Source organism: Gorilla gorilla, chromosome 8 (assembly GCF_029281585.2).
Source record: "Gorilla gorilla gorilla isolate KB3781 chromosome 8, NHGRI_mGorGor1-v2.1_pri, whole genome shotgun sequence".
NCBI lineage: Eukaryota > Metazoa > Chordata > Mammalia > Primates > Hominidae > Gorilla > Gorilla gorilla.
The window spans coordinates 85,481,159-85,553,247 of record NC_073232.2 but is presented as its reverse complement, the minus strand read 5'-3'; the positions used below and the strand labels follow the sequence as shown (position 1 = coordinate 85,553,247).

General features: G+C 41.3%; 1 long non-coding RNA gene across 1 annotated transcript; it reads right to left on the bottom strand.

The window, feature by feature from the left end:
* Positions 1–22,272: 22,272 nt before the first annotated feature.
* Positions 22,273–44,243, bottom strand: LOC134759176 (uncharacterized). Its single transcript, XR_010135111.1, has 4 exons — positions 44,196–44,243; positions 37,303–37,394; positions 33,812–33,959; positions 22,273–22,629 (listed from the first exon to the last, which is right to left on the bottom strand). It is a non-coding gene; the product is annotated as an uncharacterized lncRNA (long non-coding RNA).
* Positions 44,244–72,089: the final 27,846 nt, after the last annotated feature.

Below are 72,089 nucleotides of genomic sequence, written 5' to 3'. Positions count from 1 at the left end.
CGGAAGCACTCCTGGGCGCCCAAACACAGCCGCCCCTCTCATCAGCCCGCAGCCGCGGCAGCACTTAGAGCCACAGATGACAAAGACCCTTCACAGAGGGGATCGATGACAGGGTGAGCGGAGGAGAGCCGGCAGGAACAAAGATCCTCTGGTGCTCAGAATCTGCTCTGTCCTCCAGGGAAAGGCAAGCGAACATTGTGCTGGTGATCATTTCTGCACCTGCCCGCCTGCCCCTCCCAAACACACACTCTCATTTTTTTTTTAAAGTCAGTTGTCACTAAGAAAAAAAAAATCTGCTGCAGCGAGGTTTTTTTCATTCTCTGTGATAACCATGCCAAATGTAATGTTTATAAGGTGAAGAATGGAGGAAAAAAGACCTCTTTCTGACTATTCTCTCAGAGAAATCCTTGGAAAAAGTAAAATTCAATCAAACCACTTTTTTAAAACTTGAAATTACTGGATTAGAAGAGAGTGTGTAAAATCTACTGCTTCATTTTCTTTTTTTTTCCAGGAAGATAAGCATTCATAGCTTTTTTAGTCTACACATTGCATTTTTCCTCCCCATCTTCCCTGTTCCTGCAACTCAAAAATGAGAGTTAATAATGCCTGCCTCTCCCGCCTCTGAGGATTTTGTGAGGATGATAGTAATAAAATAACATGAATACTCTGTGTTTCTATGGTACTGTTTAGTTAATAAAGCACTTTCACTTCATCTTCCAACAACCCAGTGAGGTGGGTGATATGAGTTGCTGCACCTCAATGTGGGCTGAAAGCCTCACATGACACAAAACACCAGGCATCGTGCTCATTGATGGGGTCACTGTTAAAAATGATGATAATAAGTATCCACATTTTCAGCAGGACAGAATGGCTGGAATACTTCATAGGCTGCTCCAGGCATCCTCTACTACTGTATTTTTGCTTCCCAAAGAAGTGGGTGAATTGAGGTATGCTAGGGTTAGTTGTGGCAGGGTTGGGACAACAGCTCCATTTGTTATACCATGCCTCCTAGTGCCCGCCCTTTCCAAATCCTGTATCCCCTAGAAAGATTGTGAACTTATTCAGCTCAATTCTCTCTTACTCCAGTGAGCCCTCACTGCCTTCCACCTGTCTTGGTCGCATCATTCCGTAGTCAAGAGTGTCTGTGGTCCATGAGACAGCATGGAAGCCCACCTCCAGCATCCCTCCGGAAAGCCAACATGGTACAATCTCTTGTTTCTGTGCAGCTTGGCACTTTGTCTCAGATGCAGGAGTCGGGCAGGAAGAACAAGGCCTTTTCAATCTCTGACTAAACTTCAGAAATTAAACTGCTGAAATTAAATGGGTTTTTCAAAATGTCACTTGAGTTTTTGTTTGTTTGTTCGTTTCTTTTTGAGACGGAGTTTCACTCTTGTTGCCCAAGCCGGAGTGCAATGGCTCACTGCAACCTCCACCTCCCGGGTACAAGTGATTCTCCTTCCTCAGCCTCCTGAGTAGCTGGGATTACAGGCGCACGCCACCACGCCCAGCTAATTTTGTATTTTTAGTAGAGACGGGGTTTCTCCATGTTGGCCAGGCTGGTCTCAAACTCCTGACCTCAGATGATCTGCCCGCCTCGGCCTCCCAAAGTACTGGGATTATAGGCGTGAGCCACGGCGCCTGGCCACCACTTGAGTTTTAGATGACATTTCCCACCTGGAATCCTACTCCTTCATTGATGACAGCCACCTTCGCCTTGGTCTAGTGTCACTGCTCTCTTTGGTCTCAGATGATGTTTCCTCGGGGAGCCTTTGAGGAGTTCTCCGAGTTCTTCTGTGGGCTGCCACAGCACTTTGAGGTCACCCACCTGCAGCAGCGTCATCTCTTGTTTTCTCTGTTATCACTGTCAGTTTTCAAGACGATGAGCTTCTTGAAGGCAAGAACTATGATGCCTTTATCTTTCCATTTAAGGCACCTAGTTCATGGTTAACAAGTATTTTTTAAATGAGTTGATAAAATGAATGAGTTAATCAAAGTGGCTTGGAGGAGAGAGAAAGTACTCGCCGTCTGGGCTTGCATGGAGCATCTAGACTCATGGGGGATCTGTCAGATGACTGTACTCACCAGAATCGCAGTGATTGGAGTTAATCCTGCACCCTCAAAGTTACCTCTGCTTCACTCTATCTTTACACTGCAAAAGCATCATCCATCAACCACCTATCAACCCACAAGTTTCAAAGACTATTTTACAAGGTGGTGGGGAGTATACGTGTGAATTTTTCATAAAGTTCTCATTTAAGGGAAAGATCAGAAAATAATGAGCTAAGTTTTTCTAACAGTCATCACTCTGGTTTCTTGAGGCCCCGAGCACAGAGCTGGGCACACTCTCTTTGCTGACTGGAGCTACTGACTTACATGGACACCCAGGCTACTCAAATGATGTGCTGCAGGAGGGCAGAAGTGAACACCAGGCGGTCAGGACACAGTGCAGTGGCTCTGGGATTCATCTCTGCCCCTCCCTCAGTCAGTGCCAAATATGAATGAATCATCTCCTGGCTTGGATAACCCGCATCTGCTGCAATGCATTGCTGGCACTCATCTTCTATCGCATTTCAGTTCCTTCAGACAAGTCCCACTTTGCATGATTGATCATTATTTTTACTTTCATGAGGTTTAGGTGGGTGGGATGAAAACCACAGCAAAACAGTATGGCAGGAAGTTCCCTTGCCAAAGATTCATGTATTAACTTTGGGTTATGGCTTCTTAAAACCCAAATTCTTAAGTGTTCTGAGGTTAAAAGCTTCCTATTTGCCACAAAGTTTAAGAATGATGATTTAGCTTGTGTTAGTTTACAAATGCAATTTTACATTTGGCCGTCTTTAGATGAATGAGTCTTTAATTTTCACAGGGGAAGGTCACTATTAGAGAGATGGATTCTGGATTCCCGACAGAGCTCATTTGGGAAATGAAACTGAGGAATTCTGCTTAAGATACACAGTCTACCTCTTCTCCAGAAATGTTCTTGGTTGGGAGTGAGGTGAGAAGGGAACTGGCTGAGTGGTTCAGGTCTGGAAAGTGTGTTAGGTTGTTCTAGATCACTGAGGTAAATGGAGGAAAAATAAGGGTGTAGTAACAGCCTATAAACTTTTCCTTCGATTTCCTTTCTCCTTGTCTCCCAATAAGTAGATTAAAATAGGAAGGAATCCTGAATCTAATTAATCTCATCATAATACTTTAATTTTATAGTTATAGCTACCATTTATCATTCAATAATAATGACATTATTTGTTAACCGTACCACGTGTAGCCCAATGAGCTGGCCACTGTTATTACCCATATTTTACAGATGAGGAAACTGCTGCTCAGAGCTGCGATGTCCCCTCACTAAGGTCACACTACTTAACACATGGCAGAGCCAGCACCATAACTGAAACTGAGGTTCGTCGGGTGCTGCAGTCAATGCTGTATGCACCTCTTTTCTATTTTCTTTCTTGTTTAGAGGATAAGAAGAAGGACATCCTCCGGTGTTAGAGGACCTGTTCTAAGTCACACATCTGGCTAGTGGCACCGCCGTGATAATCACCATGGTCTCTTGACCCAAGGCTCTCCCTCCACTGTGTATGGCCCTATCACCGTAGTACCCGACACGGAAACCATACAACCACATAGCTTCAATATTCTGAGACACTTCCAATTCCTTACAATCGTTTTCTTTTTGATAAGAATTATTTCTATTGTATACCTAAATAATGTGTTTTTTATAGACTTCTCTTTGTTCTATCCACAAATTCACAACTTATTTCATAAAGTACTGCTTTTTAGAGCATAGTTTTTAATTTTCAGTTGGGAAAAAATGGCCACTCTAAAGAGATGCCCCACATATAGCTTTGGAACAAGGGTGTGTGTGGCAATTAAGCTACCCTAAGTGTAATCTGAGTGGGCAGTGAATGGGAATTGAAGGGCTCTGAAAAGCTGATGTATTCCACCCCATCCATCCACTTCCCTGACTGAGGGTCTAAGATTCCTGATATTGAAGTCACTTCTTTGGGCGAAGGTATTGTATCACCAGTTACAACAGACGTGTGATATTGCTTATTGTCTGTTTACCTCTTGCTTCAATGCATGGACTCCACAAGTTTTCTGGAAAGAGGTTAAAATGAGGAGACCAAGGGAAGGCAAGTTTTGGCAGAAGAAGTGGAATTCAGGAAAGAGTCAGGGCAGGAAAACTCAATACTAACAGTTATTTTAGATAGAAATAAGGCCCAAGGGGACACTTGGGGTTGAGGCTAGTCAATATAGGAAGAAAAGATTTTTGCCAAGTTAAAAAAAAATTATGATTGTCTTGCTAGCTAAGATACTTTCAAGAAATATTTAGGAATAGTTTGGGTAGTACATGGGTGACACAGTGCCACATATTCAAAGTAGAGAACCCAAGGAAACAGAGAAGGGTCCAAAAAGGTATATAAGGGGACTGAAAGACAAACTCACCCTGCTAACAAGTTCATGAAGTCCTGTCACTGACTCCTGGTTATGGTTCCTTGAAAGGGCAGCCTTGCCGTGGTGCCTGTCACACATGCCCCCAGTAGAGTTCGGATCAAATCATTCCCTCTGAGAGGATGGGGGTGGGGACATTGACACACTGACCCTCTGAGTCTGTACAGCACAATCAGCCCCCTGGGTCCCAGCTTTCTTCCTCATGTGCAAAGCAGGGGTGTCCCCATGGTGTCCTGCAACTCCCTCTCCATCGCTTGCCCTGCCATAGCACATGCTGCCCAGTGCGTACCTAGAAGGGCTGGTGGGCACTCAGACGGGGGCAGGTGAAGAAAGGTCATGGGTGCCACCATATTCCAGTGTCCACATCGGCCACCACCACCTCCGCCCTTCACCTGAGATTCAACCAGCCACACAACAAATCACCCTGTATTCTCATCAGATCAGAAAACATCTTCATGCACTCTCAGGTGTCTGGGACATGATTCAAACCAGAGATAAGGTCCCAAGAGGGCCTTGCTGCTAAATTGGTTGGATAAGTGGCAAGCGCAGCAAATCAGCCCTTAGTGAGTTTAGCATTTGAGAATCACCATGATTATTGCTTGATGGGAGAAAAGGGAGAAGATGAGCTAGGAAACCAAGTACCCTACCCCTGACATCCTATTGTTGAGTAATCAGAGCCAATCATAGACCCATGGTGTGAAGAAGAAGGCTTTGTTAATCACAGTGTGCAGAAAATTATATTTTGGCTAAGGAAAGCCTCTTTAGCATGCATTTTGCCTACTGTGTGGGCTTGGGGGGAAATTATGTAACAAGGAGAGGTGTTGCTTATGGGAAGCAAAGTGGTACCCTCTGTGCCCCCCACCATTCCTGTCTCAGACTCCAGGAAACTGCTTCCATTTTCTTACAGCTGCCAGGAGCAGGCAGCGGGAACCAGCACCTCCTTCCTTAAGTGAGCCTGGACACCCTGGCTGGGATTTGTCCACGGGGAGACTTTAGAGGGTGATATCCCACTATTGCCCGCAGTTCACTTGGTGGAAGTTTATTCAGGAGCATTTCCCTGAATCTTAGGGGGTGAGTGCCTCTCTGACAGCCAAACAGAATGTGACTTCTTTCTTCCACCGTTCCCAGCAAAGCATGCAACCCCTGACTCTCAGTGGAGAATTTACTCGCTGAAAATAGCAGATCCTGGACTGGCTGCTTCTTAGACCTCCTAATTCACCGCCATTGGTTCCCCATTCCTCTGCTGGCACAGACTCGGGACTTCTGAAACAAGTTTAATAGCAACCTAATTTCAATCAAGATATTGACTAAAATTTTTGTTTTTGGTAAAAAGAATAACAATACAAATAAATATAAAATGTCACTTGGAGGTCAAACGTCTTATGAAAGTAAATACTGCGCTTGTTTTTTAAGGCAGTCAACGTTATTAAGATCCCCCACTTAGAAGATGGAGATTGGTTGGTTCTCCACTGTAGTAGGATAGAAGTGCTGAGAAAAAAAGCCTGGGTAGCCTTCTTCATGCTGCCTCGGTCCTTTGGGTGGGAGGTTGGAGTGCAGTAAGGAGAGCAAATCAGTAAGAAGGTGGAAAGGAAGCAAAAGAGCTTAGGACTAGTCCTAGCAAAAGCAGAGACACTACCAGAGCCTCTCTGGCATCTTTGTTCCCTCCAGTGTGGGAAAATGATACCTGGAATGAACTGTGAGAGTATGGCACCTTTTCCACACCCCTGATCTTTCTTTCCCTTTGGAAGGACTTCCATTAGCACTAGACTCTTGGCCTCTCTCTTGACAAACCTTCACTCTTTCCTCCACAGTGACAAGGAGTGAGTAACCAAGCACAGGTCAAGAATGTTTGAATCTCAGTTTTATAGGTGGTATGAGATATTGGGTTAAGATTTCAAGACATTCCTCCAAGCCACCTTTCAAATGTATTTGTAAGTTTCTTCACGCCGAGGGTCATGCAATATACTTCTTTGTGAATATCTGTCAACACCCGTTCTTTCACGGAACAGTGGTAATGTTTGGGAAAATGCTATCCTTTTCTTTTTTGCATTTTTGTGTATTTCTCCAACGTGAGGCAGCCTTGGCCCAGTTATGAAGAGGAGGCACCGTGGTTAGGCAGAGGTGGCTTATTTGGTGGTCCAAGCCTGTGTGGGTCTACTGAGCCAAGAGATGGTGGCTGTTAAGGTGCCTGAGAGACATATAGGCTGGGTCAGGGACAAATGGGGGATACGCCAGACACTCGGCAGTGACTGCAGCACCATCAGCTGATGAGAAAAGGCCAAACCTTCAGGGACCTGACCAACTTGCACAGGAATAGGCCACGAGTTCATCAGCCATAGTGACCAAGAGCACCACCAACATGTGGATCAGCTCTGGCAGCTAGAGCAGAGTCAAATCCACTTTGGGGGCCCCTTTCCCCAGGTGACGTAAGTCAGCCCAGCATCTGCGGTCCCTGGAGTTGCATCTCAGAGACAAGCCAGAAGACAGAGGACCAATCTGAAAGACTGCTCAATTGTACCGAAAAGACTAAGTTAAACCTCAAAAGAGAGTGTCAATTTTTGTTTCCAATGGAGATTTAAACTGATCTAAAGATTTTCTCCCACTACCTAGCAAATGGGCTCCCAGCTCATAAAAAAGATCAGGTCAGTTAGAGATTAAATAAAGATTCCATATCCTCTTCAAACATCCCATTTGTAGTAGGAATAATGTTGGCCAGGCTTTTGGTATCATCTATTTATTAAAATAGCAGTGTTGGCCGGGCACGGTGACTCACGCTTGTAATCCCAGCATTTTGGGAGACCGAGGTGGGTGGATCACTTGAGGTCAGGAGTTCAAGACCAGCCTGGCCAACATGGAGAAACCCCATCTCTACTAAAAATAAGAAAAAAAATTAGCCGGGCATGGTGGTGGGCGCCTGTAATCCCAGCTATTCGGGAGGCTGAGACAGGAGAATCACTTGAACGCAGGAGGCAGAGGTTTCAGTGAGCTGAGATCGTGCCATTGCACTACAGCCTGGGCAACAAGAGTGAAACTCCATCTTAAAAAAAAAAAAAAGAAGAATGTTGTGATCACGCTATATCCATTCCTTCATCCATAGTGATCATACACCTGCTACACATTAAGAATTGTGCTAGGCACTCAGGATACTGATTGAACTTGAGGAAGATGATGGAGTTTTTTGGTCCAGCAACAATGCTGTCTGCCTAGACAATAACAGAGGGGCCTTTACATGTGCTGGAAAAGTTGGACTCTTCAGCTAAGATATGTGCCTTAAATAGCTTAAGTCTTCTAAAGTTCTAATTCTCTGGTAAAATAGTTATTATTCCACTGAGAGTAACTGGCTTAAGGTTATTGCTGCTGACTTTTCTGCAACGGGATGAAATATGGACTATAATGAGACCACAGAAGGAAAGCATAGAGCCCGACCAACAGTGACTCCAAATATTTGTTCAGTAACATTTATGAATCAAAATATCATTGTGGCCAGGCATGGTGGCTCACGCCTGTAATCGCAGCACTTTGGGAGGCCAAGGAGGGGGGATCACTTGAGCCTAGGAGTTTGAGACCAGCCTGGGCAACATCGTGAAACCCTGTCTCTACTAAAAAAAAAAAAAAATAGCTAGGCATGATGGTGCGTGCCTGTAGTTAGTACTAGCTACTTGGGAGGCTGAAGTGGGAGGATCGCTTGAGCCTGGGAGATGGAGGCTGCAGGGAGCCAAGATTGTGCCACTGCACTCCAGCCTGGGCAACAGAGCAAGACCTTGTCTCAAAAAAGAATTATCTAAATATATAATTATATATCATTATATTACATATAAATAAATAAATATTATATTATTATATATTACTATATATAATATATAAATATTTTAATTATATATAATTATATAATATATTTATATAAATAATTTATATATAATATAATATAATTATGTATATATTTATACATAATTATATATATATATACTTTTATATATATAAAAAATTGTAAAGCCATTCCTCAGGGCAATGAAAGAGTTAGGCAGTTTATGGAGACCTAATCAGCTGTGCAAGATTTCTAAACCCCATTGTAAAACTGATGAATCCAAAGCACAGGAGAAATTATGAAATCTATCACACTGATAATTGGTACAAGAGGAAATACAAATAACAAACATGGAGAAATAATTTATATCTTCACAAGCATAACCAAAGAACTGCATACTAAAGCAAACTTGAGAATTTATTTTCACCTGAATTAGCAAAAAAAAAAGTATCAGCAATTTGCTTAAAAAAACAGTGTTATACATTCACTGCTATATTACTGTTGGCATTGGTATTATAAACATTTTTGGGGAAAGAAATATGACAAAGAACAGGCAAAACAACAAAGATTGTCATAAACTGTAGCCTAGTAATTTTATTCCTAAGACTTTATCCCAAGAAAATAATTCAGTAGAAGCGAAAACCCTATGAAGAGAGAGGAAACGAAAAAAAGTCACAATTTGAACAGTCAACAAGACATTGTAGTTACATTACACAATAAATTAAGATGCAGACACTGAGAAAAATAGCTAAGAAAAATATATGGCAATGTGAAAAATGTGAAGTGTTATTAAAATAAAAAGCAGAGCTAAAATGATACTACAATTGCCGCTATATAAAACATGAACATTATAATAAGCAAAAAATGGCAGCAGTTGTGTTGAGATGGCATGATTACCATTTTTTCAACATTTTTAACATTGTTAAACATCTCATTTCAAATAAAAATGTATTCACAAATAAAATCTAAGGTCTCCCTCAAATATATAATGGTGCATTGTCTGATAAATTTCAAAAATAGTCCCACGTATGATAGCTGCACTTCAGGGGCTGGGAAATGGCTTTTAACCAAGATCTATAAGGAGCGTGTTGAGTGGTTTGAGGTGTGTTCAGAATAGAAGCAGCACGTAGAGAAAAGTCATCGCTTCTTCCAGGAACCACATTAACCAGCTCCCTATCACTCAGCACATCAGACACGGCCTCAGGCTTCCCAGAACTCCCACATTCTGGTGGAAATACTCTACAGAAAGCATGGAACAGCCAAGCCAACCAGCCAGGCTGAAAGGTTTTTAATTAGATCAGAAGGGTCCAGTGTGATCTGGATTTCACATGAAATCTATTTTTTTCATCTACTTTCTTATACTCAAATACTACTATTGTTAGTGTCTCTAGGAGACATTCAGCCTGGTTTAACTTATTATTTATTATTTTATTACTTTATCTTATTTTAATTATACAAATGTTACTTTTTATAAGACACATTACTTCCTGGGTATTTGGAAAGGAACCTACCAGGGCCCTTCATCTAAGCTTACTCACAAAAACAATGTCATGGATCTTTTTATTCAAGTGCAGAAAGGCAAGGAACTGAAAGGGGCAAGGAAGCTGGCCCACCCCTTTTGTTTGTGCTCAGCACTTTTGATCCCAAGACTTCCTGAGAGAAAAGACAGCACAAACCACCCATGCAGAGAGGCAGAGTGCAGCTGAGTTTTCTATTGCTCCAATTTCCTCAGGAGGACCACCTCGGAGTGACAAGAAACGGAGAGACCATAATGCTGCTATTTTATGTTTTGTTTATTTTATTTATTTATTTATTTATTTATTTATTTATTTATTTATTTTGAGACGGAATCTCAGTCTGTCACCCAGGCTAGAATGCAGTGGTGCGATCTTGGCTCACTGCAACCTCCCCCTCCCAGGTTCAAGTGATTCTCCTGCATCAGCCTCCCGAGTAGCTGGGATTACAGGCGTGTGCCACCATGCCTGGCTAATTTTTGTATTTTTAGTAGAGACGGGGTTTCCCCATGTTGCCAAAGCTGGTCTCAAACTCCTGACCTCAAGTGATCCACCCACCTCAGCCTCCCAAAGTGCTGGGATTACAGGCGTGAGCCACCACACCCGGCCAACGCTGCTCTTTTAATAAATAGATGATACAAAAAGCCTTAGCCGGCATTTTACAAAACCTCTTCTCTGGCAGAGGAGGGTTCTCCCTGGCATCTCCATGCACCTTCAGCAAACTCAGGTAACTTGTGCAGCGCGGTGGGTTAATGTTTCAGTTTCATCTCCTCCAGGGGGCTTAGTCCTATCAAGAGCAAGTAAGAACAGCTAGGAAAATTGTTTCCTTTAAGCTCCAGCTTATTACTCAAAATGAACAGTTTTCCTTCAAAGAGCTTTTCTCTGATTATTTGTTACTAAATAATGAGCATAAACAGCCACGAAGTTACCTCATTTGAGATATTAAAGAGTACATTGAAAATAGACTCCAAAAATTCATATCTGCTAAACTTACATCATCTTCTGTTTTGCCTTCTGACAATCATGTGAAAATCCCAAGGATGTTAGAATTTTATGCATCTATTATTAGGCCTGGGCAGGATTTTCCCCATGGAGTTGCATACACCCTACTTTGAGGAGGAACCCCAGTAATGCAGTTTCAAATTGCATAGCGAAGATGTTAAGGGAAAGGCTGTATCAAACCTGCTATTTCCTACAAAATAAGCAACATGTTGAGCATTTCTTGAGCTTCTAAAACCTGGCCGGACAATGTGCTCTCGTGCTAAAAAAATCCAAAGCTTGGAAAATAATTTCCTTATATCACCTTTTCAGGACAATGTCTGTATTCTTAGCTCTAGAGAAAATTCCATCAGTACATAAGCCCACTCTGTCCTTATAAATGATCCTCAACTGTTTAAGAGCCGAGGAGCCTATTTTCTAAAATGTAAATTACTTTATAAACTACCATAAAATTCCAATTTAATTCACATGCATTAGAATAAAAGGGCTGAGGCCGGCACAGTGGCTCATGCCCGTAATCCCAGCACTTTGGGAGGGGCAGGCAGGCAGATCACTTGAGGAAAGGAGTTCGAGACCAGCCTGGCCAACATGGAGAAACCTCATCTCTACTAAAAATACAAAATTTAGTCAGGCATGGTGGTGCACACCTGTAATCCCAGCTACTCAGGAGGCTGAGGCAGGAGAATTGCTTGAACCCAGAAGGCCGAGGTTGCAGTGAGCCAAGATCGTGCCTCTTGCCTGGGCAAGAGAGTGAGGCTCTGTCTCAAAAAAAAAAAAAAAAAAAAAAAAGCAAGAAAAGGTAGTGGTCTTGATCCGGTTACCTTCCAGAGTCAATTGGCAAAACCCCGTCTCTACTAAAAATACAAAAATTAGCTGAGTGCGGTGGTGCATGCCTGTAATGCCAACTCCTTGGGAGGCTGAGGCAGGAGAATCACTTGAACCTGAGAAGCAGAGGTTGCAGCAAGAGGAGATCGCACCACTGCACTCCAGCCTGGGCAACAGAGTGAGACTCTGTCTCAAATAAATAAATAAAAGAATAAAAAGGCTGAACATTTTCACGGCAGATACTTTATGTGGGCAGGGAGAAGGCAGATGTGGTAATGATAGCAAGGGAAGGAAATTCTGATATTCTGGGCCTTTCCCTACAGTGAGGTATAAATTGGCATGAAAGTACCTCCCATGCAACCCAGGTTCCTAAGTCAGCCCTAACATGGCCATAAACTAGTGCATCCTATGAAACTGTTCTTTATAAAACATTTCCTTCTCAAATTCACAGCTACTTAGCCATAGCTATGATTCCTTGGTGACTGAGGAGAGATTTTACCGCTTGAACTGTTTTAAAGCAAGACCAAATAAACTGAACAAGTACAGCATTTGCAACCAGTTTCCCTTACAATTCTCTCATTACGACCCCACTTCATCACCAGTGTCAGCTCTGTTCAGGAAGAAGTTCCTACACGGTTCCAGAGAGGATTCTTAATCTATAAGAGAAGTAATAATAATGTTGTTTTAAGGCTGTTATCAGTGTACTGAAATACTAAAATAACAACTGAGGTTTTTCTGCTCTCTCCCATCTTATAAAGCCAGGAGCTTCTAACAACAGTGGTTGCTGGTAAGGGATTTTATCAGGTATGATTCTACCATCAAAATTTAAATACGATTTTTCATGCATTCCTGTGCACTTACCTCCAACAACTCCACAAGTTTTTCTCTGCATCTTTTATGGTCTTCTAAGGAATTGGTGGGCTACTCACTGCTAGTTTCATCTCTGAGGCCTCTTTGCTAGTTTCTGTGCCTCTTTAGATGTTCAGCACAATAGAATCAACCAAATTCTCTAAGGAAATACGTCAGTTATTTGGAGAGCATAGAGGACAGCCCTTCTCTTGGTGTTCTCTTATTATTACTGAATGCGTAAAATGCTTTCTACTGTAACTCTGAGGAAAATCAGATTTCAAAAAAAAAAAAAAATGCCCGACACAGTGGCTCACGCCTGTAATGCCAGCACTTTGGGAGGCCAAGGTGGGAGGATCATGGGGTAAGGAGTTTGAGACCAGCCTCGCCAACGTGGTGAAAGCCCGTTTCTACTAAAAATACACAAATTAGCCGGGTGTGGTGGTGCGCACCTGTAATCCCAGCTACTCAGGAGGCTGAGGGAGGAGAATCACTTGAATCTGGGAGGGGGAGGTTGCAGTGAGCCAAGATCACGCCACTGCACTCCAGCCTGGGTGAAAGAGCAAGACTCCATCTGAAAAAACAAACAAACAAACAAACAAACAAACAAAAACCCAGCTCTCTGGAGATGGAGGTGTAGAGGAGAGGACAGGGAAATATCTCAACAGAACTTACAGAAGACACCATCACTGAGAATTCAGGCTTAAAACAGGGAACAGGATGTAGTTGTCCAATAAGATGACCAAATTTTCATCTAAAAGAGAAGTCTTTTGAGGGTTATGCAAGTACTGTTCCTTGGGAAAGACACAGCCACTATTAAAGCTACATTATGATTAATGGAATCAGGCCCAGATGTTAAGTTTCAGAAACAGGTAAAGAAGTCCTGCTTCCCAGACCTTCCAGCATAATTACTCAAAAGGGAGGATGGTAATAATTGCACACGCCCAAATCCTTGTGGGCACAGTTTGAAATTACCTACTGTAAACCAGAAATTACTTCATGGTTTCTTGTTTTAACTTGAAAAGTTTTGTGAGTTGTGTATTCTACCCCGTAATATACCTATGTTTATTTTAATGCAAAAATAGTGTTTTAAATTGCCATTTATGTTTCCCTGGTGCACTACTGGCATATTAAGTGCCTCCATTTAATAAGTACCAAGTGTAGGGCATAGTTTAGACTTCTACACAGCACTTGAGAGCCTTGCTACAATGCAGATTCTCATGGCAGTGTGGGCAGTGGGGACCAGGATTCTACTTTGTAACAAGCCCTCTGGGGGACTCTGATTTAGACACTAATTAGCCAGGACAGTAAGAATTGGGTCAGCCAAAAGTAGGGATTAAAAGTCTTTGGGTCCTTAGAAACTTGTATTATATGGGTGGCTTAAAGATCCATGCCAATGGCTTAAAATCAAGAAAAGGAACTTCTCAGATCTCATTCAGGAGCCAAGAATCGGAGCCCAACTCATTGTGAGCAGGGTGGTGGCAACATGAGTACGTTGCACAGTAAAGAAGCAGAGTGGGTGACCAGGAGCTGTGTCTGCAGAAGAAATTAGGAACCAGGCACTAAGAGGAAGGAAAAGTTCACCAGAACAACTTCCACCAGCATGATGAGCTCAGCATTTAAGCCAGAAAAGTATGTTAGGGGAGAGGGCAAATATTCCTGCTGAGCCAATGTGTGATCAAATTGTATCTTACCTGAGATATAGAATATTTATTTCTACAAGTTAGCAGTCACTCTTTGGGAAAGTGTTACTTTGTGTACATTAGAGTCTTAACCAATTTCCTTAGGAAAATTCCCAACTTTGTTCTTCATTGTGTTCTAAAGAATGTACGTGAACTCTTATTTCTTTTTTGTGTATTTGCTTATTTGAGACATTGTCTTGTTCTGTCACCCAGGCTGGAGTGCAGTAGCACAATCTTGGCTCACTGCAGCCTCAACCTCCCAGGCCCAAGTGATCCTCTCACTTCATCCCCCTGAGTAGCTGGGACCACAGGCATGCGTCACCTCACCCAGCTAATTTTTTAAATTTTTTGTAGAGATGGGGTATCACTGTGTTGCCCAGGCTGGTCTCCATCTCTTTGGGCTCAAGTGATCTTCCCACCTCTGCCTCCCAATGTGCTGGGATTACAGGTGTGAGCCACCAACCTGGCCTAAACTCTTATTTTCTTTTTCTTTTCTTTTCTTTTTTAATTATTATACTTTAAGTTTTAGGGTACATGTGCACAATGTGCAGGTTTGTTACATATGTATACATGTGCCATGCTGGTGCGCTGCACCCACTAACTCGTCATCTAGCATTAGGTATATCTCCCAGTGCTATCCCTCCTCCCTCCCCCCCCCCCCGCCACAACAGGCCCCAGAGTGTGATGTTCCCCTTCCTAAACTCTTATTTTTAAAGGGGAAAGGGATATGTCCAAATCTAGATAGAGCTAACTGTAGAGAAGAGTTCTAGAGGTCAGGTTCAGAGGGAGCTACAGTCCAAAAGGAGTGAGCAGGAACCTGTGATCATGGGCAGTCAGGAGAGAAACAGCTGCAGGACAGAGTTGGGGCCACTGCTCCCCTCACCCCTGCTCTTTGCCTCTAAAGCTGAGCCACCTCCCTGCAAGAAAAGCTTGGAATTTCCCTCTGCTTGAATCATAGCCTAAGACTGGGATTCCCAAATTGAACTTCAAACTGGTGCTCACATATGAGGTATGTCCTGCAGAGGTATGAGGTGTGGCTTGGGATTTCATCATCATGCCTCAGACCAAAGAGTAAGCGAAAGGTAGAACCATGGCAGAGTCAGTGCTGGGCAAATGATGGGCAGTTGTTTTTTGCTCTGTTCTATTTGGTGTTTTATGTCCTGAGTTTTTAGGACAGATTTTAATTCATAAGTAGTGTCTAGGTAGAGCACGAGCTTTGAGGAGCATCTCATTCTCCACCTTTCCCTAGGTCTACCTCAAATGACATACTGTGGCTCCAGTTCTCCCTCTGGCCTCTCTGTGGGTTGTCTCTACCTCTCCTCAGAAAAGTGTCAGCACATCCTGGCCAACCAGCATCCTGGATGATCTGCTGTAGTATCAGCAGCCCCAGTCTAAGGAGAGGGCTGCTTCAGGCGGACAGGCCACACAAAGCAGTGTAACCATGCCTAGCCCTTGAGCTACAAGGATCAAGGGCTTTCTTGCCTAGCCTTCATCTCTCTTCATCCTCTCTCTAGGGCCCTTTATCTTCCTCACTCCCCATTCAACTATTTTACAAAAGACAGAACACTTATACACTGTTGGTGGAAATATAAATTAGTATAGCCTCTATGGAAAAGAGCATAGAGATCTTTCAAAGAACTAAAAGCAGATCTACCCTGCGATCCAGCAATCCCATTACTGGGTATCTACCCAAAGGAAAATAAGTCATTATATTAAAAAGACATCTGCACTCCTATGCTTCTCACAGCACAATTCACAATTGCAAAGATGTAGAATCAACCTAAGTACCTATCAACCGATAAGTGGATTTTAAAAATGTGTTACACCATGGAATGTCTCTCTGTCTCTCTCTCTCTCTATATATATACACACACACACACAAACACACACAATGGAATACCACTCAGCCATAAAAAAGAATGAAATAATGCCTTTTGCGGCAATATGGATAGAACAGGAGGCCATTATCCTAAGTGAAGTAACTCAGGAATAGAAAACTAAACACTGCCTGTTCTCACTTATAAATGGAAGCTAAGCACAGGGCACACACAGGCATACAGAGCGGCATAATGAACACTGGAGACGCAGAAGTGGGGAGGGTGGGAGGAGTGTGAAGGATTAAAAAAATCACCTATTGGGTACAATGTACACTATTCAGGTGATGAGTACAATAGAAGCTGAGACTTCACACTATACAGTTCATCCATGTAAACAAAAACCGCTTGTACCCCTAAAGCTACTGATTTTTTTTAAAAGAAAAGACAAGACAGGAGAGGGTAAATACAATTGCTCTGAGAGTATTTGTACAAAAAAATTATATAGAGACCTACATACAAACAGGTTGTATAATCATCCTGACCCTGAAAGCCTCTGTTCAAATAATTTATAAAGATTTAAGTCAAAGAAGTTAACACCTAAGACCCAATAGGATATTCAGAATGAGAATATTCCATTATTAAACCCATATTTATCAAATTGCTAACAGGCTCTGAATACTATAGTTTATAGGAAGACTAAACAGCTTACAGACATATAGGTATCCTCAAAGTTAGTTTCTTAATTGCTGTTTCTAGTTATGCTAAGGTTTTCTGCATTCTATGTACTTGGTTACTTAGAGAGACAAGGCCCTTAGTTATGATGAAGAATATGAATTAAAGCATAAATCAGACACCCCAAGGAGCTTGCCTGGTTTGCCAAATACAGATATCATGCATATAAAGGTTGAGCTATAGAATGTGTTTTATTGTGATTATTGTCAAAAAAAATCCTCATTAACCAGAATAGAATATATGTTTCCTAATAATCACAACACAATGCATAACATTTATTGAGCTATTACTAAGAGAAAGGTGGTGCTAATTGCTTTAGCTGCATGATATAATTCACTCCTCACAAGACACTTGCTGCAGAGGTGGAAACAGGACGGGAACTACTTGAATGTCTGTCAATTCCACTAGAAAGAATGAAATAAAACCAATCAATTTCCAATTTTGCATAACCCCGTTGTTTCACCAGAATGAGATTCTGATTAGCCAAGCCTAGGGGTATATTCCTGTTCTTTGACTATGCCCTGGTGGGGAGAAGGATCTGGTAGGAGCCTCCAGGGACACAGTTGTCTTCCTAGCAAGAGATCCATGCTGCTGATCTGTTTCACAAAAGCTTCTCCCAGAGTAAAAAGGTAACTTCCTTGCAGCAACTCAGAGCACAATTGAAAAGGCAAAATGCTGGGTGCTTAGGAAAAATGCCGAACACACCCAGAGAGGTTAAATAAGTTATTATCCAAGTTCACATAACTACAAAATGTTCATCTGTAGACAAGAAGACAGGATGCCTCAAGCTCAATGTATGTTCTGTTACAACTTGAACTACTGTGCAGAAACCAAAAGACACACACACAAGGTCAATGTGTTTTAAGATGTGAACTGGGCTGGGCGCGGTGGCTCATGCCTGTAATCCCAGCGCTTTGGGAGGCTGAGGTGGGCGGATCACCTGAGCTCAGGAGTTCAAGACCAGCCTGATCAACATGATGAAACCCCGTCTCTACTAAAAATACAAAATTAGCCAGGCATGGTGGCACACACCTGTAATCCCAGGGACTTGGGAGGCTGAGGCAGGAGAATCGCTTGAATCCAGGAGGTGGAGGTTGCAGTGAGCTGAGATTGCACCATTGCACTCCAGCCTGGGCAACAAGAACCAGACTCCATCTCAAAAAAAAAAAAAAAAAAGATGTGAACTGATCAATTTCATCCTTCCTTCTCCCCACTAAGCCAGAAAGTACTTCAGAGAAGCCAGGGCTTCAAAATGACAAACTTGTGTCAAGAGAGTATTAATTAAATAAATAACAAATGGTAAAGACTTTAACAGGCTCATACAGGTCTGGTTTTAAACGCCCCCCTTCTGCTACATAGAACCTGTGAGGACTGAATTATACTGAGTTGCAGCCAAAGCAACTAGCTTGGTGCTTTTCCCTTAGTAATTGCTCAATAAGTGTTATGCATTATAATGTGATTATTAGGAAACATATTCTATTTTGATGGATGAGTTTTTCTTTTGAAAATATAGCAATTGAAGATAACATTTCAATTGAGGCAATTGAAGATAAAGACTCTAGAATAAGGAAAGTTTTCTTAAAATTTCTTAAACAGATGACATCAGCACTCACCATAAAACAAAATCATAATAAATTGAAATACATAAAAAAGTAAGAACTTTTGTTTATTAAAGAAATCAAGAATGGGAAGGAAAGCCAAGAGTGGGGGAAGATATTTGCAATACATATAAATGCCAAAGGACTCTTATCCAGCATCTACAAAGAACACCTCATCTATTGCTTGCTGTAGGACAAGTTATCCCAACATTTAGGGGCTTAAAACAACAATTATGTATTATCTCACAGTTTCTGTGGGTCAGGAACCTGAGCATGACTTAGCTGAGTACCTATGACTTAGAGTCTCCCGTGAGATTGGAGTTGAGCTGTCAGCGGGGGCTCTGGTCGTCTCAAGGCCTCACTCGGAGAGGAGCTGCTGTGGGCAGGAACCAGGTGCTTTCTGGCTCTTGGCTGGAGACGTCAGTTTCTTGCCATGTGGCCCACTCCATAGGTCAGCTCACAAGGCAGTTGGCTTCTCCTAGAGCAAAGGCTCCAAGGTAGGCAAATAGATAGATAGATAGATAGATAGATAGATAGATAGATAGATAGATAGACAGACAGATAGGTGATAGATAATAGATAGGTAGACAGATAATAGATGATAGACAGAGAGATGATAGATAATAGATAGATAGATGAGAGATAATAGATGATTGATTGATAAAGATAGCTAGACAGACAGAGAACCAGCAAGATGGAAGTCACCATCTTCTTGTAACTGGATGTCAGAAGTGATGTCTTTCTCACCTTCGCTGTATTCTACTCATCAGAAGTGAATCATAGTTGGGCATGGTGGCTCACCCCTGTAATCCCAGCACTTTGGGAGGCCAAGGGCAGATTGCTTGAGGTCATGAGTTTGAGACCAGCCTGGCCAACATGGTGAAACCCCATCTCACTAAAAATACAAAAATTAGCTGGGTGTGGTGGTGGGCACCTGTAATCCCAGCTAAGCGGGAGGCTGAGGCATGAGAATTGCTTAAACTGGACGTGTGTTGGGGCACAGAGGTTGCAGTGAGCTGAGCTCACACCACTCACTCGAGCCTGGGCAACAGAGCAAGACTCCATCTCAAAAAAAAAAAAAAAGAAAAAAAAAAGAAAGAAGTGAGTCATTAGATTTGGTCCACACTCAAGGGAGAGGTACACAAAGGTGTGAACACAGCAGGGGATGGTCCCTGGAGGCCGTTTTAGAGGCTTCCTACCACATTCTCACAAATCAATGAGAAGAAACAAACAGCACAATAGAAAAACGGACAAATAATTCAGCCCACACTTTATGAAATAAAATATCGCAATTGTCAATAAACAGAGGAAATAGTACTCATTAGTCATGGCGGAAATAAAAATGAAAACCAAGATGAAATACTTCCACATAACCAACAGACTAGCTAACAATAAAAAGGCAGAACATACACCAAGTGTGGGCAAGGATGTGGGACAACTGGAAGTCTCATACACAGCTGGTGGGAGTATAAATTTGTATGATCACCTTATAAAACAATTTGGCAGTATTTATTAAAGCTAAACACATATATTCTATGACCCAGCACTTCCATACCTAGAAAAATGCCTAACAAAATTGCATGTTTGTGTACACTCAAAAGATGTGTGTAAGAAGATTCATAGCAGCTTTACTTATAATAACCAAAAACCTGAAAACCTCCCAAATGTCTGTCAACAATAGAATAGATGAATAAATTGCAAATAATCATGCAATCAATTACAATAAAGCAACAAAAAGTGATAAACTATTGCTATATGTTAATAATATGAATGGATCTCATGAAATAACATTAAATAAAGAAATGAGCCAGAAAAATACACATCCTGTACCATTGTATTTATATAAAACTCAGAAACTGGCCAAACTAATCCATGATGAGGGGAGTGCAGAAAGTGGTCTGTTTTTGTAGGACTCAGTGACTGCGAGGGATCAAGGTGGAAGGGACTAGGGACCTGATAATGTCCTGTTTTCTTGATACAGTGATACGGGCCATTAACTTTGTGAAAATTCAGTGTGCTATATACACTTATGATTCATGCACTCTTCTGTATGCATATATTTCAATATAATTTTTCCTAAAAAAAAAAACTTTGTGACAAACTTTCTGCTGTGCTATTCAGAATGGCACCTGTGAATAAACTTACTAATAAATAAATTTATTTAAAACTGAAAATCTATCCATTGATGCTATGTCCTAAGTTCTAGTTCCTAAGGCCCTAAGTATTAAGATTTATCTTTTAACTGAATTCTTGGAAAGAAAAAATTCACCGACTTTTTTTTTAACCTTTTGGTTTCTCTTCTCCCCGAAAGGAGCATTAGAAATGTTCTCCACTTTGGGCCAGGCACGGTGACTCACGTCTGTAATCCCAGCACTTTGGGAGGCTGAGGTTGGTGGATCACCTGAGGTCAGGAGTTCGAGACCAGCCTGGCCAACATGGTGAAACCCTGTCTCTACTAAAAACACAAAAATTAGTCGGGCGTGGGTGTGCGTGCCTGTAGTCCTAGCACTCAGGAGGCTGAGGCAGGAGAATTGCTCAAACCCGGGAGACAGAGGTTGCAGTGAGCTGAGATTGCGCTCCAGCCTGGGCAACAGAGTGAGACTCCATCTCAAAAAAAAAAAAAAGTTCTCCACTTTGGAGGACACCAAAAGTTGATCTGTTGTTCCCATCTTCAATGAGCTCACAGATTCCTTTGCTAAAACATCTCAGTCTTAATATGAGAGAAAAGGTTTATAAAAGATTTAGATGTTTTATTTTCTCCATTGACATTTATTACGTACAAATTATTTGACACCCAATAGTTTGTAGCTCTTTATCCAGGACCCATATTCTCAAATCTGCAGAATCAGGACACCGGTCTTTTGCATGCTGGTATCATGAGATATCACCGTGTGTGTATGTGTGTAGATGTGTGTGTGTATATATGTATGTGTACCTGTGTGTATGTGTGAATACATGTGTGTATGTGTGTGTGTGTGTGTGTGTGTGTGTGTGTGTTGATGGGGTTCAGAAGAAACTGGTGCTGGGAGGGTTTATGGAAATAGGTACAGATGGGGAATAAGACAAGGAGACCCAGAAAAGGAGAAATTTAGGAGAGAAGGAAGACTTGAGAGATTTCTTAGCCATATGTTGAAATTTCAAATACACTATCATGTTGATACTCGCATGCAAAACACATGTCCTGATTCTGCAGGTTTGGGAATACGGGTCCTGGATAAGGAGCTACAAACTATTCGGTGTCACATAACTTGTAGGTAATAAATATTAACGGAGAAAATAAAACATCTACATATTTCATAAACCTTCTTTTTTCTGTGAAAAAGTGAGAGGGGCATAAAAGGACTATGGCAGCAAGAAGTATAACCAAAATGTGGCCACAAGCATCATTTTTATGGCTTCATAGAACCTTGGGTTTGAAACAGATCTTTTTTTTTTTTGAGTTGGAGTCTTGCTCTGTCGCCCAGACTAGAGTGCACTGGCACAATCTCGGCTCACTGCAACCTCCGCCTCCCAGGTTCAAGCGATTCTCCTGCCTCAGCCTCCTGAGTAGCTGAAATGATAGGCACGTGCCACCACGACTGGCTAATTTTTTTATTTTTGGTAGAGATGAGGTTTCACCATGTTGGTCAGGCTAATCTCAAATGTGTGACCTCGTGATCCACCCACCTCGGTCACCCAAAGTGCTGGGATTACAGGCGTGAGCCACCGCACCCGGCCCTGAAATGGATCTTAAGAGTCATGTAATCTTACTCCAAAGTTGAATCTTAAATTCCTCTTTCATAAACTTCTGAAAGGGAGGTTTTAGTGAAGAAACAATGAGAGTAATTGATGGCATAGATTCATACATGTGTGATAGGACACTTGGTCCCTCAAGAGTCCCTAATTTAACCATTTGCATCCACTCTCTGTTTTCTCTAACATGGTATTAGACTGGTTTTTCCATGAGATTTGAGGGTCCATATTGTTTTATAACCTCAGCACTGAAGAACTGTAAACAAATGTGCATGATACTGAATAGCTGTATTCGGTACCTTTAGGAGCAGTAAATCTTGTGTTTTTAAGCACTTTAAGTTATAGCTACTGAACAGCAAACACCCCATTGGCCATGCCAGGGAAGCTAGTGCTCTTCCAGAAAGCAAACTTTGAAAAGGTCTTCTTACTCTATACCACCACCAACTCTCCGCTAACCTCCTAGCCTCCTTTTCATACTAAATGTGTATCCCTCTCTCCGAAGCCATGGTGACACACGAATGATGAGAGTGGCTAAGTGGATATCTTCATCTTTGTTCTTCTTTTTCCAACTTCACTGAAAACTCTGCTTCAGAATGAAAGCTTTCTACATGCATCCAACATAGAAATCTGAAAAAAAAAGAAAAAACAAAAACCTATTCTTTCTTTGTGCATCACTTAAAGGTCTATGTAAATGCCTTCTAGTGAGGAATACCTACTTTTGTTTAAGATTTGAAATCATTAGTTTTAAATTAGAATTAAAGTTTGACATCAAGCAGTAGGCATTGATGGTAGAAAATTGATCAGTCTCAGGAAACTACTAAATGGTGTGTTAAATACATACATGGTACAGAGCATATCCTGTGTACTGTCTAGTACATTAAATGTATGTTTCTTGGGCATTGCACACAGATATTTAAAAACAATGATTTTCTCATAAACTCTCCTGTACCAAGGACTTGCTTTCTTCAAAGGTGAAAAACAGATGCATGAGTACCGTATTTGAATGCAAACCTCATAGACTAGTAGACTGTGATGGAGTCACAGTGTCATATCCAGTTGGATGGACCTTTTCTAATAGTTTCCATTTTTATCAAAAGCAAAATGAAAGCTATTTTCAATGCAGAAGCAAATTCTAAACAACACCCACCAGAATTAGCGAAGCAACATTTCATCAGAAAATCACCTGCAGAATTTAGAATGCAATTTAGAATTACTAATTAGTGTGTTAAATGGATATATTCAGAAAGTGTGGAGGGGATGAGTCAACACTTCTGAAAGAACCTTAATTTCAGAATTTCCTGAGTGAGTGCCCCAAATTATAAGCCTACCCACACATTAGTACATGGGTTAGAGAAGTCGGCTCACCCAGACATTTGTTGTGTGCGTAATTTTAAAAAGAATAAATACTACTTTGGAAAATGCTCTGGTTCATTTTGCCAAAAGTAACACCCTTTCTGGGCACAATGCCACTAGATACTCACCCTGCTTTCTTTGTGTCTGCGGGACCCTGAAACATTGTTTGCAATTTTATCATAGGATTCATTGGATCAGAGGAAAATCAGAGAGAACGTATTGTCCATTAAAATGTAGAAAGGTGGGTCTAAGATGCCTTAGAAGAAAGTAAGCTTTTATCATAACACATTGTTTACCTTTTCGTTATTTTAAACTTGAATCCTATTATTTCACCATCTCTACTGTCACCCAGCCATCATTTCTTATCAACTCTTAACTGGGCTATTGCAGTGTCTCCTTCCATGGCCTCCTGGTCTTCAACCTGGCTCAATACAGTCCAGTTTCCATTCAACAGCCAGCATGAGCTTTCTAGAGCTGCCTGGACAGCTGAGGCTCTGCAACTGGGAGAGGTGATCGCATACCCAGAGGAGGTGCCCATCCCTATGAGGACAAACCTCCAGCACCTCCAAGACGGGAAGAGCCAATAGAGTCAACTCACTGCTATAGCATCTGTTGGTCCCCTGGGGAACCATGCCATGGTAAGGGCTCAGTGCTGGTGTCTGTTGCTGACAAGTTGGGCATTCCCTCCAAAACAGCAGTAGTGAAACAGACCTTGGTGAGTGAAGCACATGCTGCTGGGCTCATTGGTAACCTCTGTCTTTGCCACCAAGGCCATGATGCTCATGGGCCTATCATGGCAGCTCTGGGTGGCTGGTGAGAAAGCTGATGAATGTCAACCAGTCAAGTCATTTTATCTACGTGGTTACTCAGTGCCATTTCCATGGTGGGTGGATGCTTTCTGGGCATTCATACATGATACCAACATCTTCAGGCTTTGTGCCAACTCCCATTTTCTCATGCACATGTCCCTCCTCCAGAACCCCTTGTCCCAATCATTTAGCGCTCTTCCTTCTATGCCACCGTCCAGAGATCTGAATGTATTCTCACTTCTGGCAATTTCAGGTGTGCTGCTGAAAGCTTTGCCCATTGGGAGAACATTTTTTTTCCACCATCCAATCACCCATGAATGTGGCTATAATGCAACTCCTGTTCATTTTTGGCTTGCCCCCACGTACTGAACCAAGTCATCTATAGACCAACTTTGAAACTTTCTCTTTTCTTTCTTTCTTACTTTTATTTTTTTTGATGGAGTCTCACTCTGTCGCCAGGCTGGAGTGCAGTGGCACGATCTCAGCTTACTGCAATCTCTGCCTCCTGGGTTGAAGTGATTCTCCCGACTCAGCTTCCCAAGTAGCTGGGACTGCAGGTGCATGCCACCACACCCAGCTGATTTTTGTATTTTTAGTAGAGACGGGGTTTTACCATGTTGGCCAGGATGGTCTCCATCGCTTGACCTCGTGATCTGCTGGCCTCGGCCTCCCAAAGTCCTGGGATTACAGGCGTGAGCCACCGCGCCCAGCTGAAACTTTCTCTTTTCTTAAGAGACGGAGTCTCTCTCTGTTGCCCAGACTAAAGTGCAGAAGTGCAATCATAGCTCACGGCAGCCTCCAACTCCTGGGCTCAGGCAATCTTCCCTCCTCAGCCTCCTGAGTAGCTAGGACTGTAGATATGCACCACCATGCCCAGTTTATTAAAATTTTTTTTTTTTTGTAGAGATCGGGTCTTGCTATGTTGCTCAGGCTGGTCATCAACCTTGAATGTTTAAACATTTTCCTCCTCCTCGAGCTGGTCATAGGGAGTAAGTGCACTAGTGCAACTGCAGTGAGTGACATGGGGTTTTGGGCTACCTGCTCGTGCAACTGACATGTGCCTGCTGGCCTTGCTCTAATTTGATCCCAGATGCCCCATTTTCATCTTAGAGTGGTCTTTCTGAGCTCATTGGCTTTAGGACTTGGAAGGTTTAACAGAACGCAGTTCATAAATGGAAGTTCTAAACACATGGTCACCCGCTGTCCCATAGCTAAGTGTTCCAATTCTATCAGGGCCCAGTGATGCACAGGGACTGTTTCCCAAGGCATGTCACTCTCTGCTGAGGATGACCTGGCTTCACTTCAGAATCACAGGGGCCTGTGTTGTGATTCTTCTACCGGAGCTTGCCATAAGTTTCATACTGCATCATGCCTTCCCCACTGTCACTTCCCAAACCATAGGATCTGCCTGATCAGATGATCCCAACAGCAGGGCTGATTGCTTCACGGCCCGGACCTGAAGCAGTGCTCTTTCCCACTCTGAGTGCTGTGCAAACTGGCAGCCTTTTTTGTTACCTGGTACATGGGCTGGAGCAGTTTTCCCAGGGTGGAATATGTAGCCACCAGATTCTAAAGTGGCTCACTAGGTACCACGCTTCTTTCCCTGCGTGAAGAATTCAAGATGTCCAAATGTGCATTTTTTTTTAGAAAGTATATCCCAGCGTGATCCTGACCAGAGGACCCCCTAAAAACTTCACTGAATTGTCCAGTGATCTTCGTAGGGTTCTCTCCCACCCTCTAGAGCACAGGTGACTTTCCAAGGCCTCCAGGGCACTGCTATTTCTTGCTCATCCTGTCCAAGCAGCATGATGTTGATAAGATGGTTGGTGTGACTGGGGAATGGTCCATACCTCTTCACACTGTGTTATGACAGAGCAGGAGGACTAATATAGCCCTCGGGAAAAACTGTAAGTGAACATTGTCCTTTTCACATCAATATAAAGTGTTTCTCATCCTTTTTCTCTTCTTCTCTTCTCTTCTTCCTCTTCTTCTTGTTTTTTGTTTTGTTTTGTTTTTGACTTTTTTGTGACAGGGTGTCACTCTGGAGTGCAGTGGCTCAATCATACCTCACTGCAGCCTCAACCTCCTGGACTCAAGCAATCCTCTCACCTCAGCCTCCCCATTAGCTGGGACTACAGGTGGGTGCCACAACTCCCAGCTATTTTTTTTTGTAAATTTTTTGTAGAGACAGGGTCCCACTATGTTGTCCAGGCTGGTCTTGAACTCCTGGGCTCCAGCAATCCTCCCAACTCAACCTCCCAAAGTGTTGGGATTACAGGCATGAACCACTGCATCCAGCCTCTGATACTTTTTCCTAATTGAAGTGAAGAAGAATACACTTTGCCAACTGATGACTTTATCCCATGTGGCTGAGATTAATCTGCTTTTTCAGTAACACCAGAATTGGCAAGCAACTTCCAGGATGGCTATAGCTTGGTTAAGCCTGTGGTACTCTTAAGTCATTCCCCAGGACCAATATGGTTTCTCCAGGGACCAGCCTGGCAAATTAAACTGAGAAATGACAGAGACCAATGCTCCTACATCTTTCAGGTCACTAATCTCTGTCATCTGCTCACAGTATCGGTGAATTCCATTTGGCCTTCTTAATTATAAAAAAGTCTTACTCTACAGACCAGGGACACAATGTGGGATTACTCCAATAGTCAAATGCATCAATTCCACTTATATGCTTAGGAATTGGAAAATGGCAACAGGCAAGTCCGTGGACCTAGGGGCCCACTGTGAGCTGAACTTTAGCCAGGACCGTGGTTATTACTACCCAGTTCCCGCGGGCCCCATGCTGACCAAGAGCCACAATGATATCTTGGGTCTCTGAGTACCAATGTCGACTCAGACTCTGTAACCAATTAGTTCTTGAAATATCTGCTTTTTCCTCCCTTTCCACAGGGTATGGTCACCTAAATAAATGGCTATAGGTCACTTTGCGGAAGAACTAGAGAAGTGTCACAGGATCTACTTGTCATGATGTTACAGGATCCTGTAGGACCTGGCTACCTCTTAGTCAAAGGGCTCCAGGTCTGAAAATTGGCTCTGGCATGGGGACCAACCACCAAATGGTAACTTGTTACTGGGGCAACTGCTTTCAGACTTTGACTCCTCCATTCTAACTTTGTTCTTCTTTTTAAATTAGAGATATCAAGTGACACCTTGGTTGGCTGCTGTCAAGGGCAGTGTTCAGCAAACTACATTCAGATCCAGCCCATCGTGAGCTTTTGTAAATAACGTTTTATTGGAACACATTCATGCTTATTAGGCTCTTCATTCTTTCCCTTGCTGTCTATGAAGGAAGCTTAGACATCTCTCGTTTGCTGAGGCTTGCCCATCATTTTTTCCTGGCTTGTAGGAGCCACTCCCATCAAATTAGTTTGTCCTATCCCCTGGGGCTTTGCTAGGGTGATAAAAACTATACCCTGAGAAAATGCTCCCAAATCAGTGAATTCTTGGTTATCCAGCTAAACATTCTAGCCTCCTCAACCAAAAACCCTCAAGTCTAACCCCAGGAGTATTTCCATGGTACTACCAGTACATACCGGATAGTTGTCTCCTTTCTTTTTTCTTTTTCAACAGGGAGTCACTCTATCGCCCAGGCTGGAGTGCAGTGGCATGATCAGGACTCACTGAAGCCTCTACTTCCTGACACAGCAGGAGTATCGCCATCTTGGACAAGCACTGTCATTTTTAAATTCACCTGAATCAAAAACTGCCTAAATCCAAAGTCATCAGCATGACCATAAACCACAAACAACATCTCTGACCAGAAACATTCCAAACTCCTCCCCAACCAGAAACATGCTAGCCCTAAGATAACTCACCTCTGGCTGGGAAGATGCCAGCCCTGAGATAACCCTCTTCCTGCTGGAAAGATGTCAGCCCCAAGATAACCTCCCCTCCACCCAGAGACATTCCAACCCCATCATAAACATCTTCCCCACACAGAAACATTCCAAGCTTGTAATAAGCCCCTCACCCTAAAACCAATATGTACTCTTAGTCTGTAAGAGAAAGTGCTCCTGACCAAAATTGTCCAGAAGCCCCTCTCTGGTTTTTCTCTAAAATAAACCTGTCTTTGACTGTTAAGCTGCATTCTGTGTTTCTTTCCTCTTTCTGTAACTCTTATACTTCCCAGGCTCAAATGATCCACCTGCCTCAACCCTCAAGTAGCTGCACCATCATGCCCAGCTAATTTTTTTGAATTTTAGTAGAGATGAAATCTCCCTATGTTGCCCAGGATTATCTCAAACTCCTGAGCTCAAGGGATCCTCCTGCCTCAGCCTCCCAAACTGCTGCAATTACAGGCATGAGCCACCATGCCCCACCACGTCTTATTTCTTTCTGTGTAGATCTCTTTCTTGCCTTACAGGGCACACCCTGACTATACATGTGTTATCTTAGAATTTCACTCTATCAGTCTGGGAGCAGGAATGGAGATGGAGACAGGTCTCAAGGGCTGTGTCTGTGTCTTTTGGTGAGGAAGATTCTGCAGCATCTTTCAGTGTGGTCAAAGTGCTAGCTCTTACTAGGGAAAGATGGGCCCCCCTCCATGCCCAGAGGATGAGGGTGGGAATGTTGTAGAGTCAGCATCACTAAGGACATCTCTCCAGATTTCCTGCTTAAAGGAGTGTTTAATGTCTCTGGTGCTCTGAGATCCTCATAATTAGGTCTTGAGCTTGCCTTTTATTGTGCCTGCCCTTCAGCTATAGGTGGTAAAGAGTTCTTTATATGCAACCACCACTACCACTGCAGTCTCTATGTTTCCCACACTTAGCTATTAAGTGCATAATAATGGCTCTCAGCCTCTCATTCCCCACTAACATGCAGTCAATGCACTTAGTCTTAGCCAGCCAATTGTGCCATATATATATATATATATTTTTTTTTTTTTTTTTTTTTGAGACAGAGTCTTGCTCTGTTGCCAGGCTAGAGTACAGTGGTGCGAACTTGGCTCACTGCAATTTCCACCTCCCGGGCTCAAGGAATTCCCCTGCCTCAGCCTCCTGAGTAGCTGAGATTACAGGCGCACACCACCGCACCAGCTAATTTTGTGTATTTTAGTAGGGACAGGGTTTCACCATGTTGGCCAGGATGGTCTCAATCTCCTGACCTCATAATCCACCCACCTTGGCCTCCCAAAGTGCTGGGATTACAGGCGTGAGCCACTGTACCTGGCCCAATTGTGCTATACTTATAAAAAGTTTCCCTCGTATTTCCAAATGCAGATATCATCACACCCATTGCAGCATTTGCCCTGACAGGAACATTTTCAAGGCCCCCTACCAGTGAAATATTAGCAGTTGGACTGCATCTTGCTACCAGGACCATACGTGTGCTTCTGATCTGCCAAGTAGGTGAGTTAATTTTACAACTCCACCTTGCTGTCTGTTTTCTCAAACCACTCTTGGTACCACTTGTGTTAACCCAGATCCTCTGAGAAGCTGACATTGACAGGAGTAATATTCAAGGATTTTATTAAGGAAGATGCTTTTGAAAAGAAAATGAGGGTGAGAGCTAGAAAAGGCTGGGAAAGATGTCAGGCTAGGAGGCAAGTGTGAATCTAAGTGAAGATGAGAGGGAGAGAATGTTGGGTGGAACTGTCCTAGACTGTCATGCAGTCTAAGGAAGCTTCAACAAAGCCAGCAGGGATTCCTTGAGTTTACATTGCCAAAAGAGGAGTTTAATGTCTCCCAGAAATGAATCTGCTTTTGTTAGCCCTGCCACGCTCAGTCCTTGACAAGGGAGCAGTCTTGTCCAAGTAAGGTGTGGCCCTGGCCAAAATAAAGCAACGTATCTCAAAGCATAGCATCTGGGGCACTGGTTGCACTCCTTATAGTGGGAGCTCTGCAAGCCACAATTTTATGGCTACCATAGAAAGTCAATGTAAGTTCAATCAAAATCCTATGTGGAATTTTTTTTTTTAAATTGACAAGCTAATTCTGAAATGTAAATAGAAAAGTAAAGGACCTAGCATGCCTAAAACCATTCAGAAAAGGAACAAAGCTGAAGGACTTAGACAACTTAATTTCAAGACTACAGCAATCACATGTAGGGTCATGTATTGCTTAATGATGAGGATACGTTCAGAAATGTGTAGGTGATTTTGTTGTTGATTTTGTATGTGTGAACATCATAGAGTGCACTTATCAAACCTAGACAGTAGAGCCTCTTATATACCTGGGCTATAAGGTCTAGCTTATTGCTCTTAGACTACAAACCTGTTCATCATGTTACTGTACTGGATACTGTAGGCAACGGGAACACAACGGTAAGTATTTGTTTATCTACATATACCTAAACATAAAAGAAAGTATAGTAAAAACATGGTATTATAATCTTATGGGACCACCATCCAGTATGCAGTCTGTCATTGGCAAAAATGACATACAGTGCATAACTGTATGCATAAATTAATTAAATCAGCCTGACAGTACAGAATCCAGGAATAGACCCCTGTCTACATGGTCTATTGCAGGGGTGTCCAAACTTTTGGCTTCCCTGGGCCACATTGGTAGAATGTGGCAGAATTGTCTTGGGTCGCACATAAAATACACTAATTCTAATGATAACTGATGAGCTAAAAAAAAATCGCATAATGTTTGTGAATTTTTATTGGGCTACATTCAAAGCCATCCTGGGCTGCATGCAGCCCATGGGCCATGGCTTGAACAAGTGTGATCTGTTGGTTTTCAAAACAGTGCAAAGATTACTCAATAGGGAGATATATTCTTTTCAACAAATGATGCTGGAAGAATTGGATATCGAGGTGCAAAAAATGAACTTTGATTCTTACCTCACACTACATACAAAAATTAACTCAAAATGGATTATAGATCTAAATAACAAATCAAAACTATAAAATTTCCAGATGAGGATATGGAAATTTTGTTTTCTTGTTACCTTGGGTTAGGCAAAGATTTCTAAGAACATAAAAATCATAAAGGAAAATTTTGATAAATTAAACTTTACTGAAATTTAAGCAGCTGGGCACAGTGGCACATGCCTGTAATACCAACAGTTTGGGAGGCTGAGGCGGACAGATCGCTTGAGCTCAAGAGATTAAGAGCAGCCTGGGCAACACGGTGAAATCTCGTCTCTAAAAAAAGTTAAAAAAAAAATTAGCTGGTGTACTCCTGTAGTCCCAGCTACTTGGGAGGCTGAGGTGGAAGGATCACTTGAGCCCAGGAGGCAGAGTTTGCAGTGAGCCAAGATTGCACCACTGCACTCCAGCCTGCGTGACAGAGCCAGACCCTGTCTGGGAAAAAAAAAAAAGAAGAAGAAAGAAATTTAAAACTTTTGCTTTTGAAAATACACTGCGAAGGCAATGAAAAGAAAATTCACAGGCAGGGAGAAAATATTTGCAAAACATATATCCAGAATATATGCTGAATAGATAAAGAGCTCTTACACATCAATAATATGAAGACCACAGCCCAATTTCATTTTTTTTTTAAAAAAAAGAAGGGCAAAAATTTTGAACTGATATTTCACCAAAGAAAATATATTAATGGCAAATAACATGAAAATATGTTTGATATTGATAGCCACTGGGAAATACTAATTAGAACCACAATAAAATCCTACTACACATGCACTGGAATATCTAAAATTAAAAAGTCTAACAATACCAAGTATTGCCAAGGATGTGAAGCCACTGGAATGCTCGTGTATTACTGGTAAATGCAAAATGGTGCAACCACTTTGGAAAACAATTTGGCTGTTTCATATAAAGTTAAACATACAGGTGCCATTTAATCCAGCAATCTCACACCTAGGCATTTACCCAGAATAAAGGAAAATATATATTCACACAGACTAGTGAATTCATGTTCATAGCAGCTTTATTTATAATAGCCCCAAATTAGAATCAACCGAAATTTTGGCATATCTGTATAGTCACACAATGGAATTACTTCTCAGCAATAAAAAGGAATGAACTACCAATATACCCAACAACACAGATAAATCTCACAACAATTATTCTAACTGAAAGAGCTTGGACACAAAAGACTATATGATTTTATTTATGTGAAATTCTAGAAAGGACAAAACTAGAGTAGCAGATCAGTGGTTCCCAGAGCCTGGAGCTGGGGAGAGGAGACTGTCAACACATGAGCACTGGCAAATGGGGAGATGATGGAAATGTTCTGTATATCATGAGGGTGGTGGTATAGGTGTTAAAGAAAGAGGAAAGAACACAAAAAGCAGCTCAACAGTCAAAGACAGGTTTATTTTGGGGAATAAACCTGAGAGGGGCTTCTGGCCAATTTCTGTCAGAAGTGCTATCTCTTACAGACTAACAGTATATATTGGTTTTAGGGTGACGGGGCTTATCACAAGCTTGGAATGTTTCTGGGTTGGGCAGAAGTTTTTGACCGGGTTGGAATGTCTCTGGGTGGAGGGAAGGTTATCTTGGGGCTGACATCTTTCCGGCTGGAAGGGAGGTTATCTCAGGGCTGGCATGTCTCTGGTAGGGGATGTTATTTTTGGTTTATGGTCATGCTGATCTTAGCCATTAGGCTGATGCCCTTTGGATTTAGGCGGTTTTTGATCAAGGTGAAGCTTAAAATGGCAGTGCTTGTCCAAAATGGTGATGCTCCTGCTCTGACAGGTAGTAGTTACCCAACTTTATGCATTTGTCAAAACTCATTGAATTTTACACTTCAAATTGGTGAATTTTGTTGTATATACATTATACAACAAATAGACTAATTTTTTTAAGTAAGAGAAAATAAAATAATGGTGGAGACATAAAATGGAACTTGTAATAATCTTAAGGTTATTAAATAATTTTATTTAAAATTGACTTGTATTTAAGGGACTCTGCATTTGTTTCTCAGGTTTCTAAGTGCTATCTTGAAAACAGAAGTCTAATAATTTACAAAATTGACTTCTCAATTCCAGGATGATGTAAGAATTTTCTTCTGTGCATAAAGTGAACATCATTTGAAACAGCAACAATATTGTCATAGTAGACCCAACAAAGACTTTCACTGGATTGTCTCTCATACTGACCCATTACACAGGTCCATAATTCAGTGAAGCTATTTGGGGATAGTCATTACAATTCTACATAAATCGTCGGTTCTTTACCAAGCTGCCATAATCCATGGTTAGATTTTAGAGCATCTGAGAACATGGAATACTGTATTATCTCCAGTTATTTTTTGCTAAATATGAATTCCCTCAATAAGGGTTTTGACAAACATTTTGGGAATTAGCTCGTGGTTGCCTTTCTTGGCATGGACAGTGCTAGAAACTACTCAATGGTGCGCATGACCACAGACCCCTAAAATCTTGAACTGATCATTGAGCTGGAGGTAGAAATAACCTATTTGTGGAGGTCAAGGTCTCTAACAAGGGAGGAGTCTGCTAGCTTTACCCTTTACCATTCATTCTCCTTTCGTATTTTCAATAGGAGAAATACAGAGAAGTTAATGGCATTGAGAGGTTCCATTGTCTACTGCCTTTCAGAGATTGAGAAGCTTGAGCCAGTTGTATGTTTTTTTGAGATTCAAATGTATTAAATAAGAAAGATATGCCCAAACAAGTCTCTAAATATTGTGATAAATTTAAGTGTTAATAATTAATAACTTATTATGAATCAATAATTCATAAATCTACTGTATATTTACCTTCATTTGGAGATAAGTCAAAAGACTACATTTGAAGCCCCTTTTGTGCATGATGTCCTGGGGAAATGTCCCTCTTGCAGCCACTCACCCCACCCCAAATAAGTTCTATTCTTCTAGGGTAAACTATTTAATTGGGGTCAGCAAAGTCCTATGAAAAGAGAATGAATAATTATTTCTATATGCCAAGAACGCTTTTAAATGCATTACTTGTATTAACTCATTCACTTTTTACAAGTGTTGTGAGAATAGGATTAATACTATGAGATAAATCCTATTAGGTGAGGAAATGAAGATAGAATAGTTAGTAACTTGCCCACTATCATGGCTGGTAAGTGGCAGAGCTGACTCCAAAGTCTGTGCTCTTAACTGTCATGTTGGAGGTTGGATCATGTAAAAGTAGCCAATCGTCAATCATGTGTGACTAACAAAATTGGCAATTTCATATGGTTCAACTTGATGTAATGCTCAGATTGGCTGAAGCTATGTTTTTAGGAGCATGAATATATGGGGCACATTTGTTTCTATTGCCAGTCGAGAATACATATCAACCTTTTATCTCAATTTGACAAATCCAGTATTTATTTCTGAATTCTTTTTGCTCCAGGGCAAAGACATTTTAAAATTCATGTCTGCTTTGAGAAGGGGTGGGGGGCACAGCTAGCTAATCAGAGCTTAACAAAAGGAGGGACTTTCTAATGACTAGAGCTGTCAAAGCTGGGCTGATGGTCACTATGGACAGTGGTGGGAGCTTCTGTCCTGGGAGGTGCCCTCAGAGATGGGATATGCTATTACTCAATAAGTCTACCAAGGGTTCCTGCCTCATTAGAACTCAGCCAGTGCAGGAGTTAGACATCCATCAGACTCCTGCATGCCCAGAATGTGGCAAGCTTGCCCTGCTGGACTTTTTACTATGGGTACTCTGTTTTTCTTCCTAGATGTCAACATTTAGAAATCATAGTGTTACCAGAGGGTCCTTGCTCCTGGAGCTCCCAAGATGGCAGTGGGCCGCTTCCACAATGGCGGTGGGCCGTTTCCAAGATGGTGGCAAGCCTCCTGATCTCTGACCTGGGGTTCTTGGCCTCATGGATTCCAAGGAATGGTACCTTGGTCCATGCAGTGAGTGTTATAGCTCTATTAGAAGCCGTGGGTCATGGAAGAGAACCGTGGAACCCAGTGACTGTGTTCCGCTCAATTAGGACGAACCCGTGCACTTAGCAGTGCAGGAACAATGGCAAGCTTTTAGCTCAATCGGGACCAGCAATGGGTGTCTCACTGGATCAGGAGCACAGCGGACACCCTGCTGGATCCAGAGGGATGGAAGTCAGTGGCGGGTCTGCAATGGCGGCAGACAGCAGTGGTGGACAGTGAGCGAAAGCTCAGCTCCAGCGGTAACAAACAGGGCCCAGAAGAGTAGGCAGTTGCAAGATTTAATAGAGTGAAAACAGAGCTCCCGTACAAAGGGAGGGGACCCAAAGAGGGTAGCTGTTGCTGGCTCCAGTGCCTGGGTTTATATCCCAATCATTGTCCCTCCCACTGTGCTCTCAGGCCATAGATGATTGGCTATTTCTTTACCTCCTGTTTTTGTCTAATTAGCATTTTAGTGAGCTCTCTTTACTACCTGATTGGTCGAGTGTGAGCTAAGTTGCAAGCCCCGTGTTTAAAGGTGATGCGGTCACCTTCCCAGCTAGGCTTAGGGATTCTTAGTCGGCCTAGGAAATTCAGCGAGTCCTGTCTCTCAATGGTCAAGGGGATTCTATTGAAAAATGGGGAGGTTCCTTTTGCTCTGGTTGAATATTTGTGTAATTTCATGAAGGATTCAGAGCAAAATAGTGCTCTGTCTTTCAGAAGCACATTGAGGGTCCTTAAATTTCATAGTCTAATTTTACAAGGTCCCTTTCTTGTTTCCATAGGTTACTAGAAACTATTTGTTTCTTTCCTCTGGACAGAGCCCACAGAATTCATAAGATCTTCACCATTGGGATTTAGCAGCCTTGCATTTGCTGGAAATTGACTCTGGAATGGTAACCAGATCAAGACCACTCCCTTTATTTGCTTTTGTTTTTTTTTTTGAGACAGAGTCACTCAGTTGCCCAGGTAAGAGATATGATCTTGGCTCACTGCAACCTCTGCCTCCTAGGTTCAAGCAATTCTCCTGCCTCAGCACTCCCAAGTAGCTGGGATTACAGGCATGCACCACCTCACCTGGCTGAATTTTGCATTTTTAGTAGAGATGGGGTTTCACCATGTTGGCCAGGCTGGTCTCGAACTCCTTTCCTCAAGTGATCCGCCCGCCTCAGCCTCCCAAAGTGCTGGGATTACAGGCATTACCCACTATGCCCGGCACTTTACTTTCATTTTATTGATTTACATTGCTTATCTGTGTAAACCCTGATAACAGAGATATACCCAGACTGCCTCTCAGCAGCCAGCCAAATCTGCAGATCCCCAACTTTAGCTGGAAGCCAAGGCTACTGCCAAGATTCCATAAATCAGTTCATTTGGCTCAGCCTGACTAGCAGGACCACAAAGATGAACAATGCCTCCAAAAACAAAATCAAACTGTCCTGGAGGCTACACAGAAAGAGATGGAGAATTGTCTCGGTCAATTCCGGGGCAGCATTTTTGCAGGGTAGAATTTTTTTTTCTTTCAGGATAGCCAATGTCCCTTTTACTGTGAAATTTGGTATTGCTGATTACAGCTTGTAATGATCATTCGGCTCAGTGGATCATATCTGACTTTTCCAAAAGCCATTTTATGTGGGCACTAATGTGTTTGTCCCATGCTTATTCTGGTCAGTGGGGCATGCAGTTATAAGGATCAGATGGAAGTAATTTCTTGGATTTCCCTTTGATGTTTCCAAAGGGAGGAAGATTCTCTGTATCCCTCTGGGTGCTCCCTGACAGTGTGGAGAGCCCTGTGATGGCTCGAGGTGGGAGATCCTATTTTCCACCCCCAGTCACTTGACTGGTCCACCAAGAAGCTCTGCAGTCTCAGGTTTTTGAGACCTGTCTCAGCCACAAGTCACGAGGCTTACCTCTCAGGAAAGTCACCTCAAGAAAAACATCCAGAAGGCTGTTCTTGGATATCTGGGGCTGAGATAGGGATGCAGTGCCCATCACTGCTTCCCTAGTTCACTCCTATGGGAAGCTGATGCCCCTTCCACCTTTCACTCATCACCTTTTCTCACTGTGCTTATTGATCCTGAACAAAAGCGGCAGCTCAGAAGCTCTCATCCAGCAGAAGTGACTGAGAGCAGGACAGCAGGCCCGTCCACCCTGGCCTTCTCCCACCAGGCAGTCTGCGTGGTTCCTGCTGAGCAGACTTATCCCTAATGGCCGGAAGCGCTCCTCTCTTTGCCCACCAACCCCAGCTCCAAAGCAGATGCAAGTGTCTCCATTTCCCTGGTCTTACTTTATTCCTCTGCCTCCTGGGATCAGAATAATAATTTCTAGTTCTCTGGATTGGCTCTGCTTTGCAATATATGAATCACTCTCTTTTCCTTCAAGCTTTCCCTTAATGTGGTCCACACTCAAGGATGCTGGCTGGGTCTTTATCACAGGAGAATTTTCAGGTGTTCAGCAACTGAAGAAAAAAAAAAAAAGACCTATTGAACACTCCTTTCCCTGCTCTCAGTCAGGTCACACAGAGTTCTTGAGAGAAGAAAAACAGCAAATGTGAAACTGATGCCAGTCATCTTAGAATAAAGGCCAAGAAGTAGGAGTGATTTTTTTGTGTGTTCGTGCATGCATGTATTTTAGTGGAATGAAAGAAACAGCCATGCCTTCAAACACCTCACTCTTGTGTTTACGCAGCTGGCCCCCACTGGAGGACGCGTCTGAGATTGCACTCCGTGATATTTCACCAATACCTTCAATAACCACATCTTCTTTTCACATCCAGATCACATTGGAAACCCATTTACTTTATTCATAAAAGTGTAACATATTCAGCCCTGAGTCTCCAGTTCTTATCAGCATTTGCACATGACCGAGCATAGTCACTGAAGCCTCTGCTCTTGCCATCACACATTTCTGAGCATTTTGAACTGTGATTGTTACTTTTTAACCTGGGGGCTCTTCGACTTTCCTAAAGAGGGGAAATCCAGATGAGAGCACCAGATCTTACGCTATCATATTAGCTAGACGGAGGAAGCAAGAATAAGTGCAATAACAAGAGCCAGGTGAGATAATTAAAACCATCTTAATCCCTTCACACCAAGAGGTGGATGTCAGCCCATTTCTTTTCCTTTCTCTTTCTTCTTTCTTTCTTTTTTTTTTAAACTGTGTAAGCTTTAGTTCTGATTTCATTTCAAACAGCCCTTCCCATCAGTGCTTGTTCTACCGAAGTGAATCAGTAGAATGAATTAAGTTTTGCTCAAGGCATTTTGTAGAGTAATAATCTGCTTCTCAGAGGAGGGGAAATGAAGATGAAAAAATTTAGCAAAGAGCATCCACCCTACAATGCCAGGTCGGTAATAAAACATAAAGATGCTTAAAGAAAAGTACTCCCCAACCAAAGCAGGTCTATTAGAAGCAAGTTTTGCCATGAGTGCCGAACCCTCCTGGAAAGGGTAAGGAAAAAAAATCACTGTCAAAAATCATTTGAGTATAAAAGTGAAATAAAAGTCGCCTTTTTAAAATGTGATATTCAATGTGGACATAAAGTGGAAGGATGCAGTACAGTCATTAAGGGAGACAAACAGAGGATGTGCCCAAGGTCCCTGTCATGTGATGGTGTGGAAGACCTACTGTGAACAAAGACCCCGCGAAGCCCAGAAAGCCAGGGGGGAAATCATTCCTTTATCTTTCCTGGCCCTGTGCTGTGGCGGAACAACCAAAATGAGAGTCTATTGGGTTGAGCCCTGGCTTCACCCCCTTGGGGCATTCTGTTTGCCCATTCAGAGAATGAGTGAGAATAGTGAAACCTGCCTCAGCCATCAGAGGCTTGTCCCAACAGTCCAAAGAGATCAAGTTTAGGAGTTGTCTTTGCAAAGAGTGAGGAGAGCCAGGTGCGGTGGCGTCTGCCAGGAGTCCCACCTATGGGAGGATCTACTGGGCCCAGGAGTTTGACACTGCAGTGTGTGATAATCACGCCTGTGAATAGCTACTGGGCTATATATAGCCTGGGCAATATAGAGAGACCTCATCTCTCTCTTTAAAAAAATTGCCTGGGTGCAGTGGCTCATGTCTGTGATTCCAGCATTTTGGGAGGGTGAGGTGGGAGGACTGCTCGAGGCAAGGACTTTGAGACCAGCCTGGGCACCATAGCGAGATCTCATCTCTACAAAAAAATTGTAAAAATTAGCCGGGTATAGTAGAGTGTGCCTGGAGTCTCAGCTACTCAAGAGGCTAAGGTGGGAGGATCATTTGAGCCCAGGAGTTTGAGGCTGCAGTGAGCTATGATCACACCCCTGCACTCCAGCCTGGGTGACAGAGAAAGACCTTGCCTCAAACAAACAAACAAACAAAAAAAAAAAAAATTAATTGAACTTTAAAAACTTTTTAAGAGGATGAACATAGCTCTAACCTAACCTGAAGTTGCACCCAAGCAACTATGATTTTTCAATATTCTCATTAATTTTGGAAAATCTTTCTGGGCAAACTCTTTAAAAGTGGGAAATATTTAAAATATTTAAAAGTGGGAGACAAAGGAAGATAGAAAACTTCACTCTACTGGAGAGTAATGAGAGGGTGGGGAAAAGAGATTTTGTTCTTGTTTTTGTTCCCAGCAATTTCAGCACACTTTGATCAATTTAGTCTTATGAAAATGAAAATTTCAAAAAGAAGCAGCCGGAGTCATGTTCCTAAGAGCACACTGGTCATGCTATTCCTCTTTGTACAATCCCACAGTGGTGTCCTGATACCTTCAGGAAAAGATTCAATGTCCTTAGAATGGCATTCATGGCTCTCGATGGTGTGCCTTAGTGTGACTTCCCCATGCCACTTCCCATGCCTGGAGCATCCTGCTCTGCCCCTGTATCCCCCACACCTGCCCACATCCCGTCTGTGGTCTCCACCACCAGGAAGCTGCCATGGGACATTCATCAGCAGGAATGAGTGGCCTCCGGGGTGTTCATGCTGGATGGTGAATGTTGACCTTTTCCCCTCTATTTGTGAGCGCTTTCAGAATAGCAAATATATCTTTCTTCTGGCTGTCTTTGGTATCAGAAGCAATGCCTGGAAAATCAGGGGGCACAGAATAAATGTCCTTGTAGCTAAACAAGAAAGGAAAGAAATTAATGTTGATTCTATAACTTACCTACAGTTCTTCAATTTAAATTATATAAATGCCACTTTTATTTTTTTTGTCATATTTGTGAACTACCTGTTGTAATAGCACTTGCTTAATTATTTTGCTTTAATTAACAGCTTACTTTTAAAAACTTAAATGTAATTTAAGAGAAAATGTTTTATCACTTTATCATACATTCCATGAAAGGAAGAGCTGTGTGTTAAGCACTGAATCCCTAGTACCTTGAACTGAGCCTAGCACAAAACGGGTATCCTACTCTGGTTAAATGACTAACAGGAAAATTAGTACCACTGGCTACTAATACATGGTAACATGAATAATAGATATAAAAAATGAAAGAATACTAACAATACAGTAATTGACCCCAAACCTAAGACTCACCCCTTCTTATGGTTTGGATCTTTGTCTCCGCCCAAATCTCATGTCAAATTGTAATCCCCAGTGTTGGAGGCGAGGCCTGGTGGGAGGTGATTGGATCATGAGGGTGGTCTTTCATAAATAGTTTAGCAACATCCCCTTGGTGCTGTTCTTATGGAAGTGAGTGAGTTCTCATGAGATCTGGTTGTTTAAGATTGTGTAGCACCTCCCCCATCTCTATCCTCCTCCTGCTCCCGCCATGTGAACTACTTGCTCCCCTTCACTTTCCACCATGATTGTAAGTTTCCTGGGGCCTCCCCAGAAGCAGAAGCTGCTATGCTTCCTGTACAGCCTGCAGAACCATAAGCCAATTAAATCTCTTTTCTTTATAAATTACTCAGTTTCAAGTATTTCTTTAGAATAGTGCGGGAACTGACTAATACACCTGTCTTTGTTTAAAGGGGATGCCAGGATTACAGCAATGTTAGGGCCCTCAGAACTCAAGTGCAAATTTCTCCTTGATTAATTAAAAGGATTGAAAGATAATTGAAATGACTAGCTGCACACTGAGTAGTCTAGTGTCATTTCACACACAGTCATTCCATAATCATCAAGCACCTGTACCACGGGTCTTTCCCTCAGTTTGGGAAACATCGCCTATGTTATTCCTTCAAGTTCCTACTCCTCTTCTACAAAAGCTGACCAATAAGGAGTGCCAACCCATCAGGAGACTAAAACTATCTGATAAGCTCATTTAAATGGAAGTATAGACCCCAAGAGGATGGTAACTGTTAAAAAAAAATCCTGGAGCTTCTTATATGTTAGTTTTGTATCATTCCTGCCTCAATTTTTTCCCCTGTGGTTAACAACACAAGAGCAAAAACCTTGCATATGAAAAATATGTGCTTCTATTCATAATGTATGCCACTTTTTTTTTTAAAGACAGATAGGGTCTCACTCTGGTTCTCAGGCTGGAGTGCAGTGGTGTGACCTTGGCTCACAGCTGCCTCGACCTCTTGGGCTCAAATGATCCTTCCATCTCAGCCTCCCTAGTAGTTGGGACCACAGGCATGTGCCACCATGCCTGTCTAATTTTTGTATTTTTTGTAGAGACAGGGTTTCACCATGTTGTTCAGGCTAGTCTTGAACTACTGGGCTCAAGCAATCCTCCTGTCTTGGCCTCCCAAAGTGCTGGGATTACAGGTGTGAGCCCCCACGCCCTGCTATGTCACCTCTTACCATATTAAAATACAGACACTTGGAGGAAGAATCACTAGATGGGGCGCAGTGGTGAGTGGCTTGTTAAGGAGCCCTGACTGTCCACAGAAATGTCACCTTCCCTTCAAGGTTATATCTTCCTCCTGTTGTTCCTTACCGTGTAAACTAGTGCCTTGAGCACAGGCATGAAAACTTTCTTTTGGCTTTCCTTTATGTAGTTGAAGATGGCAGCACTATGCTAAGTGAAGAAAATAAATATTTGTAATATAAGAATACCATATATGAAGCCTAAAAGCATTCCAACGCATAGAGCATGCAAAATAGCTACCCAGGGAGATACAAACTTCTGGTAGAAGGAATCTACCAGAATATAGTAGGAAGTGGGGAGTATTATAGTTACACCAAATGCATATGTCTGTTTACAAAACAACAGAAACAAAAACTTTGGGAAACACTGCTCTATACCCAAAGGACTACCTTTACTTTCTTACACCAGGACAAGGAAAGAGCTCTTTTGCTAAAAAAATAAAGCAAAGCAATAACAAGAAAAGCAAATTTAAAAATAGAAACAGAAATCCATTTGCAGTGAGATCTTAAAGCTCATTCTCCAACAGTAACCAGACATGAATTTGGGGTTGCCCTTCTCACATTCCCCCAAACTCCCTCTTGATAAATATTTGCTTTACTCTTCCTCAATGTTTCTCTGTTTATTTTTCCTTTCCAGACAACAGAACTTGTTACAAATGTTGTGTAGAAAGGAGCTACAGTGTGATCTGCACCAGACCTTCTCTAGTCAAGACTGAACCTATGGCTGGGTAGACAAAGTGGCTGCCTAGAAAGTTTATGACTTGAAGGCAGAATGAAAAGGTCCCAACCTGTATTAGTCTATTTTTATACTGGTATAAAGAACTGCCCAAGACTGGGTAATTTATTAAAAAAAAAAAGATGTTTAATTGATTCACAGTTCAGCATGGCTAGGGAGGCCTCAGGAAACTTACAATCATAGCAGAAGGTGAAGGGAAAGTAAGGCACCTTCTTCACAAGCCAGCAGGAAGGAGAAGTGCTGAGCAAAGGGGGAACAGCCCCTTATAAGACCATCAGATCTTGTGAGAACTCACTCACTATCACGAGAAAAGCATGGGGGAACCACCCCATGATTCAGTGATCTCCACCTGGCCTCACCCTTGACATGTAGGGATTATTACAATTTAGGGTGAGATTTGGGTGGGGACACAGCCAACCCATATCACTGCCATTCTCAGATGTATCTCTTCCTTGCTCTCCTTGGAAGCTCTAAATGATGGGCTGAATTTCTTTAGACTGAAGCACTGGATGCCCTGTTGAAGTACAGGTAAAAGCTGAGACAGTGGGTCACTGCCAGGGGGTGCTCTGGCCTTTGGTTTTTAAATGCCAAAGCTGCATCTCACCTTAAGCCAAATGCTTGAACTCTCTTTTCTTCTTTTCCATAGTTCCTAGGTAGTCACAATTCACTTTTATTCATTCATCCATTAATTCATTCATTCAGCACATTTATATTGAGGATCATTTACTTAGCATTATGCCCCAAAAATGCATTGTTGAAAAAGACAGATGTTCCTGCCCTTATGGAGATAAAATGGACATTAAACAGCCAATTACACACTAATGCAATCACTATTGATTTACTGATTCAATAATTATATATTAAGCAACTACTCTGTAGTAAGTACTATGCTTGGTGCTGGAAACTTAATAGTTAACAAAATGTCACATTCTGTGCTTTCATGAAACATGGAACTCATAGTCTAATCAAATATGACATAAGAGAGTATAAAATTGCATATGAGGTAAGTGCTACAAAAGAGACACAGCTCTATGAGTATATATTACAATAAATATAACTACAATAACTTTTAATAGATGTGCAATATAAAAAGATGCAAATTATGACATCGATGACATAAAATGTAAGGGGGGAGTAAAATTGTAGTTTTTATATGTGATCAAAGTTAAGTGGTTATCAGCTTAAAACAAGCTGTTACAGGATTGTTATTTAAGACTCATGGTAATCAGAAAGCAAAAATCTCTAGTAGAAAAACAAAAGATAAAGAGAAAGGAATCTAAACATACCACTATAAAAAAAAAATCAGGCCAGGAACTGTGACTCACACCTGTAATCTCAGCACTTTGGGAGGCCAAGGCAGGTGGATCATGAAGTCAGGAAGTTTGAGACCAGCCTGGCCAAGATGGTGAAACCCCATCTCTACTAAAAATACAATAATTAGCCGGGCACAGTGGCAGGCACCTGTGTCAAAAGTAAAGTAGATGTTCCTCTTCAAAGAGACTTTCCTCCCCATCTAATTAGGAATAAATAGTAACTTCTCCTAGAAGCAAAATTTATTCAAAGATCTGTGCTAACATTCTTCAATATCTGCTAGCCGTAATAAGGAAATCAATGTACTTTATGTTCTTAGCTCCCACTATTTAGCCTTAATATTTGCCCTGACAGGCTTATACCGGTTCAAGAAAGCATTAGGTCACAGCCTGTTCTTCTTCATTGCTTGGAGGTGTTTTTACCTTTCTCGGCATTCCACAAGTTACTTGCTCCTTCCTTTGTTCTCCTCTGCCTTTGTCTCTTTTTAAAAATTCTAAGTTGCTAGCCAATCGGGACAAATACAGAATGTGAGGTCCCGTTCCAGCCAATGGAAATCGGACACAGCAGTAGGGTGGACGTGTCAGGTTATAAATGACCCTGTCTCCTTTGTTTGGTGTACTCTTCATGGCAAAACCGCTGGCGAGTGTACACTTTCTGCAGAAAGTAAAAATGGCCTTGCTGAGGAAATTAAATTTATGTTCAAGTCCTATTTCTTTATGGCACCAGGGAACAAGCATTTCTAACAGCCTGTAATCCCAGCTACTCAGGAGCCTGAGGCAGGAGAATCGCTTGAACCTGGAAGGCAGAGGTTGTAGTGAACTGAGATTACACCACTGCACTCCAGCCTGGTGACAAAGTGAGATTCCATCTCAAAGTAGCAAACAAACAAACAAACAAAAAATTAAATCATAAAGGAGAACTACAGAGAAACAATGGAACAAACTACAAAACAAGCAGAAAACAATCAACAAAATGACAATGATAAGGCCTTACCTATCGATAATTACTTTAAATATAAATAGATTAAATTATCCAATCATAAAACATAGAAAGACTGAAGAGATTTAAGAAACAAAATTCAGCAATATACTGACTACAGAAGATTCACTTTAGCTTTAAGAATACACATAGGCTGAAAGCTAAAGGAATAGAAAAGTACATTCTATGCAAATTGTAACCAAAAGAGAGCAGAGGTGGCTATGCATATATCAGGCAAACTAGACTTTAAGTGAAAAACTGTAAAAGAGATAAAGTCATCATATAATGATCAAAGGGCCAGTTCATCAAGAGGATACAATGATGAATTGTAAATACATATGTACCCAACTTCAGAGCATCTAAATATATAAAACAAATATTAACAGAACTGAAGAGAGAAATAGACAGCAACACAGTAACAGTTGGGGACTTTAATACCACACTTTCAACAATGACTAGATCATTCAGAAAGAAAATCAATAAGGAAACAGTGGACTTGAACAACGCATTAGACCAAATGGATCTGAAAGACATATATAGAACATTCTATCCAACAACAGCAGAGCGCACATTCTTCTAAAGAGCACACAGAATATACTCCAAAATAGAACATATGTTAGGCCACAAAATGAGTCTTAACAAATCGAAGAAGATTGAAGTCATATCAAGTATCCTTTCCAACCACAATAGTATGAAACTAGAAATCAATAACAGAATGAAGATTGAAAAATTCACTAATATGTGGAAAAGAAACAACACACTCTTGAACAACTAATTAATTAGTCAAAGAAAAAATCAAAAGGGAAATATGAAAATACCTTGAGGTAAACAAAAACAGAAATACAGCATACCAAGATTTATGGGATACAGTAAAAACAGTTCTAAGAGGGAAGCTTATAGCTATAAATGCCTCCATTAAGAGAAAAGAAATGTGGCAAATAAAAAACTTTACAAGGAAGTAGAAAAAGAACAATAAACTAAGTCCAAAGTTAGCAGGAGGAAGGAAATAATAAAGATCAGAGCATAAATAAATAAAATGGGGACTAGAAAAACAATAGAAAAGATCAATAAAATTAACAGTTGGTTTTTTGAAAAGATACATGAAATTGGCTCTCTTAGCTAAACTAACTTAAAGAGATAGAGAAGACTCAAATGAATAAAATTGTAAATGAAAAAGGAGGCATTGCACCTGATATCACAAAATGCAAAGGATCATAAAAGACTACCATGAACAATTATATGACAACAAATTGAATAACCTAGAAGAAATGGAATTTCTAGAAACATACAACCGACTGTAGGGGCCAAGGGAAAACTTTCCCTTTGCCCTCTGAAGGTTTACTGAAAATGAACTGAAAAGGGCGATTAATAAGAGAAAAAGCATACAAATTTATCTATGTGCAAAGAGAGGGAATCACAAAGTGCAATGAAGTACACATGGTTCTATACTCTTCTTCTTAGAGGACAGGGAGATAGGGAAGTGTGTAGGAGTAGTAAACGATTTTTAGGGGAATTCAATGGGCTTGAAGAACGTACAATGGCCTAGAAAAAAAGTCTGTTGGGCCCACAGAGCAGACATAGTGGTTTGTGAGAAAAGTCTCTCGAGGTGTGTTGACAGACTTCAGTCTTTCTTTCTGCCATATGAGTTCAGTTCATGAAAACTTAAGAAAGGGAGCAGAGGTGATTGTTTTTTCTTGAGTGGGTCCAAACTTCTGGCAGATAAGGGAACTTCACAGAACAACTTCATCCTTTGCTTTGAGAGAGACAAAGAAATGAGAGGCAGGAGAAGGAGGAAGGTCCGAGAGACCTTGAAGCTTCTTCAGTTCATCACGTCGAAGTGCCATATTTTGGGGTATCAGTTTCTGAGCCCCAACAGGGGTAAACATAAAGCTTGCTTTCTCAAACAAGCATTCCAACATCCAACAGCTCTATTAATTTCCAAGAGTACTGTAAAATATATTTTTTCAACCGAATTATATGAATGATCTGGTTAAAACAGACTTTACAATAAATACATAACATACTTTTAGTACTAATAAACCAAGAAAGACTGCTTAAAAGAAATACATACTATGCTTATACTACTATTTTAAAAAAGAAAGACTGCTTACACAAAGGAATTAAATTCTACCGAATTTAACAGGATGCGCACACCCTCACTTCTAAGGTAATATCTGAAAAATATTCTCTGATTAATGAAATTAAAAGGCATAAACATGATCTGTAAAAAGTAATAGGATTTCATTCCTAATAATTAATATATTAACTAATTCCAGAAGCAGATCAAGTGATACTAAAAAGCTTCTGCATACCAAAGGGAACAAGCAACAAAGTTAAACGGAAGCCTATAGAATGGGAGAAAATGTTTGCAAACCTCACATCTAATAAGGGGTTAATATCCGAAGTATAGGCTGGGTGGGGTGGCTCATGCCTGTAATCCCAGCACTTTGGGAGGCTGAGGAGGGCAGATCACCTGAGGTCAGGAGTTTGAGACCAGTCTGGTGAACATGATGAAACCCTGTCTGTACTAAAAATACAAAAATTAGCCGGGCGTGGTGCTGTGTGCCTGTAATCCCAGCGACTTGGGAGGCTGAGCCAGGAGAATTGCTTGAACCCGGGAGGTGGAGGTTACAGTTAACCAAGATGGTGCCACTAGCCTGGGTGGCAGAGCGAGGCTCCGTCTCAAAAAAAAAAAAAAAAAAAAAAATCCAAAGTATACAGGGAACTCCTGCTAGTCAATAGCAATAATAATAATAATAATCATCCAATTTTTAAAATGGGCAAAGAGTGGAATAGATATTTCTCAAGAGAAGACATACAAATGGCCCACAGGTAACTGAAAAAGTGTTCAACATCATGAATTATTATACATAAATCAAAATCACAATGAGCTATCACCTCATACCTGTTAGGGTCCTTATTACTGAAAAAGCAAAATATAACAAGTGTTTGGGAGAATATGGGGAAAAGGAACCTTGGTGTTGGTGGGAATGTAAGTTGTTACAGTCATTAAGGAATACCATAAAGGTTCCTAAAAAAATTGAAAGTAGAACCACCATGTGATCCAGCAATCCCACTTCTAGATATTTATCTAAAAGAATTGAAATCAGTATCTTGAAGTCATAGCTTCACCACCATGTTCACTGCAGCGTTATTCATAACAGCAAAGATTTGGAAACAACCTAGATGTCCACTAACATGCAAATGAATAAAGAAAGTGTGATGTATATATGCATGGCACACTAACCTTTGAAAGGAAGGAAATCTTGTCATTTTTAACAACATTGATGGACCTAGGGAACAATATGAGAAGTGAAATAAGCCAGACACAGAAAGACAAATTCTGTATGATCTCATTTATTCATTTATATGTGGAATCTAAAATAGTCAAACTTTTAGAAGCAGAGAGCGAATGCTGGCTACCAGGAGGGTGGGGAAGGAGAAATCGGGAGGTTATGGCCAAAGGGTACAATGTTATACAGGATAAATAAGTTCTACAGATCTGCTATGCAGTATAGTGCCTGTAACTAACAATACTGTATTTTGTACTTACATTTTACTGAAAGGGTAGATGTTACGTTAAATGTTCATGCCACACACATACACACACACACACACACACGTAAAATAATAATAAAGGGAGTGGGCAGGAACTTCAGGAGTTAATGGATTGATGAATATATTTATGAACTTTATGGTGGTTATGGTTTCAGGAGTGTATACTTATCTCCAAACTTGTCAAGTCGTATACATTAAACAAGTATAACTTTCAACCTGTCAATCATATTTCAATAAAGTGATTTTTCTAAAAAGAAGATATTCTCTCATGTTTTCTTCCAGAAGATTCATTATTTAATCATTTATATATAAGTCTATAAATCCACCTCTAATTTGTTTCGGTGTATGTTATGGGTAGAGATCAGATTTCATTTTTTTCTCCTGGACAGATATCCAATGGACCTATCACTGCTTATTGGAAAAGACCATTCTTCCATTTACAGAATTGTAGCAGTGTTAAATTAATCAGGTGACCATATAAAAAGTGGTATGTTTCTGGGCCTCCTTCCATTGATGTATTTATATGCCTTTGGTCCATACCATGTGTGTTTTTTTGTTTGTTTGTTTAGACAGGGTCTCACTCTATCACCCAGACTGGAATGCAGTGGCATGGTCATGGCTCACTGCAGCCTCAAACTCCTGGGCTCAAGCAATCCTCCCACCTCAGCCTCCTGAGTTAGCTAGGAAAACAGGCATGTGCCACCACATTCAATTAATTTTTTATATTTTTTGTAGAGACGAGGTCTCACAATGTTGCCCAGGCTGGTCTCAAATTCCTGGTCTCAAGCAACCCTCCCACCTCAATTTCCCAGAATGTTGGGATTATAGGGATGAGCCACCACCCCTGGATCATACTGTATCTTAATTACTATAGCTCTGTAGTAATTCATAAACTTGCTGGTGTAAATCCTCCAACTTTGTTTTTCTTCAAGACTCTCATGGCTATTCTAAGTGCTTTGCATTTCCAGATAAAGTTTAGAATATCTTGCCAATTACTAAAATTAAAAAGCTTCCTAGGGCTTTGATTTGGATATCATTGAATCTTTAGATCAAACTGGGCAGAAATAACATCTTTAAAACACTGAGTCTTCCAATTTGTAAAGATGATAAACCTCTCTATTTAGGTCTTTAACGTCTCTCAGCAATGTTTTGTAGTAAAAACTAAAAAGTGTAGACACTTTGTATCTTTTTTGGGAGAATTTATTTCTGGTTATTTGATGGGGTTTGTTAGTGCTATTTTAAGTGCTATCATTTACTTTCCATTTCAAATTGTTCATTGTTAATATATAGCAATAAAACAGATTTTTACATATTGACATTATATCCAGGGATATAGTAAATTCAGTCTTTAAGTGGAATAAGGATCCTTTTGGATTTTTTACACACACAAAACATGTCATCTTTATAAAAGATAATTTACTTCTTTCTTTATATTCTTTAAATTTTGTGTCTATTTTTCTGCCCTCCGGACTCACTAGAATATCTAGTGCAATGTTGAATTGAAATGATGATAGTAGACATCCTTACCATTAATGTAGTAAACGATGTTGTTTGATTTCTAATAGTAAATTGACTAAAATTCTAAAATACATATTGTATATTGATTTATTCTATTTACTATGTTTTTGTTTAAGATTTTTGCATCTGTGGTCATGAGGGATATTGGCCTATAATCTCCCTCCCTCCCTCCCTCCCTTCTTCCTTCCTTCCTTCCTTCTTTCCTTCTCTCATTCTCTCTTTCTTTTTTGCATCTTGTTAGGTTTTAATATCGAGGCGATGCTGACCTAATATAAATGTTTGGTAGTTGTATTAGTCTGTTTTCATGCTGTCATAAAGAAGTACCTCAGACTGAGTAATTTATGAAGAAAAGAGGTTTACTGGACTCACAATTCTGCAGGCTTAACAGGAAGCATGGCTAGGAGGCCTGAGGAAACTTATAATCACGGTGGAAGGGGAAGGGGAAGCAAGCACATCTTACCATGGTAGAGAAGGAGAGAGAGGGAAACCAAGGGAAGTGCTACACTTTTAAACCATGAGATCTTGTGAAAACTTGCTCGCTACTGTGAGAATAGCTTGCGGGAAATCTGCCTCCGTGATCCAATCACCTCCCAACCGTTCCCTCCCCTGACGTGTGGGGATTACAATTCTACATGAGGTTTGGATAGAGACACAGATCTAAACCATATCAGCAGTATTCGTTTTTTTTTTTTCTATTCTCTGGATATGTTTGTTTAAATTTGGTATGGCTTCTTTTCTTAATATTTGTAAAATTTTATCAGTGAAACAACCTGACCTGGAGTTTTCTTTGTGTGAAGGTTTTTAATTACAGACTCGATATGAGACTATTCTGTTTTTTTACATTTCTTCTTCTGTCACTTTTGATGCATTTTCTTAGGAATAGTGTGTTCTATCTAATTTTTTAAAGCTTCGACATAAAATTATTCATAATATCCCTATATTATTCCTAATGTCTCTAGAAAATGTATTTTTGTCCCTCTTTTCTGTCTTAATATTACTAATTTGTGGGGTTTTTCAGCCATCTCCTAAATTGGCCTTACTAGCAATTTGTTATTTTATTAATGTTTTCAAAGAACTATTTTTAAGGCTTCTACTCGTATCTATTTTCTTTGGGTATAATACACGAGTCTTTTTATAGCTCGTTGGTATAGAAGTTTCGATTTTTAAGCTTTCTTTTTTTCCAACAAGTGAATTTAGAACTCAAAAATCTTCTCTGAGCACCTCTTTAGCTGCATCCTGCAAGTTTTCATGTTTTATTAGCTCATTAGCATTCAGTTCAAAATACTCTCTAATTTCCATCATGATTTCTTCATTGCCCATGAGTTATTTAGAAACGTTTTACTTAATTTCTAAACATTTGATGATCTTTAACATATCTCTTATTTATTTTTAATTCATTTTTTCTGAGGTCTAAGACATATAATCTGTATGATATCAATTCTGAGATATTTCAAAGAGCTTTCTTTATGGCCAAGCATATGATCTCTGCTTGTTTGATCAGTTACAGAAAAAAAAATAGAGTGTTAAAATCTTCAACACCATGATTGAGAATTGGTCTACTTAAAAAATAATTCTATCACTATTAGCTTTATATGTTTTGGAGTTTTGTTTTTGGGGAGAAAAGAATTGTTCTATTTTCCTCTTGAATTATCTTTTAATCAGTACCTCAAATAAAATATCTTGTCTTATGCCTTATTGATATGAGTATAGGTACAAGGTTCTGATATGAATATAGGTATAGGTTCTTTTGGTTGATATCAGTACAGTATATTTTTACCCATCTTTTTTTACTTTTAACCTTTCTATGTCTTTATGTTTATACATGCTCTTCAACTTACAATGGGGTTACCTCTCAATAAATTCATCATAGGTTGAAAATATTCCATGTTGAAAATGCAATGAGTACGTCTAACCTAACAAACATCATAGTTTAACTTAGCCTATCTTAGATGGGCTCCAAACACTTACTTTGGTCTAGAGTAGGTAAAAGTAAAATGGGGCAAAATTGTGTAACACACAGCCTACTGTGGTAAATACTATACACAGATGGGCATTTTGTAGACATGAAGGTGTCAGAGGTATGTGAACCAGAGCAACTCCATCTTAAATAGGAGCTGGGTAGAATAAGGCTGAGACCTACTGGACTGCAATTCCAGACAGTTAAGGCATTGTAAGTCACAGGATAAGACAGGAGGTCAGCACAAGATACAGGTCATAAAGACCTTGCTGATAAAACAGTTTGCAGTAAAGAAGCTGGCTAAAACCCATCAAAACCAAGATGGCCACGAGAGTGACCTCTGGTCATGCTCACTGCTACACTTCCACCAGTGCCACAAGTGTTTACAAATCACATGGCAATATCAGGAAGTTATGGTCTAAAAAGGGGAGGCATAAAAAAATCCAACCCTTGTATAGCCTGTTATCAAGAAATAACCATAAAAATGGGCAACCAGCAGCCCTCAGCACTGCTCTATCTATGGAGTAGCCATTCTTTTATTCCTTTACTTTCTTAATAAACTTGCTTTCACTTTACTCTATGGACTCGCTCTGAATTCTTTCTTCCATGAGATCCAAGAACCCTATCTTGCAGTCTGGATCGGGACCTCTTTCTTGTAACAAAGGGATGCAAAAATATAAAACACAATATCAAAAAAAAATCCTGGAAACACAGTACACTGTAAAGTATTCATTATTTACCCTTTGTGATTGCACAGCTAACTGGGAGCTGTGGCTTGCTACCTGCCCAGCATCGCAAGAGAGCATCTTATCACCTACTGCTAGCCCAGAAAAAATTGAAATTCTAAATTGAAGTAAGGTTTCTACCAAATGTGCCTCACTTCTGCACCATCCTGAAGTCAAAAAGTCGTAAAGCAAACCAGTGGAAGTTGAGGGACTGTCTGTAAAGTGTTGTGTTACAAAGAGCACATAGTTGCTTTCCTTATTCTGCTTGGCAATCTTTAATATAATTACTGACATAGTTGAACTTCAGTTTACCTTTTTAAAAAAGGTTTGTGTTGTGATATCACTCTGACTGCATGCTGGGTGTGCTCCTCCCTCCCCCTTTTAAGGTGTTAAATGTCAATACATACCATACCAAAGAGAGCAGTCATGGTAATCTAAATGTCTATTATTTACTTAGGTCTATGCAAAGCAAAGGTGTTTCCTTGAGAAAAGAATGGAGTCCAGCAGCAACAGAGATCTCTGAAGACTGATTGAGGGAAAGACAGAGAGAGCATACAGTCTGGGGGACAAATATTTCTAGAAAAAGACCCTCACAGTGGGATTTTTAAAAGATGCTAGAGGAGGTCTATTTCAGGCAGTCTTGGGAGATCCAACTAGGCAGGGTAGGGTGCTGTGCATGCAGCTTATTGAGGTGCAGCTAAAGTCAGTGCAGTTCATATTTCCTGGTCCTCACCCAGTAATTTCAAATGAGCATCTACCAGTTTTCACCCTGTGGGTACAACTGAGTAGACCACCAAGTTCCTTTGACAGGTATTCAATGGTTTAATCAAAGGGCTTGATTTAATGGCTTAAGTGTGAATTTTCTGGGGATGAATCAATTGTATTTCTCCACAATTTGTACCCTCTGTTTTAATTCTTTTATTCATTCTTTTGTTCATTCTTTTAGATTAATCAAATACATTTTTAAAGTTTTCTCCTTTCTTTTTAATTATTTAGTGTAATATTATTGTATAATCTGCAGCCTTAACTAATTACAATCCACCTTATTAAAAATTAATATTTGTATTATGTCTCAAATAATGCAAGAATTGTACAATTCATCTCCATTTACTTTACTTGTCATTAACCAACAAGATATTCTTAATTTTCTTATAAACCATCAATATTATTTGCTATTTACTCCCATATTCACAGTTTCTAGTGTTTTTCATTCTTCTTCCAGTTCTGTGCTTCTATCTTAAATTATTTTCCTTCAGCTCAAAGATCTTTTGAAAATGTTCCTTATAGTTTTAGTCGTCTGGAGAAAAAGGTTCTCAACCTTTGATTGTCTGAATATGCCTTTGTTTTTGCCTTCAATTTTGATCTTTATTTTATCTCATTTTCTCATAGAATTTTAACTGTGTTTTTGGTTTGTTTGTTTTGTTTACTTTCAGCACTTTCAATGTGCCATTCTATTGTCTTCTGGCTTTTACAGTTTCTGTTGAAGTCAACCATCAGTCTTATTTTAAGCTCCTACTTTGAAAATAATATTTCTTCTTTCTCAGGCTAATCTCTAAAGATTTTTTGTTTGTTTTTTTTGTTTTGGTTTTTTTTTTTTTGTATTTAGAAGTTTTAGTGTGATGTGCCCAGGGGTGGTTTCTTTGTATTTATTCTATCAAGGGCCCACTGAGTTTTGTGACTCTGTTGGTTTGTGTCTTTAATCATCCTAGACAATCTCAGCAATTATCACTTCAAATATTTTTTTAACCTGTTCTCTATCTCCTCCTGGAATTCCATTCAGACATGTTAGATCTTTGTCTGTCTTTCATTTTATTTTATACTTTATCTGTTTTCTTCATTCTTTTTCCTTTTTCTCTGTGCTTTACTTTATTTCTTATTGATCTATCTTTGAGTCCATTAATTTTGCCTTTAAATGTTTCTGGTCTGATTTTAAGGCCATGAATGATATGTTAATTTTGAACACTGTGTTTAATATCTCTAGACCATTCATCTGATTCTCTTTTATGGATTACAGTTCTCTGTTGAAATACTTTATTTTTACACATTTTTGTACATCTTTCCTATGTTCTCTTTAACATAATAACCAAAATGACTTTGAAGCTCTTGTCTCTATGCACATGTCTTATTTTCTGTGGGTCTGCTTCTATTGCTTTATATTTTTGTCTGAATATAGATTGCATATTCTTGCATCTTCAGTAGTCTGGTAAGTTTTGATAATATGCTAGACAGTGTCCAAAAAAAGTCATAAAATCTCCAGATGATATTTTTCACCAGTAACAATTTTCTCTTGCTTTCCTGTTAGGTAGGTAAGGCAACTGTCTAATCACCTCAACCGATTCATAGATTGAGCCAAAACAAGACTTGTTAGGAGTCTTGGTATGACAAACTTCATTCTTTGTACAACCCTTATTTTGGGGGATAGGGTGAGTGGCCCTTCTGGGCATTTTTCTCAATTGCCTGATGGATTTTTGTCTCCTCATCCTTGGGACACTGCAGGGAATTCAATTCTGTACTTCAGAAGTTTTGGACTTAGCTCTTTTGCCTCTTGCTACCCCCTGCAATAACCCACCTCTTCAACTCTCCACACCAGCTCTGAAATCTAGGAAATTTCTTGAAGTGGAGGCAAGTTGGATGTTTGAATCAGGCTAACTCCCTCTGGTAGAACTATTTTTCCTAAGCCTCCTAAGATTATGGAAGATTTTACTGAGCCTTTGAGAAGAATTTGACATTTTTAAAGTCTTCTATGCTTTTCAGTTATCTAGTGCTGTCTAACAAACCACCCTGAAACTCAGTTGCTTAAAGCAATAATAGCCATTTATTTTGATCACGAATCTGCAATTTGGGAAAGGTTTGATGTGGATGCTTCACTTCTTTGCTGTGGAGCATTGGCTGGAGTGGTAAGAATCCAGTTCTATGATGGCTTACTCACATGTCTGGCAAGTTGGTACTGGCTGTTGGCTGGGAGCTTAGCTGAAGTTATTGGCTAAGTTTCCTCTCCACATGGGCAGGTCCATGTAGCTGTTTGGATATTCTCACAGCATGACTTTTGGGTTCTAAGAGGCAGAAAATGGAAGATGCCAATCTTTTAAAGCCTGGGCTTAGAATTTGTTTCAACATCACCTCTGTAGTATTTTATTTGTCAAAGCAGTCACTGAGCCTGCCTAGATTCAAGGGTGAGGGACATAAATCCCAACTCTCAATAGAAGAAATGTGAAAGAATTTATGACCATCTTTAATTCACCACACACAGGCCATCCCAAAGTTCAAGAAATGTTCTATGAGAAAAACAGGCCGCACTTTTGGGTCTCCTTAAGATTCCGACATGTCATTTCAGCCTTTCACAATCATTGAAAGACTTGTTAGTTTCACTTTCCTTTAGTAGTGTGCCTCTGAGTTAGTTACTCAATATAACCCTCAGTTCAGGCCCAGAGTCTGAAAATGTTCCCAGTGATGAAACCACAGGGGATGATTATTCACCTCTGAATGGCATCCCCTGTCTGGAATTCAAATTTATCCATGTTGTTTCTATAGCTCTTCAACAACTTGAAACCATGGTAATTATTGAGGCTTCTCAGTAAGGATGCAAAAAGTAAGAAGAGAATAGTGCCCAAGAAAGAATCTCAAGAACCTCTAAAGTTAAAGAAACAGAGATGAAGTTTAGATCAACAAACAACAGGCAAAGGGGTAGGAAGAAAACCAACAGAGTGCAGTGTAACGGAAGCTAAGTTTAAGTGTTGACTAGCTGGGAGTGCTCTACAATGTCGGTTGTTACAGAGAGGATATAAGATAAAGAAGAAAGCTTGCATTGGATTTTGTGACAGGTAGACAAGCTTCGAGAGGTGGTTAGGTGCAAAGATGGGTACAGCAGCTAGCAGGCCATGGATTAAGGAGCGAGTGGGAGGTGATTGATTAAGTGAACACAATGTGAGTGAAAAACTCTTTCAGTGAATATGTTACAGGAAAGAGGCCCCAGTCCGGACCCCAAGAGAGGATTCTTGGACCTCACGCAAGAAAGAATTCAGAGTGAGTCCTGAAATTCTTGTCTTCTATTTAATCAGGAAGCAAGAATGAATGCCTGTGTAGCTGAGTTTTAGGGAGCAGACAATGAAGGTGGTTTCTTTCTTTCTTTCTTTTTTTTTTTTTTGAGACACAGTCTCTCTCTGTCACCCAGGCTGGAGTGCAGTGGTGCGCTCTCAGCTCACTGCAACCTCCGCCTACCAGGTTCAAGCAATTCTCCTGCCTCAGCCTCCTGAGTAGCTGGGATTATAGGCACGCGCCACCATGCCCAGCTATTTTGTATTTTTTTAGTAGATACGGGGTTTCATCATGTTGGTCAGGCTGGTCTTGAACTCCTGATCTCAAGTGATCTTCCCGCCTTGGCCTCCCAAAGTGCTGGGATTACAATGGAGGTGGTTTCTATAGAAAGGACTTCATTTATAAATAGAAATTTAGTTCCCTGCTAAACACATGAGAAAGCATGCAGCGTTAGAAGATTTGAGAAGAAATGATGTTTGAAGTTAACCTCTGTGGGGAATAAAAAAGACAAATACAAAATAATTACAGAGCAACTTTGAGTCCAATCTCAGTCTCACCAGTCAGAGATGTTTGCAATGCAAGAAAACACAGAAATTAAACAGCTGATCTGGAGTTAGGTTTTTACGGGGCACGTGTAACAGAAGGACAACAGATCAAAGGAACTGAGGAGTTTGTCAAATGAGCCGATAAAGCAATAGATGAAGAAGTCTAGGCTGTAAGGATGTAAAGTTAGGATACAGTGATAGGATGGAATAAATTAGAGCAGTCAGAGATATTTGGATGAGGTCAAAGAACAGTAATGAGATGAAAGGGGGAAATGTGTGGCCAGAGAGTAACATGTGAAAGTTAAGCTTTCAGAGGTGGAAGAGTTCTAAGTGATGGCAAGGTGAACGTAGCAGCCACCTGAGTAGAGGGCTGAAGTGAAGAGCTAGTGAAAAGCCATCGATGCTTGGGAAGTCAGTCAAAGAGCAGCAAAGTCCAGAGGCTGAACTTGCAGCCCAAATGAAATCAGAAAAAATGTCAACAGGATTAGAGGTGTCAATGAGGACAATGAAGCTGATTTCCAAGTGTATGAATGAGAGACCCTGACCAGGGTATGGGTGAGTGACCGCAATAGAGAGAGCAAGTGAATATTGGCCAAGATGGGGCATGACCCTCCAAAGAGCAGGAGCAAGGACTGGTATAGATTTGGAAGTGGCATTGGGCCTCCAGAAGGATGAGGACTACTCCCTCTCTCAAGGCTCAGGTCTATGAGGCATGGGCCAATGAGCGCCATCTTTTTAAGAAGGCCACAGACAACAGGAATTCTCAGAAGGGAAGCCTGGTGTCTTCTGCTGTAAAGAGAAGCTGCTCCTGATACTGTCATCTGCCTCCTGCTCTCACGGGGCATAGACCAACCTCTGTTGAGATAATGGGCTGGTTTTAGATGTGTGCTGGTAACCATTCACCTGACCAAGAGGAAGCATGTCTGCCACCACACTCTCCATCCGCACATCTCCTTCTGAAGATGGTGAGACTGTCTTTGCAAAACTTATAACAGTGAGAAAATTATGGCAGTGAAAGACATCTGATCTAATGAATCCCCTTCTTGCCTTTAGCCTTCAAACTGTCCTTAATCATTCCTGGGCCTGGGCCAGGCTAACTTTGGGGGACATTTAGTTAATAGTTTAAATGATAATAGCCCTTTCCCCAAACAAAGCAGCCTTTGTAAAGCTAATAAGAGGCCACCAGGCTAGGAGGATGAAAGGAGTCTAAATTCTGTTAAGGTGTACACATAAACAATTGCCAACCATTATTCCAGAGGTTACAAAATGTTGATGAAAAGAGTCAAACTCTGTACGATATTTTAAGAGATTTATTCTGAACCATATATGAGTGACCATGGCCCCTGACACAGACCTCAGGAGGTCCTGAGAATGTGTGCCCAAGTTGGTTGAGGTGCAGCTTGGTTTTATACATTTTAGGGAGGCATGAGACATCAATCAAATACCTTTAAGGAATACATTGGTTTGTTTCAGAAAGGCGGGACTACTTGATGTTGTGGGGGTGGGTGCTTCCAGGCTACAGGTAAATTTAAACATTTTCTGGTTGACAATTGATTGAGTTTGTCTAAAGACCTGGGATTGATAGAAAGGAAATGTTCAGGTTAAGATAAAAGACTGGAGACCAAGGTTCCTTTGAAGTCTTATAGTGGCTGCCCTTAGAGACAATAGATGACAAATGTTTCCTATTCAGGTCTATAAAAGGTGTTAGATTCTTAGGTAATCTCTTTAGGATTGGGAGGGCCTGGAAGAAAAAGATCTAGCTACGTTAATAGAGATTCTGTACAAATGCAAATTTTCCCCCAGAAAGGATGGCTTGCAGGGCCATTTCAAGATATGGCAAATAAACATGTTTTGGGGTAAAATAGTTTGATTTTCTTCCTTGCCTTGTAATGTTATGCCAGAGACCATTTGGAAAATAAGTCATGATACATAGGGTTAAGTAAAACCCATCTGATGAGGATTTATGTTTTGTAGGGCATGACTCCCCAGATCCCTTAGACAGGAATTTGGGCAAGATAAAAACATCAGAGCTTAGTCCTCAAAGATATGCAATTTCCCCTGCAGATAACATCACTATTGTAGAACCCAAATTTGGCCTTTTGCGATGTCTTTTTAGGTTTTTTGCATGTCTGACAATGATAACTTCACCTGGACCCACCAACTGCCCCTGTGGCCCCAAGCAGAAGTGATCCGGCACATATGAGGACCATTTCCTGCACCCTTATGACTGCACCCCAACCAATCAGCAGCAAGTGCCCATTGCCTAGCTACCCCTCCTCTTCCCCCAAACTATCTTTGAAAAACCCTAACCTCTGAATTTTCAGGGAGGCTGATTTGAGTACAAATAAAATTCTGATCTCCTGTTTAGCCGGCTCTACATGTATAAAACTCTTTATTGCAATTCCCTCCCTTGATAAACCAGCTTTATCTAGGCAGGGGCCAAGAAGAACCCATTGGATGGTTACAATGGCACAGAGCCCCCAGACTCTGGAACCCAGAGCTCATTCACAAAGGCAGGGCTACTATCTGGGCATGGTCCCCTTGCCTGTGCAACCGACAGCTTCTCCCACTACTGTTCTCTCTTTCCCCAGCTCCCTCTCTCCCAAAGCATCCTGACATTAACTGCCACAGGTTAGTTCAAGAAAACAAAGGCAGATCTTATACACAAATGGACACTGACGTTCTGAATGACCAATGGCTCAGTGTGCTATAGACCTAAAAATTCACTTTGATTCTGACACAGAAAAGTGAGGCAAGAACTGAGCCACCGCATGCTCTTCTGTTAGCCAAGATAGGGCCGACTGACCAGAACACGTGTGGCAGTGGCCCTTACCAATGCATAGGTGAGTTTCTGCAAAACAAAATCAGGCATCTCTTTAAATTAATGGTACTAATTTGAATGTCACTGGCTTTATAGGCTTGTTTCCATGTTATTTGTGAATGCATTTAGTTTTTTTGAAGATATAGGTGTTTTTATGTTTGTATAAATTTAAGTAACATTGTAATTCAACACTGTAATCTGTGGATTATTTCCTGGGAAGAGGTTATATCTATATATTATTCTATTTTGAGAAACCCTGATACAAAGGAAGCCAAATAGCACAGAAGTCTCAGCTGAAGTTGGATGACAGCAATTGCACTGGGCCAAGCCTTGCAGTTCCTCTAGGATGCCTGTGAGGTTTGAGGATGAGATCATAGGTCTTCAGAGTGTTTGCTCCAAATGCCCATGAAGGAAGAGTTCAGCTTTGCAAACACTGTGTTGTTCAGCCTCTGCTTTAGCTCACTAAAGAAGGGGGTTGGGGAGGGAGGGAATAGATACTTCCTTCTGTGTCTGGGGGTACCCTAGGGAACATGTGTATGGAATTACACTGTCTCTTACAAGCACTTTTAGTTTGCTATGCCTGCAATTCAAGGATGGCAGAATGCAAGATAGGCTACACTATCAAGATGGCCCTGACTCAGAGCTGCTTGGAAATGCCACCTGTAATCTTAAAACAAAATCCACCTTCCCTCTTCAAGAACAGTCAGTGGTTTAATTATGCTAAGTACTTTTCAACGTAGGAAGCTTCGGGTTGCTGAATTAAGCAACAGAACAGCACTCTTTTAAGGCTTAAGACTATACATTTAGAAAGCTGATAACATGTCTCATGCCAGAAAGCCTGAAGTCTATTAGGCAATTTCCAAGGATTACATTTCACAGACTCACTTTCCAATCCAAGTACAGATATACTCAAACACCCTCACTCTTACAAGTGACCCTTGGCCTTGCTAAGGCTTCCTAGATAAATGTAGATGGAGACTTTTAGAACCAACAAAGACAAACATTTGGTTGAACATGTAAATGCAATTGTTCAAGCTGTAAATTAAATTCAATTACGTACAGAGAGAAGTATCTTAAGCCTCCTGCTAATTATACTTGTGAGTTTCAACTCATTAAACTCAGATAATGCCCAGAAAGACAGAATCTGGCAGCAGCAAGCCATGCATCCCGCCGCCCTGTCCCCTCTGTGGCTTTCATCACTGTGGTTCTGTATGTTGGCAAACCCAATTCACATCCAAAGAGCCTTTAAGAAAAAAGGGGAGAGAGACATCCAGGGTGTGACCATAGAAAATGTAGCCAAGAGCAGAGGCCCAATGTGCACCCTCTGAAGTTATCTACAAAATGCTGGTTTGGGGGTACAGGGGAGAACATAAGGCTTTCCAAGAGAAATGCTAATACTTGGAGGTGAAGAATCTTACCCTACACCCACCCACATATGCCCCCAAGGCAAGAATCCACAGAGCAGGCAGATTCCATTTCTCCTCTCCTTCGAGTGGGCAATTCAGCCTTTAGGTGGGCTCTTGGGAAGCAGAGCTGATTCAGCAACACTGGGAAGCATGTTCAGCACCCTGTGTGGTCGCAGGGGCCCTTTTCATCCCTTTCAGCATTACTTCTCCTTTTTGCTGTTTCTCTTACCCCAACTTTGACCCCTTGGTGACCAGGACATCTGATAAGTCCATTGGCAGGAAAGGGATGACAGTGTGCTAACTAAGCCAGGAATGTTTGCATTTTTTAAAAGGCCCCATGAGAAACACAACTTCAGCACAGAAAACAAATTGCTGATGTGGAAATTTTAAGTATTAATCAAGGGGATGTGTGGAGAGAGGAAGCTTTCCCTACAACCTTCAAGTCACAGTCAGCGGGCCATTCCAGCCACAAGGCCAACCCTGATCACAGGTTAATTAGATTGGTTCAAAAGATGGTGATTGAGAGGCTCCTATAAACCAGGCCTTGTACTAGTTTCCTGCTCTGGAAACACTTTTAAGAGGGCATGGGGGTAAGCCTTAAAGAACACGAGAGTTCAAATTCACTTTGAGTGAATGGATTTTGTTATACCATAACCATTTGTGATGGATGTTAGATAACCTTACACATTCTTCACAATATTTTGGAGACCAGAAATTATGTCACTGTATTGGTTATCTACAGTTGTGTAACAAATCACCCCAAAATATGGTCATTCAAAGCAACAACCACTCGTTTAGCTCATTATTCTCCTGGGAAGTTCTTGCATGGGCCCTCAGGGTCTCTGCTGGGCTTGGTCCTGTGTCTGTGCTGATCTGGTAAACTGGCAGGATGCTGGCTGGTCCCAATGGCCACACTCACATGGCTGGTGCTTAGCTGGCTGTTGGCTGGTGCAAGTGGGTGACTGGGCCATGCTCTTCTCATCATCTATCAGGCCGGCCAGGGCTCCTTGGCATGACAGAGGCAGTGTTCCAGGAATACTTGGAGAGTAATATGGTTTGGCTCTGTGTCCCCACCCAAATCTCATCTCAAATTGGAGTCCCCATAACCCCCACATGTTGAGGGAGAAGCCCGGTGGGAGATGATTGGATCACGGGGACAGTTTTCCCCATGCTGTTCTCATGATATTGAGTGAGTTCTCATGAGATCTGATGGTTTTTTAAGGAGCTCTTCTCCGTTTGCTTCTCACTCTTTCCTCTCCTGCTGCCTTGTGAAGAGGGTGTCTGCTTCCCTTTCTGCCATGATTGTAAGTTTCCTGAGGCCTCCCCAGCCATGCAGAACTGTGAGTCAATTAAACCTCTTTCCCTTATAAATTACCTGAGTCTCAAGTGGTATCTTCATAGCAGTGTGAAAGTGGGCTAACACAGAGGGCAAACCCAACCTGCAAGCTCTTTTCAGATATCTGCTTGTGTCAGATTTGTTGCTGTCCCATTGGTTCAAGCAAATCACATGGCCCAGCCCAGACTCACTATCCAGAGGGATTCACCCAAAAGTGTAGATGCTTGTGGATTTCTTCTTGTAAAGTTCAGCTAATGCTCAGAAGGAAGAAATCAGGCAGCAGCAATGTGGACCATTACTGAAAAATCAACCCAAGTTACCTATTATAATACATGGCTTTAAAAACACAAACAAAAACCAAGAGTCCTGCCCTCTGAAGTGACACTTCCTAGACTTCTGAGTTATTCGGATGTATTAGTCTGTTCTCACGCTGCTGAGACAGCGTGAGACATACCTGAGACTGGGTAATTTATAAAGGAAAGAGGTTTAATTGACTCACAGCTCCACATGGCTAGGGAGGCCTCACAATCATGGCAGAAGGTGAATGAGGAGCACAGTCTTGTCTTACATGGCAGCAGACAAGAGGGCTTGTGCAGGGGAACTCCTGTTTATAAAACCATCAGATCTCATGAGACTTATTCACTATCATGAGCCCAGTGTGGGGGAAATTGCCCCCACGATTCAATTATCTCCACCTGGCTTCACACTTGGCACGTGGGGATTAGGATAATTCAAGGTGAGATTTGGATGGGGACATAACCAAACGGTTTCAGTGGACTATTAATATTTAAGAAGAAATAAGGAAGGTAGGAGTGAAACACAGGCTTGCTAAAATGTTTATGTTGTCAACTAAGAATATTAAAATAACAAACAGGTAATTACCATCTACTGCCTTGAGTATTTTAATTTAGAAAAAGGCCATCTCAATACCGAAGTCGAAGCAAGACCTGAGTTTAGAATAAACATTAGTTCTTTAATTTGAATAAATTTGGTATTATGAAAAGCTATCTTCATTGTCCTTATTTTTCTCATTTCACTGAAGATCAGTGGAAAGTCTGATTTAAATGGCCCTATTCTGGAGGCTGACATCTTAGAACAACTGGCCTAGAGAAAGATAACAGGGTAAGGCAGGCTTTGCTGATTAAGTAATTAAGTTAACTACTACTAAGTTAGTTGTTATTTAAGCCAGTATTGCATGTGCTTGCTAGCACTGCCCTACTTTATTTAAGGTGTGATAGAAGGTAAAAGAGCAATCTTCCTCAAGCCTTCCATAGTCTAGCCTGGAAGTAAAGACTAGGCATTAATATAGATGGTCAAAAATCTAGAAAACTGAAGTCCCAAAGCAGAGCTCAGAAGGGAATTGCAAAAACAATAGAGGTGAGGCTGAAATAGGACTGTGAAACCAGCTCACAAGCAAGAAAGAACAAGGTTGCTAATTCATTTTACATTTAGCGCATTAATCCTGGCTTGAATAGAAGCTCCCTGGAGCCACATGGAAGACTATTTTCTTACATATCTCTGGGATTCTGTCTTGTCAGCTTAGATCATAATTCTACCAGGCAAGAATAGTGTCTACTTCTGAGCTGTGAACAACATTAGCCCAGACTACACTGGTTGCATGAGTACGACATCCCTCCAAACGTGTCGCTTTTACATATTTGAATTTACTGATCACACTGAAAAGAGAAGTGAGAAAATGGAGTTTCCAAGTCCATTGCTTTCTAAGATTCTTGGAAACTTTTTGCAGAAGAGGTGCCAGTTGAAATGACACACATGCCAGGAACTTGCCATTCTTCCTCTTTTTGGAACTCTGTAGCTACGTTCTCCATAGATATAGAGGGTAGGTGAGCCCATAGTGGTTTTGCCTACGTGGGGAGGTTTTTACTAGTTTCTTGCCTGTGTTCCTGTTACTCAGCACAGCAGATGGGGGTGGCTCTCACTTGAATATCAGCCCGCCAGAAGCTGAAGAGGAACTGCTGCCAAATTTTGATCACTAAATTGTTATCCAGTGTCATCCCACATTCAAATAAGATGCCTTCTTTAAGAAACCACCTTTTGAGAGAAAGCTAATTTTAGAATGACTAGAATACAAAAACGCTCAACACAGAAATAAAGCCCCAGATCCCATGGTGTTGTTCCTTTTCCCAAGTATCCTTCTCTTTCAAGGCTTGTTTCAGCCAAAATAAAAGACTCAGCCACTCACTCCCTTCAATATTTCTAAGCAAGAGATTCTTCGTGGATTGGGTAGTTCAGAAAGATCGAGCAAATTTCAAAGCATGCCTCCTTCATTCTCATCAATGATAGAAAAGTCTATCTATCTATCTATCTATCTATCTATCTATCTATCTATCTATCTATCTATCTATTTGAACTGTAACAATCTAATTCAAGTTTGACATTTTTTGATTGGGAAACTGAGTACCTCATATCTAATGCAAGGATTAGAACCCAGTACTTCAAACCATCAGTGCATTATTCATTGAAATCTCCTCCCCATACTAGGAGGACAAGGCCCTGGCAGAGGTTACATAATATGTTTCAATGTGTTCTGAAAGCCTCAGAAAACATGCCCCAAACACGGAACCATTTTTCTCCTTCAACTGCCACTTTTTGTTTGCCTCTTTTAGTCCATTGACAGAGAAATGAGTTTTTCCCACAATCAGAGATGATGAAACACTGACTCCTAGTAGCACCATTTCCAATGCATAAACTCAAGGTGCTATTAGGAAGAGAGTAATGAATTTAACCAAGATATGGTCTCAGTCGTTTGAAAACCTAAGCAAAGGGATATCCCTTTCAAAGCACCCTACTCCAAGCTTTTCACGTTTGGCCTGATATGTATGTCACCACCCATGGGTGAAGTCACCCACCCAAGTGACTGCTTTAGACCACTGCCATACAACGTTTTCAGATATGCAGAGAATACTCACTGGTACAAGTTTGAATTAGACATCCAAAGATACTTATCCCCTGTCTGACTTTAGCAAGGACAGAGTAGACATGAAAAGATGGCCTTCAGAAGTGTCTAACTTTCCATCGAGGTCACCATGATCAGAAGGTACAAAAACAGTCTCCATCACATGATTATGGGCCTTCGCCCCTTTGCTGGACTCCTATAGTACTCAAATCACATTTCAATTTTAACCCTTTGCAAACTATACATTGTGTCTTTGCATGAGCACTTTTTTGAATGAAGATGGATCAGAATCCAAATTTCTCATTACACACAATTTTCAAAACAGCAACCAAGTTTTTAAAAAATTACCCTCAATTCTGGAACAACTGTCTGGTTTTTCCAAATTTGCCTATAATTATTACATCAAAACGTGGGTGCATGTCAAGCCACGTACAGATGAATGGAACCCAAGCACTGCACAAAGCATCACTGTGCATTGAAAGAAAGTGATAACGTGAGTTGTCTTTTTAATACTTGTAAGAAACATTAGCCACTGCTTTCTGTGAGTCTATTACCACTCTATCTTGTGTGAGATCTGGCAATGGTTAAAGGAAACTTCAAACTCTCATGGGGGATTTGTCTATCAGTTTAAAACCCAGAATAATCCTAAGACTCCCCTTTGAAAATGAATCCAAATTCACTACATTCTGATGTAAAACAAGTCTTACTATAAAATTGCATTTTAAACCAATCTTGCTGATATTCAGGTCACATGACTCACCTGCAATGGGTGCCACGGGTCTTCCACGTGGTTGGGGAAGATGGAAGGCAGAGAACCATTTCACCCCATTATTAGGTTCCTGCTAGGTTGCCAGTTGTCTCCCCGACCCCTTCACCATGTCTGCTCCCAAGATGAACTGCCTTAGGTAGATTACAGAGGAGACACATTTCACCTCTTAATAAAGTGTCCCATTGGCCATTGTGAACAGATATCTTCAATTGTTCTGTGTCTGGAAATCCAGAGATGATTTCTTAGCATTTTAAGAGATCACTCAATAACAGTGAGAAAACACACGGACATTGTAACTCTGGGTGAGAGTATGAACCCACCATTTGCAATGATGGCAATTGTTGAGAAGAGGGAAGAATGTAGATAAAACACTGAAGTGAGCTTTTTCATAAACAGATAAGAAGTACATAAAGGCACAGGTGGTGTGGTATGCGGGGATGAGACTGTTAATCTGAAGATCTGAAGGAAAATTTTCTAAAGTAGGGAAATACAATTGGTAAAATAATATGAATGGAAAGTGTGCCTTGAAAGAGATTCTGTCTGTGTCCTTAGAGTTCCGTTTGTGGTTCACGTGCTTTGCTAGTAGAAATAGAATGTATTGAATAAGTAAAATTAGGCAAACATATTTCTGTCAGCAAAAAATACATGTCTCAGTCAGCAAGACACTCAGAGATACAGGAATAGTAAAGAGGAAGAAACCATAGGGTTTTGATGCTTTTGTAGCCACAAGGAGTGGAACTGGGGTGAGGTTTGCTAGGGAATTTGTACACTGGACATAAAATGAATTTATGGGAGGATAGTGTGAACAGTGGACAAAAGGGATAGACAGAGCCTGCCTCCTAGAAGATGTCTACTACCTGCCGAGTGGTCCTAAATGGTATGTTTGCCACCATCACAAATTAACCTGTGAATTCAATAAACTCAATGTCTGAAGACCCTCATTGACTCAACTGTCCACCCGGTGTGTCCCATGAGTGAGGGATTGGGGAGCTCATTTCCAGGAAGCTTCCAGAGTTGGCCTGAGCTGCTGAAGAGCCAGAGAGAGCAGCTTGCTCACTTTACTCACTGCTTTTCCTTCCCCTCTCTTCATGCAGAGGTTTGGAGCCTGCCTTGCATGAAAGGGAATCAGCAGCTTGGTGTATCCTTGGCTTTTGCCAAAGACCCAGTGCTCTCTCTACCCATATCTCATACCAAACTATGTAAAGACACAAAATAACAAACCCAGCCACTCCAAGGAATGAATACCTGACAAGTGATTAATTCTCAGATATATTTCTGATATTCTAAGGGCCTGTTGGTGGCTCAGTCATGTTCTTGGCTAGCTCAGAGTCTGTATTCGAGGCAACAAATCAGACTGAGAAACTCCATTGTCAGCCCCCTGCAGTTGCTAAGCTTGGAGATGAAGAAGACACCCAGCCCCAGATCTGGAGGGTTGTGTGGCTAAGCCCCTGCCTTTGCTCTTTACAGTGGCTACACCTCTATTTTAAGGAAGCCCTCCTGTTTTCTGGATTATGAATTTCAGGTTAAGGCCTTGTCTTGGTCCTTTAGTGTTGCTGTAAAGGAATACCTGAGGCTGGGTCATTTATAAGAAACAGAGGCTTATTTGGCTCATGGTTCTACAGGCCGCACAAGAAGCATGGTGCCAGCGTCTGCTTCTGGTGAAGGCTTTAGGAAGCTCCACCCATGGTAGAAGGTGAAGGGGAGCAGGTGTGTAGATATCACATGGTGGGAAGTAAGAGAGGGGAGGAAGGTGCCCATCTTGTTCACAATCACTTCTTGTAGGAACTAATAGAGCAAGAGCTCACTCATTACTGTCGGGATGGCACTAAGCCATTCATGAGGGATCTACCCCCATGACCAAAACACCTCCCACCAGGGCCCACCTCCAGCACAGGATCAAATTTCAACATGATATTTGGAGGAGACAAACATCCAAACCATATTATGACTTTTCCCCTTTTTGTTTCCCTTAAGTCAAATGCTTGCCTTAAGCATGGCAGAGAGAGAGTGCTTGCAGGTGGGGCTTTCTAGAGAGGTTAGAAAGGTTGCATGTGAAGCAGCCTTCTCCTCAAGTCTATATTGGTGCCTACAATGCCTCCACTAGAGTCATCCACTGGGCGTTTATTTACCTTGAAAAGATACTGCCAGGAGGCAGATATGTCACTCAGGAGGAATAAACACTGATCCACAACTATGAGCTATTTGTGCTGGCCTAGAACTCTCAAATTGGTTGACAAGGCTGAAGGGGACTATGCAAAATAATTTTTTATGTTTGGTTTCTTTCTTAGTTTACATACATTTTCACAAATATTATTTTAGCCAATCTCCACAACAACCTATGAGACAAGCACATTTGATTCCTTTTTGCTGATGAAAAATCTAATACTCAAAAAAGTAAAAGAAAGAAGCCAGCCCAGGCTGCCTCAACAAAATGCTGTAGCTTCTGTGGCTTAAACAACAGAAACTTATTTTCTTGCAGTTCTGAAGACTGGAAGTCCCAGATCAATGCGCCAGCAGGGTTAGTGTCAGATGAGGGCTCTCTCTTTGGGCTGCAGAAAGCCACCTTCCTGTTATGAATTTTCTTCTATTTGTGTACATTGAGAAAGAAAGATGGAGAGAGAGATCTCTGGTGTCTCTTCCTCTTTTTATAAATTCACCAGTTCTATAAATTAGGGTCTCACCCTTATGGAAGGTAATTTAACCATAATTACCTTCCTAAATGGCCTATACCCAAATAAAGTCACATTGGGGGTTTAGGCTTCAACATACAGAGTTTGCGGAGGGACACAGTTTAGTCCATAGCAGCTAGTACGTGTCAGAGTCAGGATCAGAACCCAGTCTCCTAACTCCATATGCCCTTCCTTATATGTCATTTACAGCTAAGTGTGGATAGAGGTAGAAGGAAACAGAGAGGAGCAAGAGGGTGTGAGGAGGAGAGGAAATCTCGGTGGGACACTGAGGAGGTGGTGGGATCAGAAGGAGGAATCCTGGGTGCTGAATCTGCAGGTGATGGGAGGGTGGGGAGGAGAGAGGGAAGTGAAACCAGATGATGGAAGGAATAAACTAGAGATGAAGGAGGGAGTCGAGGTCCATGCTAGGATCCACATGAAAGACTACCACAGACTGAAATGTAAGTCACCAAGAGAACGTGGAAAAAACCTGTTGTATTTGGGACTTGAAGGAATATGGTATAGGAAAGAGAACATGGCACTGGGGATAAGAGAACCATCCCTGGCCTGGCTTTGGATGTGTGACTCAACATCTCTGATCCCAGTGTCTTCACTGGACTCTCTCAAGACAAAGGCCCAGACTCAGATCATCTTGAATGTCCTGGGAGGGTCTCAAAGAGCTCCTCTGAATCGTGTGCATGTATGAGGTGGTGATGAGAAGGGTGGCAGAATAACATGGAAACCCAAACAAATCTTCACCAGTTACCTATTTCATGATTTGCTTTAAGCCAAGCTGGGTAGAACTGACCTCTGAGCTGTAGGACCTGAGGACAAGATCCCAGTCATAGTACTGGAATGACATCAGTGATGGGAAGAGACACTGACCAAACGGGACTAAATTTAAACCATTTTCTCAAAGTGTAGTGTCTTTATTGGCCTCTTCCGGATGCTTTAAGGAGCAAGACAAGGATAAAGGGAATTCTGAGAACATGAATTAGGAGCAGCCTTGAAGCCCTGGGGAATTTGTCCGTCTGGGCCTGTGCTGTGGGGCACACTTCAACATTTATCCACCCTTCCATCAGCCACCTTTGACCAACACTAAAAGCCCGTTACCAAGAAGACAGAGAGAATAATTTCTCTCCTATTTGTCCTTTCTCCTTCCCAAATGTAGTGTTAGCCACTGGGAGCTGTAATTGCAGGCATCACCCAAGGACTATGGATATAAATTTCACAAAGGGCAAGACCTTCCATTATGAGTGGGAAGATGGCTTTAATTAAAAAAAAAAAATCAATATATTGTTTCCAATCATTAGAATCCCATGTCAGTGGCAAAATCAATCCTTTTCATATTAAAATGCTTACATTCACACTAAGATGTTATATTACACATGAGTCATTGAGGGAGGTGGGGAAGGGGGCTGCCTGAGGACCAGCAGGGGCCCCAGCCATGCTGGGCCATCCTTCCAGTCATGGGTTTCTTGAAGGCCAGTCTTCAGCAATGCTGTGAGGTGAGAAATTCTACATGCACCAGATAGATTTGAAATTCTGTGCACTAGAGAAAGTGTCTCATCTTGACAGATTCTTTCCTCATTCTTCCCAATCCTCAAATGAAAGCAAGAAGAAAAAGAAAAGCTGAAATCACATTTTAAAGAACGGGAGTGGTTTTCACTCTACAGCAGTTGCTCCCTATGCTGTGATGGTGAATTGTTTCTACAGGGTTCAACCAACAAGCACCAGGGGATTCCGATGTTAAAAAGGGGCTGTGTTTTTAAGAGATAATTTATTTATTCATGGAAGAAAATGCCTTTGATTTTAATCAGTGGCAAGGGGTTGATTCTCCCCTCCAGTTTCCTGAGAAGCATCAGAGAACAGAGACAGTGTGGATCTTGCTGGAGAACCTCACATATTACTGAAATCGACTCCTGACAGCATTAAATTCCCAGAGGTGCTATTCCATTTCCCACACAACATAATAGTAATGATCTTATGAAGAAATTTTGCTTTTATGGAAACTGTTTATTTCTAAGAACATTCTAACGTCAGGCTAAGTGTGAAGCTTCCCTAATAAAGAAGTAAAAGAAAACAAGAGTCCTAATTAAAAACATTGTTTAAAGAGACACTTGTGAGATAAAAGAAAATCACACTTTACAAGGAAAACTTAATCATGTATATTGCTAGAAAGCACTGCAGATTATTCAAGCCAATTTCCCAGAATCCATGCCTTGTCATTCTTTATACTCTTCAAGCCCAATTCTTCTGGGTACCGTTTTCCTTAACTCCAGTTCAGCAGACACTCCCTTTGAAGTTAGTGTGAATCTCCTGCCCAAAGGGGAGAGAGATGCTTGAGGAATATCCGCTGATTTTTTTTTTCTCATTTCACTGGGTTTTGAAAAGGATAAAACAGTCTTGCTGTCTGTCAAATGCTGCCCAGTTTGATTTCCTGCCTGTGTGAACAGAGCAGATATGTCTGGTTGATGCTCAGGCACTCAACAATTAGGACTGTGAAAATGATTTTATTAGCATATTGAAGAAATCGTGGGGCTGGCTTTATACGCTCACATATTTACTATGCCGTGGTGGTTTTCCTGCCTTTGGGAAGCAGACTCTACTAAGTTATTCCTTTGTGCTGATGTGAGCCTGGAGTAAGCCGGGAAGGACTTGAATGCTGGCTTTGTCCTGTTCTGTGACTTTGGGAAGTGAGTTTACCTCCAAGTGCATTATCGCTTCTTCTATATAACTTGGGGAAAATACTACTGCCTTTCTTTTTTTGTTTGTTTGTTTTTTGAGACAGAGTCTCGCTCTGTCGCCCAGGCTGGAGCACAGTAGCACAATCTCAACTCACTGCAACCTCCACCTCCTGGGTTCAAGCAATTCTCCTGCCCCAGCCTCCTGAGTAGCTGGGATTACAGGCGTGCACCACCACACCTGGCTAATTTCGGTATTTTTAGTAGAGATGGGGTTTCACCATGTTGGCCAGGCTGGTCTGGAACTCCTGACCTCAAGTGATCTGCCCAGCATGGCCTCCCAAAGTGCTGGAATTACAGTCGTGAGCCATGGTGCCTGGCCATACTAGTACCTTTCT